The sequence below is a fragment of the Heloderma suspectum genome, chromosome 10 (assembly GCF_057233095.1).
Source record: "Heloderma suspectum isolate Gila_16-S chromosome 10, 16-S_ref, whole genome shotgun sequence".
NCBI lineage: Eukaryota > Metazoa > Chordata > Lepidosauria > Squamata > Helodermatidae > Heloderma > Heloderma suspectum.
Window position 1 is genome coordinate 5,550,765 of NC_139467.1, and position 70,787 is coordinate 5,621,551.

Consider the following 70,787-nt stretch of genomic DNA (forward strand, 5'->3'; position numbering starts at 1 on the left):
GAGCAGCTTAAACTGGAAGTGAACATCGACCGCATGAAGGTAAGCTTTCCAATCAGCTCTCCCATTACTCCGAGTGCACGCGCACATCTCCACTGCCACCCTCACCCCTCTGACATCCCACCACATCAAGAGGGGGGCTACAGCCTTGATTCTGTTTAGAGATGTGACCAAACGATCTCCAAGGACAGCCCAACCTGCAAGACAGTCAGCACTCCAGCTTCACGTTTACAAAGGCATGGATGCTTGTTCTGACTCCCCGGATGCAAAAAAAACCTTTATAGTAGGAAGCCCAACATGTTTCGGCCTTTTTCTTCTTATTAAGTCTTCTTCAGGGGGCTGTAATAGAGAAAAAAGTCTGCATTATTTTTTCAGCAAAAGATTGTCTCCTGTGTCAATCTACTGGTGACCCCTCCAAAAAATGTTTTGCATCCTGAGAACCTGTTTCTCTTCTTTGTGATCTACTTTGGATGCTTACCTCCCTCTGCTTTCTTGCTCTGCCTCTCTGCAACCTTCTCCATGCTCTCACTCACCCTCTCTTCTCTCCATGGCAGGTGTCCAAGGCAGCAGCTGACCTCCTGGCTTACTGTGAAGCCCATGCCAAGGAGGACCCTCTGGTGACCCCAGTGCCCTCTGCAGAGAACCCCTTTCGTGAGAAACGGCTCTTTTGTATAGTGCTGTGAGCCCGGTGGTGGGTGAGGACACGGCGAGCTCCTCCGATTCCCAAGCCGTGATGGTGGTGGTGGTGGATGGAGCCTTCTCCTGTCTCTTCATATGATAAGATTTCTTTCAGCATTGAGCAGCGGAGAAGCAACTTTGCTGATAAATAGGGGTGTGAAGGGGGAACAAGAGTGTGTGTGTGCGTGCATGCATGCATGCATGTTGTACGTAGCGGCCACCTGTCTGCTAGTTCTTCTCCCTATCCTTGATACCTATATATCCATTTTAACACTGATCCACCATAGTACATCCTTATCTCCTTTCTAACCTGCCTCTCTACCGCTCAATCCCATTTCCATCCAACATATAGCCAGACCTGTGTATATTCTCTAAGTATCTCAGCTTTTGCAAATTAAAAAACAGATTACTAGCCCTCATTGCTGTCAAGATGCCTACTGGTTGGAGGGATAGGCTGGTGCGGGTGGTGGGGGTGCAAATGGCCCCAACATCTTTCAGAATCCCCTCGCTCTGGTTAGAGAAGACATTCTGCTTGGCTGTCCTTTGCACTGGTTGTTCCAATAAATGTTTAGTGATTTCTTCTTTCCATGTCTCTTTCTTGCTTTTTTCTCAAACCTCCACAGATCTTCCCCTGTAACCCATCATGCAATCTACAAGAGGCAAAGTCTGTGTGTGTGTGTATGTTCTATAGTCTGCTTCGTTGTGGAACAGCAGAAGGATAGTACAATGGCCATAGCATCTTCACCACCAGCATCGAGAGGCGAGAGTTACTGGAACGAAACGGCGGAGTTTCAGAGCTTAAGCAATTGCACAAATGTTTCTGGAGGTGGGGAGATGCTGCAATCCAGCCGTAACCTTTGGAGGGGGTTCCCCTTCCCACTCCTGTTGAGGGAAAACCCTAGTACTGTGTTTTTAGGAAGGAGCAACAGAAGTGGGGCGAGAACCCAGTTTCACCAAGTACAGCACTAACGGAAGCCTCCATCCTCTGCACCTTTGGGTGCATTGGAAGGGAGCCTGGATGTTATTGGCATGGGAGGGGGGCATGCCAAAGCATACTTCCAAAGAACAAATTTCTGTCTCTGCTGCCACCCACCACCACCACCCATTGGTAACCATGCATGGTGAAAATACATCTCTTTTTTTTGGGTGCGGAGAGAATATGTGTTGAGGAGGGGTCTCTTTCCAACAGCTCCCCACCCTCAATTCAAATTATCCTCTTGGGATACCAGAGCTGATTTTTGCCACAGGCTTTTCTACTGGTAACACCTAAAACGCTTCCCTTGTATGGACACTGAAGGCTCGAAGGTGCTTGCTTGCCCACACGGGCATGAGTTGCCTTGATGGCTGGTAGCTACCAGGTTCACACTCCAGCCATTTGGGTGGGAAGCTGAAGAGAAACGACGAGGTAGCTTTGAAGGAAGGCGGCTGAGGCAAGGCAAGCCTGAGCTTTTGCAGCTCCGGAGGGGGGCAAGGGGGCTCTCGGGGCCATGCCGTTTGCTTTGGCAGGGGTGTGGGACTGATGCTACATTAAAGGCAATCGCTACCTGTCTGGGTTCCCCCCTACTCAACTTATATAGCCATGAATAAACCAATTGTACAAGGACTTCGTACGCCTCCAGTGCTCATGAGGAAACTGAAAGACTGCCAGGGTAGTGGGGTGTGCAAAACATACCAAGATAGCCTTGGAATAAAAGGTTCAAGATGGGATGGGAATGTCTCCTGAAAGGACAGATCCTGTTGTAAGTCAAATAACCAAGAAAACTGGAAGCTGACCCCAATCTGGTGCCCTCCAGGTGTTTTGCCCAATAATGTGATAGCCTCCATTTCTGAAGTCAGTTGTCTAGCCAGCAAATCAGAAAATTACTTAGTGGCTGGACCCACCTTCCTAATGACTGTGAATTTACATCTCAAAAAACCCAGCCCGTTTAAACCAGTTAGCCTATTCTAACAACAGAGTATACCTTTTGGGATGGGTGTTGGAGAATAAAAAGGTCAGATTAGCCTATTCAGCCATCCCAGCATTTTGCGTTGGACTGCAACTCCCACCATTCCTAGCGATCATGGCCAATGGTTTTGAAAATGGTACAAGTCTGGATAGCTGATGTGCAAGACCACCTCCCTCTCTGGGCCTGGTGCAGCAAAGATACTCTGCTGTAGTAGAACCAAGGCTGGCAGGGTCGACGTGCTGGGAATTTCTGATTAGCAGGGAGGCTGATGTGCACTGCCACCCCGCCTCAGCCTGCCCTGCTCCCTCTGAGCTTAGCTGCACTCCCCACAGTAGATGGGGGCAAAATGGATTTTCCCAGCAACCAGATACTGCTGCGTGGTATCCTTGTCGTAATGCAAAGGGCTCCTTCGCACTGGGCTTTTATCCTGCAATTGAGACTGCGCCTTCATGCCTCTTTACATGACGCAGTGATCATCCAAGGCATCTCCTGCACTAAATGCCCTTTGTTCCGTTTTTAAATAGATCACAGATAAAGAGCTATCAAATTACTCCGTTGTGTTCCGCTTCAGTTTCCTCCCTGAAAAGAGTAAAAGTGACAAGAAGAGGAGTGAGATCAATGAAAGATAATGGAAGACTCAGATACGGGGAGAAGGAGGGGGAAGGGGAGGGGGGAAAGAAGTGTGTGTAAAGGGAGTCAGTTGTGATCCTGCACTTAAAACAGAAGCAGAAAGCCCCATTTTAAATGCAGGATTTTAGGCTGGTGTAGAGATGCCCATAGTCTTGTGGGGCTGCATGGTCTTGAATGGGCAATGAAGACCCATTAGCTCTACCAAAGTCCTGTTCCAGAGGGAGATGCAAAGGGCTAGAACCGGTTTGTTGATGTGGATCAACAGAGCTGACTGCATTTTTGGAATCTCCTTGGGGGCGTGGCTGTGGGGGCTCTCATCATGAGCACCTGGACTTCAGAATGTACCACTGCACCACTGCAAATATGTCAGTTTGGTTGTTACCAGAGGCTAAGCTTCAGGTTCGCCCATGTGGACCAATGCCTACTCCTCCATTCCTGGGAGACCATGAGAGAGGGTGCAGTTTTTGTACCATTTTATCTGGCCCATCTCACCCCCATCTCAGAAAGGATTTAGTAGAGCTATAAAAGGTGCAGAAAAGGGCAGCCTAAATAATCAAGGGGCTGGACCGCGTTCCTTAGCAGGAAAGGGTAAAGTCAGGGACAGCGTCAAGGGTCGGCATGGCCGGGCACTTGCCAAGGGCCCACGCCCCAGCAGGGGCTCTCTGACCACCCTGGACGTGCTCCTGTTCTTCACCGCTGCAACCTGCTTGTTCAGCCGCCTCTCCCTTTGGCCCAGACGACGGAGGTGGTGAGGAGGAAGAGCAGCAGGTGCCGCGGCCTCCTCGCGCCCTGGCCCTCTGCCTGCCGATCAAGCCAGTGGGAGCCAGGACGGGAAAGCGGCGGAGGAGCAAGAGCAGCTGGCGACCCTGGCGGCGAGGAGGGCGACGGATGGGAGGAGGAGGCCCGTTTAGGGCACTTGCCCACAGGCCCCCGAAACCTGGAGCCGGCCCTCGTGCTGAGTTTAAATCTTGCTTCAGGCCAGGTTCAGGGCTGGCCATGTTTTCTCAGCCTGAGGTCCCCCATCTGCAACATGTCATCCCCATCCTCATCATCAAGATGTCCATGTTGCTTTACTGGCTCTCTGCCTGTAAATGATGAGAAACAGGGGAAGGAGCAAGAGCAGCTGGCGACCCTGGCGGCGAGAAGGCCGACGCTCTGAGGGAGTGGGGGCAACTCAGGGTCTCTTGCCCAAGGGCCTCTGAAACCTGGAGCTGGCATGGGGTAAAGCACTGGGGGTTTAGATTGAGGGAGGGGAGCTGCAAAAGGTGTTCATAAAATGATGGATGGGGTGGAGAAAGTGATATGAGGGAAGTTTGTCCTCCCTCATAATACTAGAACTTGGTGTCACCCAAGGAGGTAGATTCGGAGCAGACTCAGGACAAATAAAAAGGCCTTTATGTAACCCACAATTGGCTGATGGAACTCCCTGCCACAAGATGTGACAATGCGCACTAGCATAGAATCATCATCATAGGGTTGGAAGGGGCCTACAAGACCATCCAGTCCAACCCTGCTCGATGCAGGAACCTTATTCCAGGTGGTCTCCCATCCAAGTACTAGCCAGGGCTGACCCTGCTTAGCTTCTGAGATCAGATGAGATCGGGCGCATCCAGCCTTGCATAGATGGCTTTAAAAAAAAAGGATGGGGGCATCAATGGAGGATGAATCTATCAATGGCCATTTTTCTTGTGGGGACTGCATGGAACCCCCATATGCAAGAGGCAGGATGCCGCCGGATAGCAGTCACTGGGGAGCAGAAGAGGGCCATCGCCTTCACATCCTCCTGGTGCGCTTCCAGGAAGTGTCTGGTTGACCACTGTGGGAAACAGGATACTGGGCTAAGGACCCGACTTGAGATTGACCTAGCAGGGCTCTTTTTATGATTCCAACCCCCTCTGAATCATGCAGCTGAATTCTTAATGTATGTAATCTGTTCCTGGTTACTCATCAATGAGGGAATTACACTCTGTTCGTGCTCAGGGACCTCCTCTTTATTAATCATCATCGTTGAACTCATTGACTCATGAATCTAAGGGCTTAGCCCTGGCACTGGAATCAGGCCTTATAGCTGAGCTAGGGTAAGGGTTGCCTCAAGATTTAACCCCCAGAAAGACCTCTGCCTCAGAGCCTGAAGAATGGCAGCCAGTCAGAATCGTGGAGGCCTTCGCGATATATATTTGTTTCCAGAGCTGACATCCCCCACTAGAAAAGGAGCCACTCAAAGCGGCTTAAAAACACAAAAACAACAGTAATCAATTCTTTAAACACATTTACAGTGATCTAAAAGGAGCAGCCCACAAGACAAATACACAGAGTCAAGACTGACAATCTATCAATGAAAATAAGCAAGCACTTGAGTCAAACGTTTGTATTCAGTTGCCGTGGGTACACAGATAATGAGGAAGATTACCTGTTTATTTATTTATTTATTTATTTACAACATTTGTGTACTGCTCCATATCCAAAGCAGATTCCAGAGCAGTGAACATAAGAGGAAACTAGTATAAAGATAAAATGGTTAAAACATCATGTTAAAATTATTCTGTTAAAAAATAGAATGCTAATAAAAACCGTGGCTGGTCAGTTAAGGAATTCTTCCTGGAATAGAGCTGTTTTCAGGAAGTGCCAGAAGCAGCACAATGTTGGTGCCTGCCTGACCTCCAGGGGCAGGGAGTTCCAAAGAAAGGGGGCCAGCACACTGAAGGCTCTTCTCCAGGTGAACTCCAGTTAGGCCAGAGGTCCATGTGGAACCACCGGGAGTGAGCCCTCTGATGACCTCAGTGACCAGGCAGGTTGGTAAGGAAGGAGGCGCTCTCTCAAGTATCCTGGTCCTGAGTTGTTTAGGGCTTTTTACTCTAGTACTAGAATATTAAACCTGGCCCAGTAGCAAATAGGCAGCCAGTGCAGTTCCCTCAGCAAAGGAGTTCCATGCTGAAAAGGGGCAGCTCCCGACAACAGCCGAGCTGCCACGTTCTGCACTAGCTCCAGCTTCCAGAGCAGCCTCAAGGGCAGCCCCACATAGAGCGCATTGCAGTAATCTAGTCTTGAGATTACTAATGCCTGGACCACTGTGGCCAAGTTTTCCCTATCCAGGGGAGGCTGAATTTGGCGAACCAGCCGAAGCTGGTAAAAGGCACTCTGAGCTGTCATGGCCACTTGGGCTTCCAGCGACAGTGATTGATCTAGGAGTACCCCCAAGCTATGTACCTGATCTTTCAGAGGGAGCACAACCCCATCTGGGAAAGGCAATGAGCCTCTCTCCCGGACCCAGGAACCACTCGCCCACAGGGCTTCCTTCTCGCCAGGATTCCGCTTCAGTTTATTGGCCCCCATCCAGCCCATCACTGAGTCTAGGCACTGACCCAGGACTTGCACAGATGTCATAGGGAGACAGAGCTGCGTGTCATCAGCATACTGACGGCACTTGGCTCCAAATCCCCTAAGGACTGCCCCAACGGCTTCATGCAGATGTTAAACAACATCGGGGACAAGATGGTCCCCTGCAGCACCCCATAGCTCAATTGCAAGGGGCCAAGAATTGGTCACCCAATGTTACTCTCTGAAATTGACCCCACAGGTAAGACCAGAACCACCATAACAGAGTGCCTCCGATGCCCATCCCACGGAGTCGATCCAGGGTCGATGGTATCAAAAGCCGATGAGAGATCTAACAGAATTAGCAGGGTTGCACTCCCCTGTCCCTCTCTCGATAAAGGTCATCCATCAGGGCAACCAAGGCTGATTCAGTCCCGTAACCAGGATGAAACTCAGATCGGAATGGGTCTAGATAATCAGTATCTTCCAAGAGTCCCTGCACGTGTTCCGCCATGACCCTCTCCAGCACTTTCCCTAGGAAAGGGGTATTTGCAACTGGGTGGTAGTTGTCTAATACCGTTGGGTCCAGCATGGGTTTCTTCAGGAGTGGTCACGCTACAGCCTGCTTAAGGACCGCAGGGACTTAACCACTTGGGGCAGGGACTTCTGCATGCAGGATGCCACCACCAAGGAAGCCCTCACACATTGCCAGCTTGCCACCAACCGTGCCTTTGAAAGCAGTGATGAGCTGACAACGCAAAGGCCATCTACCAACCATGTATTATGACTTTCCTATTCCGAGGACAGAACCCAGGCCTCGTGCTTCCTCCCACCCCCACAATGGCCACCCCCCTTCCATGGTGGGGAAGAGAACTCCATGATGGCCCTCCCATGCTGTTCTATCCACTTCACGTCAACCCCTCCCTCCCCCCAACAAGCATAATTTCTTGGCAAAGATGAGCCCAGAAAATAGCTAAAAATCCCATGTGGTAAAAATTCTGGGGAAAGTGGCTTTCTTTCTTCTTCTTTTTTTGGCTTTTTCCAGAATTAAGCAGCATAGAGTTCTCAAATGGAATATGAGCAGTCCCAGGATGAGCTAGAAGATATCTTGGGAATTGATTTCTTTTTTTTTTAAAGTAGTAAGTATTTCATATCCCAGTGAGCTCCTGGCCTTTTGAACTTCAGACTATGCTTGAAGAAAATGCATTGCGGCCCTGTCAGCACATCAAGAGGACCAGTCAGTAGCACAGGGCAAGAAGAAAGCATTTGCCAAAAACATGTGACAAAGCTTGGAAAGAATTTGCCTGAATCATAATGACAGTTGAAAGCAACAGGGGGAAAAGTGTGCTTTTGTATCACATGGACTCACAAAGCAGAGAATCAGACTAACATCCCCCTAGGGGCAGTGTGCAGTTTCTCAGTAGATGGGGAAATGCACTCTGCAGATGCTCAAACTCATCCTTGACTGAAATGAGACATATGTGTAACTGGAATTCTCTTCCACCTGACAATGACCTCTCTTCTTCCATTTTTACATTTAAGCACCTCAATAAAACACATCTTTTATCCTGGCTTATCCCTATTGACTTCCCTTCCCTTCCCTTTTGCTCCTTAATAGGTCTCTCTCTTTTTGTTTCTCTTCCTCCTCCTTAGCTTTTAGATTGGAAGCCTGCAACAGGACCTGCGTGTATATTTTTGTGGTGCTCCTAGCAATTTTAGGCACGTTTTTTAAAATCTTTATTGATATTTGCATTTGCGCTGTGATAGCACAGGCTGTATCCTGCAACTTGAGAGGGAGGAGACAGGAGCAAGGCAGTTGACACAGCTTCTCCTCTGGTCCTCACCTCTGCTGCCAGTTGAAAATCTTTATTTTGCCTGGCTGCCTCCACTAAAGCAGTCTATTATCCTCTGTGACTTTGTTACTACTAGTACAGCAGAGGCTGATGGCTCTGATGTCGGTGGGGTGGTGAATCCACTCCGGGTTTCAGTCAGAACCTGTCAGAACTCTAAAGGAGCTATCCTGGCTAGCTCCTTTGGAGTTCTGACTGGTTCTGACCGAAACCCGGAGAGGCTTCACCGCCCCACTGACATCAGAGCCACCAGCATCCACTGGCCTAGTAACAACACTGTACAGTGTAGAGAGGGAAGGCAATTAGGCGTGGTGTGAAAATCAAAGCATTAGTCCAAGGTTAAGCCAAATAGGAACTTAGTTTTTATGAAAGTTTTTGGAGAGCAGCGATCAGTGATGCAGCTACATCATTTCAGACCCTAGACTTAATGATCTTATGGGGCTCTTTCTTTCTTTCTTTCTTTCTTTCTTTCTTTCTTAGTTACAGTTATATCCCACCATTTTCCCTCTTACAAGGAACCCCAGGCAGCTTACTTGGCCCTCCTCCTCTCCATTTTATCCTCACAACAGCCCTGTGAAGTAGGTTAGGCTGAGAGTCAGTGACTGGCCCAAAGTCACCCAGTGAGCTTCATGGCCAAGTGGGAACTAGAATATGGATCTCCTGAGTCCCAGTCCAACGCTCTAACCACTATGCTACACTGGCTTCAGTCAGCCATGTGTGTTACTCCGGTTGTGAAGCATGCAACTAACCTTTACCTGCCATTCCATTCTTTGCAACTGCTTCTATATTCCTGGCATGTTAAAGCAAAACAGAAAAAAAATGTGTGCCAACCTTGGTAAAAAAGAAGTACTCTGAGCATGTGCAGTTTCATATTTTAAACTCATTTAAATCATGGCACCACCATGACTACAGCAATCAAATGGAGTTTGCTTCTACCTTCGCTGATGCACCGGGCTCACTGTGGGTTGTTTAACTCCCAATGAGCTGTGCACGTGCCAGACACCATTTTGAATATGCAACCCCCCTGATCTGCAGCAAGCACTGCCCTTCCTGGTGGGCTCCAGCATGTCTGTGCAATCCCAGGTGCTAAAGCCAGGCCTCTTTGCCTCTTCCCCATCACCTGCTGCTCTCTGGGTGGTCATTTGGGGCCTTGACTTGAGCCCTGCGGTTCAGCCCTAACAGCACCGTTGGCAGCAATGAAGCAGTTATTCCCTGCCCAGTCTGCTCCTGTCCAGGTACTAACCGTTGATGCACAATTTCAAGGCCCCTGGGCTCTTCCTTTTGGGGGCTTTTCTACACGAGGCATTTAGTGCGCGCTCGTCATTCCCTGCTCACAGTTGTTTATGGGTCCTTTAGACAACATCATGACCCGCCAGTTTCGTCTCTGTTTGTCAACAGCGGTGAGTTTATTTAGAGCAAGGACAATGCAGCATTGAATTGTGAAAGTGAAAGAAAACCTTTAACTTGTGTAGTTGCACTATTCCATTATACCACAGTGCCACCTAGAGGTTATGTAGAAGAAAAGCAAGAAAGGAAATGCTCCTTGTGCGGGGATCAGATGTCAATTCTGCCACTAAACCGAAAGTGGATACAGCTGATAAACAGCCGATTAACAGCTTCTGTAGAAAACCTCTTATGGGGTGTTTTGTTGTTGTTAAAACTGCCCTTGAACTGGCCAGTCATTCAAACAGAGGCAACTTTTAAATGGAGGACTGTCCTCTGGAAAGCAGGACACATGGCCACCCTAAGCAAGCAAGAGACCATTATACCTTCCTGTCTTTCAGGCTGTTTTTTGGCATAGCTGTGAGCTGGTCCAGTTCAGCTTAATTTGGCACTTGGGGTGGGGTCACCTCTAAAATTCTAATGTCCTTATTCTGATGGCCCAAAGGGTGGTTAAAGTAACAGCCACGTCATCACATTTAGGAACAGATTCCCCATGTTAAACAGCTCCTTCAGAGTTCTGACTGGTTCTGATGGAAACCTGGAGCGGATTCACCTCCCCACTGACATTGGAGCCACCACCCTCCACTGACTGTCCCTCAGAACCGGTAATTATGGGCTGTTTCACTCTGGCCAACTGAGAGACGGGATTTAAATTAATCATTGAAATTGAAATTGAAAACTTCTTCGTGTTAATTAAGTTTAGGTTGTACACTCTGACTTACTGACTGCTATTCTAGTCTTTGTAATCTTTGACCTTTACCTTATCTTGGTTATTAAACTTATTATTTTGAATTATCATAATCAGCCCCTTTATTTGTTTAAGATTAATTAAAGTGGCAACATTTGCTACACTGCTGCAAAGTATCTTAAATTAACATTTACTTATTTTTAACTGAGTACTCTTCATCTGCAGCTGTTGTTACAACCCTTGTTTCAGAGAAACCCACTTTGGAATTAAAATAGAGAGGTAGTTCGCCTCGAACAAAGCAGAGAGTACCCGATCAAACTGAGGAAAAATCACTCCCCTTCCCCAGCAAGAATTAGGGCCCTTTTGCATGTAATGGTGGCAAATCGTGGGATAATTAATCGACAATTTGCCAGGTCATGTGCTTGGGTTGATTAGCATAATCAACCTCTGAACAGCCTGATCGGATATTGTTTTGTGATGTGTAAACCCAGATACAATGGGTTTTATTCGTGGGCAAAACCATTCTGATCTAGCTGTATAGACCCCCTAAAGAGATGGCTTATTGACCACCCTCCACTTGCTGAACTGTCCCACAGTTCTCCTGACCTTTGAGGAAGTACTTTTCCATTTGGAGCCAGGAGGGAAACCCATTTAATTCATTCCACCAACTCTGTGCAGATAACTGATCTCCCTTGAGTCATGATTTACCAGCAAGGTGCTACTGGGGTCCAAAAGAAACATGATGACATCTTCCTCTGGGCTTTGGGCCAACCATGATAGCAGATGTGAAATTGTACTCCCAGTGGTATATAGGAATGTGTGTTCAAAATAGCCCACTGACTGCCAAATGGAACACTGTTGTGCCCAATCAACTGGGCAAGTAGTCCATAAAATATCTTCCAGTTAAATTATGTGGAGCCTCCTGCCAAATGCCTATAAGTAGGAACAAATAGCCCTTCTTGCTCATCAATACTTCACTGGGCAGTTTGCACAATTCAACATCTCATCATGGCTTATTTAAGCCACGGTAGGCTGTGGTGCATGCAGATGGCCATTTTGAATGTTCAAGCCCCAGCTGCAGTTTGCCATGTTGTGCAAACGCTGCAAGGGTGGGTTATGCAAGAGTTAAACAGCCCTTGTATAACCCATGGTCTGTTGTTGGCTTATGCAAGTGTTGTTTAACCTCGTGTAAACCAGGTTAATGTGAGTACCTACTCCAAAATGCATTGCCCTGACCACAGTGAAGGTGCAAGCAGAACTTTTTCTTCTTCTTCTTCTTCTTCTTCTTCTTCTTCTTCTTCTTCTTCTTCTTCTTCTTCTTCTTCTTCTTCTTCTTCTTCTTCTTCTTCTTATGGTCTCCCATTCTGAATTGAATTGGGTCAGAAATCTCCTGCTTGATCAAGGAAATGACTGAGTGCCTCAATCAGCTTGCTGTGTCCCAGAACATCCATGTTCCCTTTTGTCCACTCTTGCATGGAGAAGATGAAGAAATGCACAAGGATCCGGGTTCTTGTTTTGTTTTGTTAAACCCATTGATAGATGTTACCAAGAGAAACGGAGACAATCTGCTCCTAGGGTTCTCAGTGGGGGCTTTTAGGGTTGCCTACAGGATACTACTCTTTGAAATTCTTACAGGCCACGTATGGAACATGGTCACTTATTGGTGGCTCCCAGAGTGGGGAAAACTCAGTCTAGGTGAAAAGCTCACAGGAGACAGCAGCTGAGCAGCTGACAAGTGGGCAATTGCATGAAAATGGTATACTACATCCCCAGAAAACATCTGAGCAAACCATGTCTGGGTCCGTACTGCATAATGAACAAACCAAGTCCTACTGCGTACAACAGCGAGCCTGAACCTCAAACAGGCAGGCCAAATCATTTTTGGGGGTGCTTGGGCAAGACACCCTCAGTGGCCCCTTCCTCCCTCAGTGAGTCCATAATGCATGGTTTGGAGAATGTGGACAGGGAGGCATTTTTCTCCCTCTCTCCTAATACTAGAAACCAGTGGGGTCATCCTATGAAGCTGACTGGGGGGAGATTCAGGACAGATAAACGGAAGCACTTCTTCACACAGCGCATGGTTGAACTATGGCATTTGCTACCACAAGACATAGTGATGACCACCAAGGTGGATGGCTTCAAAAGGGGGTTAGACAATTCCTGGAGGAGACGGCTATCGATGGCTATTAGCCTCGATGGCTACGTGCTACTTCCAGTGCCAGAGGCACTGAGCCTATGTACAGCAGTGGCTGGGGAACATGGGCAGGAGGGTGCTGTTGCACTCATCCTGCTTGTGGGTTCCTGGTAGACAGCTGGTTGGCCACGGTGTGAACAGAATGCTGGACTAGTGTTGTCTTTCTCCCCTCTTACCACACTAGGTGGACCTTGGTCTGATCCAGCAGGGCTCTTCTGATGTTCTTATGTCCTTATGAGTCTGCCTTCTCATCACCATTTCACCAGCTGCTCTTGCTCCTTGACCTCTGTCTCATCATTGCTACCTCTCGCTTGCTTGCCAGGCAGAGAGCCGGGGAGCAGGTAGGTCGTAGCATCTCCTGCTGCTCCCTCTCACCACCACCGTTGACTGGGCCAGAGCAAGAGGCGGGTGAGCAAGCTGCTTGCAATGGGGAAGAGGAGGAGCAGCTCCAGGGGTCTTTTGTCAGTGGGCCCCTGCCGGGGTGTGGGCTCTTGGCAGATGCCTGACCACACCGACCCATGACGCTGGCCCTGCCACCTGGGACTCCAACCTGGCCCTCAGGGTTCCTCATATGGCTTTGCCCCCTTCCCTGGGCCCCGCCCCTTTCCCTCCGCTGCTGATAGTTTACTGTTTTCCCGGCTTTTGTGCAGATTTCCCCCAACCCCCATTCTGAAAGGTGGGAATGCCTCTCCTAAGGCTTTATTACTGGCGGGAAGAGCTTTCAGCTGAAATAGGCTGGCGTTTTTGGCCCTGCCCCTTTTACCTTTGGCCACACCCCCTTTTCCTATCAGTCCCGCCTACCACTGGAATGTGGCTGCTGAAAGTTTCTCCGCTATTCAGTTAGGCCCTCAGGATGAAGGAGGTTTGATGCCCCTGGTATACAAGACATTGTTTGTTTGACTGATTGATTTATGACTTGAGTTTAAAATGCAAAACTGGACATGCTCAGGGTATTTTTATTTTTTTTTTAATCAAAGTTGGTAAACAGATTTGTTGTTGTTGTTCTAACGTATCGGGAATGTAGACGCAGTTATAAAGCAGGGAATGGCAGCTGTGAGAGTGAAGAGAAGTATTAGCTGTGCGCTTCACAAATGAAGTAATGCATGTAGCCATTTAAAGGGGGGTGCGAGGGCATATATTACCGTTACATCCATGGTCTAAAATTATCTGGCGGCACCACTGAGCTGTGGCACCGCCATCAACAATAGCAATCATGTTGGTCGCTTGGGCCAAGTTGGCTCCAGCCCACAAACTTCTAAAGCTGTTCTGTGCCTGTGCACTTTTCATCCTTGCTTGGCTTGATTTCCACACTGTTTTTTAAAGTGCCTTGTAAATGGTGTTTTTTAACTCTTCCTCTGAACAGCAGCCTTGCTTGCTTGCTTCTTGCTCTCTGCTCCGACCAGGTCCCATGACTAGGATTTTTTGGAGGCGTGGGCTCCTTCTTCCAGCTTCCAGTGACCCTTGGGTGCTTCCAGGTGGAGGGCTCCTAACACTATCAATCAAAAGGAATTGTTCTGTTTGTTTGTTTGTTTGTTTATTTAAAACATTTATATCCTGCCCTATGTCATTAGGATCCCAGGGCGGTGTACAAATAAAATCAATTTAGACAGTATAAAACAATAAATAATTTAAACAGCTACTAACATATTAAACCATTAAGCAAGCTAATACCAATTTAAAATCTAAAACAATAAAACAGTTAAAACAGTGTGCTACTTTAGGGAATGCTTTTAGCCCTCAACAGCTTTGATAAAACACCGTGTTTTAACTTGGCACCAAAATTTCCTGCATTGAGCAGGGGGTTGGACTCGATGACCTTGTAGGCCCCTTCCAACCCTACTATTCTGTGATTCTATGAAACCAATGTCAGCACCAATCGGGCCTCCAAGGGGAGGGCATTCCACAACCGGGGTGCCACAGCAGACAAGGCCCTCTCCCATGTCCCACCATAGTGTCTCATACTGGTGGGACGCAGAGGAGGGCTCCTCCAACAGATCTCAGTCCTCGGGCAGGCATATATAGGGGAGGCGCTCCCTCAAATATCAAGGTCCCAAGCCGCTTAGGGCTTTAAATGTCATCACCAGAGCCTTGAATTCTGACGAGAGGCATATCGGCAGCCAGTTCAATTCCTTTAAGACTGGTGTTATGTGATCTTTGCGAGATGTTCCAGTCAACAGTCTAGCTGCTGCATTTTGCACTACCTGCAACTTTTGACTCGTCTTCAAGGGCAGCCCCACATAAAGTACATTTCAGTAGTCTAATTGGGAAGTTACCAGCATGTGCACTACTGTGGCTAGGTTATCCCTGTCCAGGAAAGGCCATAGCTGGTGGTTCAGCCAAAGCTGGCCCCAAGTACTCCAGACCATGGAGTCCACCTGGGGCTCCACTGACAGAAATGGATCTAGGAGTGCTCCCAAGCTACACACCTGCTCCTTCAGGGGCAGTGCAACCCCATCCAGGACAGGTCGCTTACCCAGTTCCCAGACTCGGGAGCCACCAATCCACAGAGCTTGCGTCTTGTCAGGATTCCGCTTCAGTTTATTGGCCTTCATCCAGCCCATTACAGCCTCCAGGCACTGGTCCAGCACCTTCACCACCCCAGATGTCCCCGACGACAAGGAGAAATAGAGCTGAGCATCATCAGTGTACTGGTGACACCCCACCCCAAAACTCCTAACGACCTCACCCAACGGCTTCATAAAGATGTTGAAGAGCATGGGGGAGAGAATAGAACCCTGTGGCATCCCACAGCTTAATAGCCATGGGGCAGAAGAGGAATCCCCCAATACCACTCTCTGGAATCAGCCCTGCAGGTAGGAGCAGGGAATCCCCATCCCGCAGAGCCAATCCAGTAAGACACCATGATCAATGGTGTCAAAAGCTGCTGAGAGATCCAGGAAGATCAACAGGGTAGCACTCCTCTGTCTTTCACCCGGAGTAGATCGACAGTGAGAGCAACCAAGGCCGTTTCAGTGCCGCATCCTGGCCTGAAACCAGACTGGGTTGGGACAATCAGTTTCCTCCAAGAACACCTGAAGCTGCCCAGCCACCACACGCTCAAGCACCTTGCCCAAAAAGGGGATATTAGCAATGGGGCGATAGTTCTCACACACCTCTAGGTCCAGGGAGGTCTTCTTCAGGAGGGGGCATACTACAGCCTCTTTCAAGGTGGCAGGAACCACCCCCTGACAGAACGAGGCATTTACCACCCCCTGGACCCACCCAATCAATCCACCCCTGCTAGATCATATTAGCCAAGATTTTTTATTTATTATTGCATTTATATCCCGCCTTTTTTCCTCTTGCAAGGAACCCAAGGTGGCTTACATTATCCTTCTCCTCTCCATTTTATCCTCACAACAACAACCCTGTGAGGTAGGTTGGGCTGAGAGTGTGTGACTGGCCCAAAGTCACCCAGTGAGCTTCCATGGCCGAGTGGGGACTAGAACCCAGATCTCCCAGCTCCCAATCCAACACTCTTGCCACTACACCACACTGGCTCCTCACCACATGGGCAAGGGTCAGGCTTACGTGCAGTGGGATGGACTGATTCAAGTGTCTTGTCCACATCATCAGACTGCAACAACTGAAACTGATCCCAGAAAACAAACCAGACGGAGCACAGGACACCTCCCCAGACTCTGCGATAACTGTGGCATCAAATTCTGAGCGAATACGAGTCACTTTCTCCTCCAAGTGCCTAGCAAATTTAGTACAGCAAATGACCAAGGGTTCCAGTCCCAATTTCTCTGAGCCTGAGCCAGATCCCAATAAGCTCTTCACAACTTGGAACAATTCTGCTGGGCAATTATGCAGCTATTCCATCTTTCCCCCCTTAACAGAGTTTTTTTCTGCTAAGAAAAACAGTGGAAGCGGTGGGAAAACACAGGAGGGTTATACATTGAAGAGGATGTCATCTAGAACTCCCTCCGACCTAAAATTCTGTGAATGAGGCAGGACAGTTGCACAATACAAGCCTCATCTGGAAGTCCCTGTGATCCTTACTGTGAGATGAATCATCAGCTTCTCCACTGGCCATTTTATCCAGTATTTCCATTCTTTGCTCATTCAGTTTTTACCGAGCATCCACCTGACATTGTGGGCAGGCTGCTGCATTCAAGTATTATTTGAGCAATCATCCTCTTTTTCCCCAGAACTAATTTGTGGCAGAGTGTGTGTGTGAGAGAAAACACAATTGCAGCAACAGCCTGTCCAATGTGGACAGGAAAAGCACTTCTACAGCCTTCCAATGCTCCCATGTCTCTAAACGTAGCACTTTCCTTTTGCAAGTTTAGCATGTTTCCTGTTGATCAGGACTGGCGGGATTCGTGATGAAAGAGGCTCTCTTTCCCCTTGAACATTTACCCCTTGAACAGCATCTCTGAACTGACCGAATGTCAGTTTCTCTTCCCGCAGAGGTAGCTGGGGCGGGGGGAGGAATTGTAATCCAACTAGGGATGTCAGAGAAATCCATTTGGGGGGTGGAGTCTAACAAGTTTTCCTAGGCTTGGCCCCCCAGCCCAGTTCAAGGGTCAGCCCTGTGTACCAGCTCATAATAGTAACCCACCCTGTGGGAATTTTGTAAGGGCAAAGAAATTAAGTACCAGGGCAACCAATATACAGGAGAAATCATAGTTGCGGTGTTTGGCATTCAAGCCTGCTTAGAATTCAGGAAGATTTTCTCCATAGTTAACAAAGATGTGTAGCAGTTGCTTGTGGTTACTTGGTAGTGTGGAGAAAGCATTCTGTGCGTGCTCAGTTTTTCTCTGTTTGTTGCTTTATGTTTCACAGAGCTGGGCGGTGACTTTAGAGTGCAGTCTTAGAGAGGCATGCCCCGACTGAAATATCTGTACCTATGGAAAAAAAAACCCTGAAAATCTCACTGGACAGAAAATGAAGTATTAAGTCCCAGTTTTCTTCTGTTGCAATGTTTCAGATGAGGATGAGAATCAAACGGGGACGTGACCTAGAGAAAAATGTATGCATTTTCTCTGAAGCAGGAATAAATTTGGCAACATTTTCTTCTTTTTTTACTGACTCTACCCTGTGTTTTTAGCGGCAGCCTGGCCCAGGGAAATTCAGCAGCAGAAACTTTCCCATCGTTTGGTTCTCTCCATGCCAGGAAAAAAAAAGACCCATCTACTAAATTTCACAGTGTCTGGCAGCCTTCCACAACCTGGTGCCCTCAAATGTGTTGGAATCTCATCATCCGCAGCCAGCATCTGGGCTGCACCAAGTTGACAAAGGCTGATATATGTCTGGTTGCACTTAAATCACAGGAGGGAAACATGACTGGCTTAACAAAAAAATGGCAACCCCATCAATTCGTTTCTTTAATGCCCTGCCCTTTCTCTAAGGGGCTCAGCAGACATACATGGTCTCCACCCCCCTGCCGCCTCATTTTTACGCCCACAACAACCCTGTGAGGTAGGTTAGGTTGAAAGACAGAGAATAATCCAAGGTCACCCAGTGAGCTTCATAGGGATTTGAACTCAGGTCTTTCTGATCAGAGTCCAACATCAACCCACTATTACATTGCTCTGGTTTATCTAGGTCAGCGGTCCCCAACCTTTTTGGACCCTTGGGTACATTTGGGAATTTGAGAAACTGCTGTGGGCACCACCACATGGCTCCCATGGAGGATGTGGCTAGTCATGCAATGGCTGCCATAGGGGCCTGTCTAGTAAAAAAATGAGCTGAAGAGGGGTGGGGGAGAAAAAGAGCAAGGCTAGAGGCTGAAAGGGAGGGAGGGAGGGAGGGACGGAGGAGGAAAAACAACAAGATAAAGAGGAGGGGAGAGAAATAGCAAAGCTAGAGGCTGGGAGAGAGGGGAAAACAGCAAGGCAAAGGGGTAGAGAAAGAGCAAGGCTAGAGGCTAGAAAGGGAGAAACAGTGAGCTAAAATGGTGGGAGGAGAGAAATAGCCAAGCTAAGGCTTGGGGGGAAGTGGAAATAGCAAGGGAAAGGAATTGAGGGGAGAGAAAGAGCAAGGCTGGAGGCTAGAAAGGGAGAGAAAGAGGCTTGCCCTTACATTTTCTAAGTTTTTTCTTTAAACAATTTGTTTGAAGGGGGCAGGGAGGGGAGAGCTTAGTGGGTGCCATTGGAGGCCCCCGTGGGTGCCGTGTTGGGGGGCCCTGCTCTAGGTAGTACATACTCAATGCTTGGAGTGGGGTGCCTCAGAGAGGAGCTCACACCTCCTCTAACAAATGACACCCACACACTCCCTCAGATAATTTCCTTTCATATTTTTTTTAGAACTGTCAATTTTGGGCTAGTGCAATTTAAAGGAATCACCAGCAAGGGGTAAATTGAACCCCCAAGGATTCCCCAAGAAAAAGGTGGTACAGTTGTGTAATCCTTAATTCAGCCAGAAGAGGACACCGGAGGGTGGGCAGGGCCCAGACTGCACTTCCAAAGAAAGGAGGGCGCAGATATAAAGAATAATCCTCAGCAGCCAGGCAAGAGGACTCACCAGAGGGTGTCGGAGCTCCAGAGTTCTGGGAAGCAAAACAGGTTGCTGGGCTGTAATTCACCAAGGTGCTTGAGAACGAGGAGAGATGCTGCAGAGCCATGAAGGGAGATCATGATGTGTGTTTGGATCAGGAGCCATGGAGAACTGTCTAAGCATTGTCCCGGAGAAGGACTGCAGGCCCCTCCACCATTCCTCCAGCGACAGCTGGCCTTCCCATAAACCTACCCACAGGTTTCCTAATATGTTAAGGGAGAGCGCCGTGCCAGTTCCGATCAAAATGCAGATTAGACAAACTTCGCCACTTAGGTACCCAGTGGGCTTTGCCAAGCTTCCTTTTGGCAAGACGCGGGCAATCCGTCATGAAACAGCTGTGGCCAGTCACTCACTGTTGTCCTCCACGAGGAGGAGGTGGAGAAGATGGGTTGGAGCGTGGCCCAGGAGGGCCCAGGAAGCATAGGAGACAACCTTTCTTCCACAACCAACTAGGGACATTTTTTATTCTCCTGAGCCACAAACCCCGTCATCCAGAATACGCATATATCTATCTAAAAAAGCCAAACAAAATAATAAGAATTGCGCACCAAGAGATTGAGGCCAGAATCGTATCATACAGCCTTTCCCAACCTGGCATTCTCCAGATGTGTTGAACAACTCCCATGCTGGCTGGGAGTGCTGGGAGTTGTAGTCCAGCACATCTGGAGAATGCCAAATTGGGGAAGGCAGACACAATATGCACAAGTAAATGTGCATATATTTGCTTCTTTGGGGATAAATCATTCTGCTTTCACAAGACCAAAGAAGCCCATAGAGCCACGTAGCAGCACTGAAATCCCTCCTAGGTTTACCACCTTAAAAAAAATGCTTTTAACGGCAGCCTGGCACACAGAAATGTAGTACGTGACGTTTTCTCCCTTATTTCCCTATTCAAGCTGTGTGTGGACGCTTCATGCATTAAATTCCCGCATCTCAGGCTGTCATTAAAGGCACAAGAGTAGAGGCAGTAAAAGGGGAGCAATCTTACTGTCAGATCTGCATATGCTCAGAGGCACTCTTGGTCCCCATTTACTTCTCTGCATCTTCCAGGACTGAGCCCTGGGCAGATGTCAGGAGGCTGAAGTGCAAGAGTGAACCTGGTTGAAGTTCACCCTTTTGTAAGTAACCCCCCACGCAGGATCATTGGGAGGCTGATAATAAAGTGTTGGCTCTCGAGAAAAGGCATTACAACATCCTACAGTAACAAATGGACGCTGTCTGGGAAAGACCTGGAAGAGAGACTGAGCTGCTGCTGCTGCTGAATAATGGATGTTCTCTTCCCAGCTGCGCTAAGACAAAATTATCAGCTGGAAGTTAAATGCCTTGAAAGGACAAGCCAATTAAACGCTGGTTGATCTCTGGGACAAAGAGGGTGCCAAGAAGATATACGCTTGGTGGGGAAAAGCTTGAGCAAAGGTGCAGAGTAAGAACACAGGAAGAGCCCAGCTGGACCAGACCAAAGGGGGTCCACGTCATCCCACAGTGGACAACCAGAAGCCCTCTCCTGAGAAACCAGCCCTCACCTGGTGCTTGTCTCCAGCATCTGGTAATCACAGGTACACTGCTTCTGAAGATGGAAGTTCCACAGAGGTGGCCCGGCTAATGGTTGCAGTGGTAGCCCATTAATTTGCCTTTTATATCAGTCTTTGCCTCGCATCGAAAAGATAACAACATAGGTGGTAGATGAGCTTCCTTGGGGAGGGTGTTCCATAAATGGGGTGCCACAATGGAGAAGGCCATCTCTCTCTTGCAGCCACCCACGTAACTTCCTTCAGTGGGGGCACCTGTAGGATACAGCACTAAAGAGCCTCAAAAGTTATCAATATATTTAGGTGTGCTTACTCCATTTCTTTCCACTCTGTCCCAAATTTCCAGTATCATTTTTCTAGACTCTGGGGTACAGGGGGGATAACCCCCCCAAGAAGTGTACATGTTTTCCAACACCCCCACCCCCATACAATTAGGGTCGCCACCTTTAAAACTGGGGCCGTTCCTGTGCCTTTAACAGCAGCCTGATCAGCCAAGTTTAAAGTTTAAAGTCGCTTCCCACATGTTCTCCATGCCAGGAAAAATCTGCCTACATCTCTGCGCATCCAGCTGCTGCTAAGGGCAGAGGAGCTGGGCCAGTCCGAGAAAGGTGGCAACTTCACATCACGCTGGGCTGAGTTTCCCAGTCCTGAGACGTGCCACAGGGCATCCTAATAGTTTCTTTGGCCAAGAACTTCTCCTCCCTCTAGTTCCGGATGCTCAGGGATGGGTTATGGTTAAATCAGAGCGGTGAGTTCAGCTCACATCCGGAGGAACTGTGCAGCACAGTCCTGGTGTTGGCTGCAAGTCGGGTTGCACTGGGGCAACAGGTGGAAATGGTGGGGGTGGCTCCATCTAGGCATAAGGAATGAGGCTCAGGGGCCAGGGGGGAGGTGTCTTGACTTTACCCAGCTGGCAGGCTGGCTGGCAAAGAGCTGAAAGGAGGAGGGGGGGAGGGAGAGGGAGTGTGGGTGGAAGAAAGGAAACTGTGTTGACACCCATTGGCCTGGTCCTGGGTGTGCTGGCCAAGCCCCACCCGGGGCCGCTCCAGTCCCCGCCTGCCTGCCTGCCTGCTTGCTTGCTGGAGTTGAAAGCTGTTCCCTCACAACCCATGACAGCTCAGATGCTCACCCACGCAAAGCAGGAGCTGCAGATGCTCACACGCACACTTTGTACACTGGGCGACTCACTCGAAGGCAGACAGACCTCTTGACGAGCAGCCAGATGGAGCAGGACAGGACGGGCCCCTGGCATCACTCAGCCCAGCATTGCCGCATCTAGGAAATTCCGACTGCTGGCCCGGAGAAGGAAGAGAACCCCGGATGAACGGCCGCAAGCCCACTTTGCTGCTTCCCTAGACGTGGGAAGAGAACCCAAGAGCCCAGAGAGTCTTTGCTTCCAGCCTGCCCAGCTTTAACCAGTGGGCCTGACTCCCTCCCAGCCTTAACCAGGGAACCTGACTTCCAGCACTCACACTAAGCTGCTAGACCTCAATGTTTTCTTCGGCGACCCCTGGGAACCGGACTCAGGGCTCCGGACTTGCAGCCCAGCCTCTTCTTTAGCTGTTTGAGGCCTCTCCCCAATGTCAACTGGGAACAGACAGCAGGAGAATCGGGGTCCTTCTCTTCCTTGTTAAAATCTGCAGAGCCCCTCTCCTCTGGGCTGGGAGGCCAGACTCCTGGCCCCCCGCCACGCCTGCCCTCTTGACCCTCCCCTCCCCAAGACCCCCGGGCCAATGCACCCCCCGCCAGCCACCCTGAGCCCCAGCGTGCCGCCAGCCCTCCCAGCCCCCCCGCACAGCAACTGCAGCAACATCACGCAGCTGCATCAGGACGGCCGCCCGGCGCTGAGCGCCTTCATGTTTGCCGCAGGGGTGGTGGGCAACCTGCTGGCCCTGGCCATCCTGGGCGTCCACCGCAGGGAGCTGCGCGCCAAGTCCTCGTCCTTCTGCATCCTGGTGACGGGCCTGGCCCTCACCGACCTCCTGGGCACCTGCACGGCCAGCCCCGTGGTCTTCGCGGCCTACGCGCTCGACGCCACCTTGCTGGGCATGGCGGGCGGCCGGCCCTGGCTGTGCGACCTCTTCGCCTTCGCCGTGATGTACTTCGGCCAGGCGGCCATGCTCATCCTCTGCGCCATGGCCGTGGAGCGCTGCCTGGCCATCAGCTGCCCCTACTTCTACTCCCAGCACAACGTCCGCCGCTGGGCCAAGCTGGCCCTGCCCGCCATCTTCGCCTTCAGCGCCGTCTTCTGCGCCCTGCCGCTGCTGGGCGTCGGGCGGTTCAAGCAGTACTGCCCGGGCACGTGGTGCTTCGTCCGGATGGACGTGGAGCCGGGCGACCCGCGCCACGGCGCCGCCTTCTCGCTGTCCTACGCCGCGCTCACGGCGCTGCTCATCCTGGCCGTCTTCGTCTGCAACGGGCTGGTCGTCGTCAGCTTGTGCCAGATGCGCCGGAAGCAGCGGGCCCGCGGGCGCGGCTCCCTCCGCGTGGCGCGGCGGCGGCGGCGCAGGAGCTGGCTCGGCCGCGGCGAGGAGGAGGTGGACCACCTGGTCCTGCTGGCCCTCATGACCGCCATCTTCGTCATCTGCTCGCTGCCCCTCACGGTGAGTGCCGCGCCGGGCGGGGAGGCCGCAGCTCCGCGGGAGGGGCTCGCGCCCGGGGCCCCGGGACGGCTTTGCCGCGGGCCGCCCGAGCCGCTGCTCCCGGCGCACGCGGCGGGGCGGCCGCGGCGCGAAACGGCGCCCTGGCCGGCTGCGCCCCGCCGCTGGCGCGCCGCGGGCTGAGCGCGCCCGGCTGCCGCTCCCCCCGCGCCCGCAGGCGCCCGCCGCCAGCGCAGTGCCGGCCGCGGCGCAGTCCCGCCGGCGCGGGCGGAGGCCGGGGAGGCGGGCCGACCCCAGCCCGGGGCTCTTTGCGGGCAGCGACCTCGCCGCGGCCCCGGAGTGACGTCGCGCGAAAGCCGCCCGGGGCCGCCCGGGGCAGGCGCGGCGTGGTCGTGCGGGCGCGCTCGCAGCCCCGCCGCCTCGCCCCTCTCCCACGCGGGCGCGCGGTCCTGGGACGCGCGCAGGCACACGCTCCCCTCGCGGAACGCGAACGCGCGCGCGCGCGGAGGAGCCCGCGGGTGCGCGGAGGGAGCCGGCTCTCGCGGGCCGTCTAGGCCCGGCGGCCCCCCAGCGGCGGGGCCCGAACGCCAGGGCGCGGCGACGAGCTGCGGGAGAGCCCCGTCGCACTCGCGCCCGGCGTGGCGGCGCTTCCGGGCACGTCCACCCGGCTTCTGCTGGAAAGGGGTTCCGGGCTAGTTCGTCTGGGCCCGCGAGTCCCAAGGGACGTTTCGCGCAGCAGCTCCCAGTGGAGGCCGGTGGCTCCGACGTCAGTGGGCGGTGAACCCGCCCCGGGTTTCAGGCAGGACTCTGCAGGAGCTCTCCAGGGTGCTTCGCACGTGCCGCCTCACACCGTGCAGAGCTCCTTCGGAGTCCTGGCTGGCCGTGACTGAAATCCGGAGCACATTCACCGCCCCACTGACGTCGGAGCCACCCGCCCCCACTGGCAGGTTCCTTGTTGAGTTTGGAATGTATGGTCCTTGGGGCACCACCCTGGAGGGTGCCCCGATATTCTTTAGATCCAGCCCCTACACACAGACCTTGCTGGTGGGATTGTTCTATTTATTTCATTTCATTTCTATAGTGGCCCAATAGCCAAAACTCTCTGGGCAGTTCACAACAATCACTTGTGCTTGTCTGGCTAGACCTCTGGTTCATTCAGCCAGCTGCCAGGAGAAAGTTCAACACAGCCTTCCCCAGCCTCCAGATTTGTTGAATTGCAACTCCCATCATGCCCAGCCAGCATGGCTAATGGTGCCAGGTTGGGGGAGGCTGGTTTAATAGGTGGCAGGAGGACCTGTATGGCCACCTTGGTGGAGACGTCCCTTCGGCAGTGGATAGGAGGGGGCAGGAGGCATATTTGGAGGGCTCCTGCCACCTTGGGGGTGTGGGGAAACCAGACCAATATGAGGAGAGGGGGTGATGCAAATTCCACAAGGTCAGTGTTGTATGGAAGAATTGTTTTGTGTTTTTGACCCAAGGGATAAGACTATTGTTTGAGCACCACTTTCCTCCATTACATCCTTATCTTCTTCATTTTTTCTTTGCTTCCTCTTCTTTTTCTCTCTCCATTTCCTTTTGTTTACATAATTCATAAACAAAAAATGAAGAGATTCCATTATGAAACCCGGGCAGGGTTGCCAAATTATCTGAACAAAACCTGCCTGGCCCACTCTTGTGCCATTAAGGGCAGCCTGATATTTGAAATCTGATAGTTTCCACAGCACGGAGAGGCTAGCATTTGCCAGTCAAGTTGCTGTTCAAACAGAGGAGTGGGTACCAGTAAAAATTTTGGCAACCTTATACATAGACAAGTGTTCTCACGTGTACACCTATATTAATACAGAAAACAACACCTTAAAGTACATTGTCATTTTACAGAACTGAGAACAAACCCGTTCCTATAGGAATCTGGATCCCATATCTCTTTTCTTCCCATCCCCTCTTTTTCCCCTCTCTATCCAGATCCACAGCCCTTCTCCTGGTGTCCAGAATTGCTTCACATATTCCAGCACTGGCATTGAGGGGTTTGTCCCAGTTTCCATCCGGCTGCTTCACTCTCTGTTGCACATGATGCTGGCATAGGGGAATCCAGCCTCCTCAAGACATGTGAAGCAGCTTGTGGAAGGGCCCTGCCTTTGCTCCCGAGGGAGCTGGTGCATGTGTGGGCTAGAAAAGCAAGGGGATGATGTGACTTCACATTTTCTGGCCAGGCAGACAATGATGAGGCTGGTTTCTAAGCTGACGGAAAGAGGAAGGTTTCATCATCTCCATCCTTGGCAGATTGGGCAACTGTAGGGTTGCCAGCTGAACAGAAGAAGGCCTGCTCTCGTGCCTCTTAACAGCAGCTTGTTCTTCAGAAATGTGAAAGGGAAGCTTTTCACAACACAGAGGTAATCTTTAACCACAGCAAGGCTGGTAAAACAAAACAAAAATGTTGGCAACTGAACCATAGGAAGACTTGTTTATGTATTTGTTACAGGGCTATCCCAAGTTTCTGACTTATTCCTCCCATTTATTTCCCAACCCTCCCCAAGAAGCTCAGGAAGACGTGCATGGATGGATGGGATTACCCCATTCCTGCTGTGTCTTCACAACAACTTTGTAAGGTAGGTCAGGCTGAGAGAGTGACCAGCCTACGCTCAGCCCATTAGCTTTATGGCCCAATTGGGCAGAGATTCTAACCCAGCTCTCCCTAGTCTGAGTGTCTCACCATACTGGTTCCCGTGGGACACAAGGCACCCTGAAATATCTAAGGCTGTCCCTTTTTTAACCGCCTTTCTCCCATGGTTCTAACAGCAACCTGGCCTGCAAAGATGTAGCACAGCCTTCCCTAACCTGGTGCCCTCCAGCTGTGCTGAACTACGACTCCTATCACCCCCAGCCTGCTTGACTGTTGGCCTGGCTGGCAGTAATGATGGGAGTTGTAGTTGAACACACCTGGAGGGCACCAGGTTGGGGAAGGTTGATGTTCCAGGTAAAAGGTTGTTGTTGCATGTGTTTTTCATGGCATGGAGATATTTGGTGGGGAAAAGCTACATTTCTGCATGTTGGGTTGCTGTAAAAGGCACAGGAGCTGTTTAAAAAGGGAGGAAAACAAAGAGACAGCAACCTTAAGCATACCAGCCACGTGAATTTCCCAGCAGGGCTTGAGCCAAGGTTCACAGTTCCCTACACACACACAAACCACAGGGTATAAAGGGCCTGATACACTGAGAGGCCAAATGCTGCCCAACCCCAGCAGGCAAACACCCTCCACGGAACCACCGTTTGGTACTGCGCTGCAGTCACTGGGGCCTGGGAGCAAACCGCCAACTCCCAACATACTTCTCTGTGCTATACATTTAAAGCTGTTTTCAGTGCTGAGGTTCACCATCTTCTTCATATATGTCTATATCTCTGTCTAGTCTCTGTCTGTCTGTCTGTCTGTCTGACTGACTGACTGACTGACTCTCTGTCTATGAAAGCCACCTTGAATGCCATTTTTCTTCAAAGAAAGGTGGGGTACAAATCAAACAAGCAAAGAGGGAAGGCACTGAAAACACCATGCAGACAGAAGGAGGGAACCCTCCAGGTGCCGAAACAAAAAGCACAGCAAGTTGGATGATGGTCAAGACACAGGTAGCCTGTGTGATGCACTTTGTAATTAGGTTTTTAAAATCTTATTTATTTATTATATTACATTTCTATACCACCCAATAGCCAAAGCTCTCTGGGCGGTTTACAAAGATTAAAAACATTAAAAATACAGTAAACAGATTTTAAAAGCCAATTACATAAAAGAAAAACCCCATGAACAGCCAATATACCCCAAAAAACATATATCTAAAACAACTTAAAACAAGGAGTCTCAAAGCAAAGAACCATAACCATAGTCTTGGGAAAGAGCACAATAAGTTTTTCAAGGGTGCCCTTGAAAAAGGATTTCTAAACCCGAAACACGTTGGGCTTCAATTAAACGTCTTCACCATCATGCAGCTTGCAGTGCTTGCAGAGCTATGCGGGTCAGTCCAAAGGCCCATCTAGTCCAGCATTCTCTCCCTATGGTGGCCAACCTGGTACCCAAGAGGAAGGCCACAAGTAGGACAGGAGCTCAATAGCACCTCCCGATCTTGTCCCCCAGCAGCTGGTATTCAGAGGCATATACAGCCCTCATGACAAGTCGTCATCGATAGCCTTGCCCTCCATGAATTTGTCTAAGCTCATCACCACATCCTGAGGAAGTGAAGTCCATCATTTTACCGATATGCTGTGTGAAGAAATACTTCCATTTATCTGTCCTGCATTTCCCACCATTTAGCTTCATGGGGTGATCCCTTTGGGTTCTAGTATTGTAAGAGGCATTATCCACTTTCTTCTCACCAGGCGTAATTTTATCATGTCCCCCCTTACTTACCTTTCCCCAAAACTAAATAGCCCCATATGTTGTAGCCTGCTAAATGTCTGAGTGACTGGCCATGAGGAGTTTAAGATCAATTATGCTTAAATCCCCTGTTTACCTTACCTGTTCTGGGCGGCATCCCATGGAATTCTGGGAAATGCGTTTTCTGAGGGCATCTCACAAAACTACATTTTCCAGGATTGTTGAGAGGGGTGGGGGAAGTAGGGGGCCCTCTGCTCCATTCTTGGCTTGTGTAGACCCACAATTACAATACTCTACTGCTATGCCCCCAGACTCCGATTCCCCAGGTGGTGAGATCTCTAGGGGTGTGTACTGGAGTGTTATGGAATTGTTGTGATGATGTGGCTTATTTGCACCAGCTTTCCCCCACCTGGTACACTACAGATGTTTTCTACTACAACTCCTAACATTCCTGACCATTGGCCATGCTGGCTGAGGCTGATGGGCATTGAAGTCCAAAACATCTGGAGGACACCACCAGGTTGGGGAACGTCTGATTTACACATATATTCATGTTGAGTTTAAGATGGAGGTTCACAGTTCTGACACTTCCAACAAATACTGCGCCCCCATTAGGGTCTCTAGGTCGTTTCTTGCACCACAAAGACGCCTTCAGAGCTCCAACTAACCAACCTTCCCCAACTTGGCATGCTCCAGATGTGTTGGCCTACAACTGCCATTTTCCCTCACCATTGATTATGTTGGTGAGGGCTGATAGGAGTTGTAAAACCCAAAACATCTGGAGGACCACACATTGCCCGCCTCTGCATTAAGGGATCCACGAACCAAAAATCACTTTGGAATGGCACCTGGCCAGGTTGGAAGCAATGCTCACTATCTCCATCTTGGTTGGACCACCTGCCTTGTGAAAGTTCACTCAAAACCCCCTTGAATGGGGCTCTGAGGGCTTCTCCCTGTTTGCACGTCCCTTTTCCCTCCATCCTTCACCTGCTGTGTCTCCACTTCCTCCCTGCCCAACAGCTGAAGGGGCTTCCAAGGACAAATGTTGCCTGAGGATCCCAAAACCTGGCAGGATGAGTGGGTAGGTCCCTTGGGCTTCTCTGCAACACACAGGCCCAAGCCTGCCTCTCCAGAACAGACAGCAGTGAAACTTCATGCCATGAATCCCACTCTGCAGAAGTGATGACATTTTAATTGCTGGAGCTGGCGCAGACTGTGGCGAAACTCCCAGAGGTGTTGTGGATTTCCTGAATTTTGGCAGCCTTGGTGAGAGCAGTCTATTCGTTCTACCACAACTGCCTGGTTCTGCCAAACTTTTTCTCACCCAGGAATCGGGAGACCTCACAATATGCCAGTATTGTACAATCCCATCATGTTCATTTCTCTGACTGTGTGGGAGGGGCCATAATTCAGCAGAAGATCTCTTCTGTTATATCTGAGAAACTGGAGAGTCTTGGCCAGTCGGAATAGATGGACCAAGAGACTCGACTATTGAATTTTCTGCAGCTGAATTTCCTTCACATAGTTATTAATAGCACAGGAGCCCTGTGATGGTGGTAGTGGGGGGGGGGTGTTACTGACAGGTTAAGACCACCTTCTTGCTAGGTTGGAACTTTTTTGTGGTCTGATTCTTGTACCTCAGCCTTCCACAACCTGGTGCCCTCCAGATGTATTGAACTACACCTCCCATCACCCACAGAAAGCTTCGGGTAACCTGGAGTGGATTTCTGGATGGAAGGACTGAATGCCATTTAGTTCTGGTACTCAAAGCCAATAATTCCAGGGTTCAGAATTTTTTAACGAAGTGTAGCAAAACACGAGGCAGGCCCCACAGGGCTGAGGCCTGCCCACCCCTGGCATGGGTAATTTTCTGTGGCAAGAGATGTGCAAATCTTTGAGCAAACGCTGCCAGCTTTTCCCCGGACCACGTCCTCAGCCACTGATCGGCCTCACGGCTGCTTTCCAGACGTGCCTTTTGTGTGCAACCTGCACTTTCTTGCTTGTAAGAGAGTAGACCAGGGTGAGTGAGAAGAAGGGACTCCTGGCAGATGTATTCCCTGTGGCGTCTCAGCCAATTGGCCAGGATCCATGTGCTGGCAAAAGGCAGCAGCACAAACCCCGCGCTCTTTCTGAGGCGGATCCGCTTATCTTTTCCCTCCGGGTGCGTCTGCAGGTCTCTCGGCTGGGGTTATGTAAACAAGGAAACCTATAAGCAAGTACCTTGGGCAGCTGCTCTGGAGGAGGAAATCTCTCTTTCCAGCCTTGAATGTTCACCAGGCACAACTCCTGGCTGCTGTGAAACCCCATTCCATTTTCTCTGTGCTAGGATATCAGTGGCTTCAGATGCCAATGGCAACTTTTGTTTCGTTTGAAACGGCAGGTGACTCTGGGGTCCCAATTCTGACTGGGAACGCAGCGGGGGCAAAGGGCTACAAAACAAAACCTCCCCCAGGCCGTGGCTCCCCTCTGCCCCCCCCCTTTGCTGCCTATTTGTTAACAAAACACAACCACACAAGGCCAAATAAGTGAATGATGTTAGGGTGGCCGTGTGTCCTCTTTGATAGAGGATTGAGAACAGTCCTCTATTTGAAGGGCTGTCAGAGGACTCTCACACTCCGGGAGAGAGCGGAGGACAGGAAGGCCTGGTGTGCTATGGTCCATGGGGTCACGAAGAGTCGGACACGACTGAACGACTGAACAACAGAGGACTGTCCTCCATTTGAAAGTGGCCCAGTCTGATTCCAGTTTAAAGATAACCATCAGAACTGTTGTCCATCCACAGTTAGCACCTGAACAAGCAGGTATACAGGTCACCTGGGCACAGCCTTCCACACCACGATGACATGTGCTATATTTCTGTTTCGATTCTAGTCATTATTTCTACATTTGCATCTATTGCATATAAATTAGCATATGAAAATGTCATGCAAATTACTCTCCTCTTTTGCCCTCTTTTTGAGAGATTCATAAGTGGCCAGTTTATGTTGGATCTCTTTTGGCCCTTGGGGAGACACCCAGGAAGGATCCTATTTTCAGTGTCAGTATCAGGGGGCTGGACTCAATGGCCTTATAGGCCCCTTCCAACCCCACTATTCTGTGATTCTGTGATCACCTTGTTGAATCAGAGTACTGGTCTTTCTAGTCTCCAGCTGGAACCATTCAGTGTCTCCACTGACATTGGAGCCACCAGCCTCCGCTGATAGATCGATCGATCGATCGATAGATACAGTTTTAGCTATAGATATAGATACTCATATAAAAATACATTGTGATATGGCAATCTTTATTTAATTATTTGCCAAAAGTCCTTTTATCCCACAGTTCCATTAAGCTAAACGCTGCAGCCAGCTTACAATCTAATCAGCATGTTAAGGTAACAATAAACGGCAAATACAGAAAACCCAAAAGCCAACAAAAGAGAAGGCAGTAGGAAAAAACCACTTCAACTAACCTGAAACAGGGAGATTAAGCTTAAACGACTAAGGTGCCCAGCCTGGGAAAGGCATTGGAGAAGGGGCCAGATGCACCTCCTCTGGCAAGGAATTCCAGCCTAAATGCAGCCACAGGGAAGGCCCTTTCCTGGGTCCCAACCAAACACAATACAGATGTTGGAGGATCGTGGAGGAAGACTTCACGGAAGATCTCAGTGGCTAGTCGGACTCCTTATGGGAGAAAATGGACTTTTTGGTAGGATCATTAACTTCAGTAGCATTATCTGGGAATTTTTCCTAGCTGCTGAGAAGCATGTCTCTGAGAGCGAATCGCCTTCTGAACGCATGCTGACTGACATGCAATGGAATATTGGGCATAAATATGCAAGTGTTTTTGGACACAAATTTGGGGAAGCCATAAACTGAGTTAAACCGGAGGAAGCAGAAAGTGAAGACAGCGTAGGATTGTTGATTTTTAGGAATGGTCTGTTATGAATTGGACTGAGGGTGGTTGTTACCTTTTGGTTTCTAGGGCGCCTCCATTTCACCTTTGTAAATAAGAATCTTAGAAATCAACCAGCCACACCCAGGCCTTGAGAGAGGAACAAAGTAAGGGTCGCAAAGCCATTGCCATTTGTGGCAGGGTGAGATGGGTTTACGTAAGGGCTGCGTGCTTACCAAACTTCCCCGTTTTGAGTATGAAATTGAGCACTGTGAAAATCTATGCACAGAGAGATTGCATCTCAGAAAGGATATTGTAGTCCTGGAAAAGGGAAAACCAAAATGATCAGGTGGCTGCTGGAGCAACTCCTTGCAAAGAACGGTTACATTTGGGGCATTTTAGTTTAGAAAGAAGGTGAGTAAAGGGACATGATAAAAGTGTATAAAATTATGCATGGTGTGGAGGAAGTGGATAGGGAGATGTTTTTCTCCCTCTCTTATAATACTAGAATCCAGTAGGGTCATCTTATGAAGTTGAGTAATGGGAGATTTAGGAAAGATAAAAAGAAGGACTTCTTCACATGGTGCATTGTTAAACTATGGAATTCACTTCCACAAGGTCTAGTGATGGCCACCACTTTGAATGGCTTTAAAATGGGATTGGATAAATTCATGGGGGAGAAGGCTATCAATGGCTACTAGATCTGATGGCTATGTGCTACCTCCAGCCCCAGAAGCGCTCTAACTATAACTAAGTCTGGATCCAACCCTTAGTGTTTAGTGTGGAATTGCCACTCTTGGTTCACTCGATGTTTACAGGGCATCCATACGTCCCTGTATATATAAAAACCTTCCAGGGGTTTCCTTGTGGTTCTTCTGCTTTTTCTCTGAGTGCTTCCAGGCAAGGCCTTCATCTTGCAATTGCCCTGCCTCAAACACAAAATTTTAGGGGGGTGGGAGGCCAGATGTTGTTGTCTTCCTCCACTTGTAACCCTGTTTTCTCACACTGCTTCTTCAGTCTTTTTTCCTTTCCATTAAAACCTGAGCATTTCTACATGAGCGATACTGTTCATCGCTGTACCTACTTTCACTTTTATCACAGAATTGAGATCCAAGCTCTGCACAAAGAGCTTTTCCTTTCCTGATTTCCACTACATAAATTCTAGCTGGCATGCTATAGCGGAATATTGCAATTACACAAGTAGGAAAATATCTTTTCTTTCACTTTCAGAAACTATGCCCTATTTTCCCCACTCTAAAAAAAACTGCAAAAGTGTTCTTAGGGCTTTCCTTTCTTGCTTTTCCATATAAAACCTCTAGGTAGCACTGTGGTATAGTGGAATAACACAAATACACAAGAGGAAGTCGCACTTTCTTTTGCCATCAGAAATAATACCCCATTTTCCCTGCTCTAAATTTTTTTTCCCCAAAGTGGTTTTTACAAACAGACGCAAAACTGGAAGGTCACAACATTGGCTAAAGAGCCTGCAAGCAACCATGAGTATTAGTGATAATGTAATGACGTAGTAATGTAATGACGCTTAGTGAGTATTAGTGATAATGTAATGACGCTTAGTAATGACAAGCACACAATAAACGCCTTGTGTAGAAAAGTTCAAAGGCAGAATATGGACCCAAAACACCTTTTGACTGGTAGTCCTGGGAGGCCTCCTTCTGAAGTATCCTCAGACTAGAGAAAGTATGACTTTTTAAAAAGAAGGATGTAAGAGTAGCACAGTCTCCACAGGTGTAGATGCCCTGTTAGGACTAGCCTACTAGTCCTGATGGCTCAGTGCTACCTCCACTACCAGAGGCAGTGTGTCTAGGTACACCGGTTGCTGGGGAATATGGGCGGGAGGGTGCTGTTGCACTCATGCCCTGCTTGTGGGTTCCTGATCCCTTTAAAAGGGGATTGACAAATTCCTGGAGAAGGCTCTCAATGGCTACTAGTCCTTATGGCTATATTCTGCCTTCAGTATCAGAGGCAGTATGCCTATGTGCACCAGTTGCTGGGGAACATGGACAGGAGGGTGCTGTTTCACTTGTGTCCTGCTTGTGGGTTTCCCGTGCGGAGCTGGTTGGCCACTGCATAAACAGAATGCTGAATTAGACAGACCCTTGGTCTGATCCAGCAGGGCTCTCCTTATCTTCTTATCTTCTGACCATGAGGCAGAGTGGGGCGATTGTCTCAGACAGTTGATTTCTGGGTGTCCTGAAAGGGCAGCAAATTGTCAGTGATCTAATTTATACTTGTTGTATTTTTACTGCCAGTGAGTGGGCAGTGGAGGCTGGTGGCTCTGATGTCCGTGGGGCAGTGAACCTGCTCTGCACCTTGGAGAGCTCCTTTAGAGTTCTGACTGGTTCTGGAGCAGAATCACCCTCCCACTGGCATTGGAGCCATGGCTTGTGGGTCGCTGTTTTTTAACTTCACCAGCCTGGGGCACTGTGCACTTTGTCTTGGAAAGGGAGGCGGGCATGTACTGGTCCAACTCAGGTGGCAGAACATCTTGGGCCAGCCCTGGCTCTCCACAACAGCTTCATTATTTGCTTGCTGGATGCCGGGCAACAGCCAGGAGGAACTTTATTCCTGCCTTCCGCACCCTGGAGTGCTTCCAGACGAGGCCTTTATCCCACCATCACTCCGCCATACCCACAGAACGTTACAGGGGTTCAGACATCATCGTCTTCCACTCAGGTCCATCCCTTGTTTTCCCATCACCTCTTCTCTCTTTTCTCTTACTGCTGAAAATCCATTAAAGGGGGAGAAAAAAGCTGGAATAGCTACACAGTGCCTTCTAACTGGTAGCAGCTAGGAGCCCTCCATCTGGAAGCGCCCCAACTGTGCTGGACTACAACTTCCATCATCCCCGGCTAGGATGGCCAGGGCACCAGGTTAGGGAAAGCTGTTTATTCTCTGTGTTGTGCCTCCTTTGAGCTGCTCCAAGCAGATGAGAAGAGAGCAGTGGAAAGCTGGTGGGGTGCGGACAAGATCCACTTTCTGAAAGAGTGCAGCCCCATCCCTGAGTGAGGAAACCCCCTGGCTCTTCTTGGTTCCTCCCCGCCCCCACTGTGGCTTTTTAAAAATGGCAATATTTGCACAAAAGCACCTCAGCCCATGATTCTGACCTCCTCCTCATGATCTGCACGAGCACCTCTGCTTCTAAGGAAGCGGGGAAGGGTGGTGTCCTTTTTGCATCAAAAATAGGCTTGTATTGAGCTCCTCCCCCACTTCCCCAATCTAGAGCAGGGCTGGGAGAGAGTGTCAGCCTCAGCACATGTCCTCTGCTAGTCCAAACGGGAATTAACAAAATAATCAAGTCCTTTGAGGAGCCTTTGAAAGAGCTGGGTCTGTTTAGCCTGGAGAAGAGAAGATTGAGGGGAGAGCTGAGAGTGGACTTCAGATGTCTGAATGGCTGTCATGCAGAGGATGGAGCAGATGGATTTGCAGTTGTTCTTGAGGGCAGGACTAGAACTGATAGGTGGAAATGGAAGGGAAGCAGATTTTGGCTAAACATTAGGAAAAACTTCCTAAGAGTGAGAGCTGTTCAGCAGTGGAACAGACTGTCTTGGGAGGTGCTGGGCTCTCCTTGCTGGAGGTATTTAAGCAGAGGCTGGGCAGCCATCTGTCAGGGGCGCTGTAGCTGCACCCTGCGGTGTAGAGCCTGCAGCAGGGGGCTGGACTAGATGATGTCTGAGGTCCCGTCCAACTATGATTCCATGAAATGCGTACGTGCGTGCGCACACACGGACACACGAGCCTGTGACTGTTGCAAAGTGCTTAATATCGCTTAACTCAGGGGTCAGGGGTAGGCAACTTGTGGCCCTCCGGATGTTGTTGGACTACAACTCCCATCAGCCCTAGCCTGTGTACCCCTTGAGGGATGATGGGTGTTGTATTCCAAGATTTGGAGGGTCACAAGTTGCTTACCCCTGACTTAAATAAATAAGGGCACAATCCTATGCATGTAGGACTTCTTTCTGTCTAAACATGCATAGGATTGCACCGTAAGTCATATAGTACAAGTTAAGTAATTCTTTTTTTAAAAGAAAAGGAAAAGATTGAGAAGGGAATTATTTAAAAATTGCCGCTTGGGTGAACTGGATGTTCCTCTTCCCCATCCACAGGTCAATGTCAGAGCCACTGGTGTGGATTGAACATTGCAGGATGGACACAGAGATAAAATGCCATTTCCCCAGTAGTGTGGAAAGTCAATGGTGATTCTGCCTGCAGCCCTCCCTCTGCAAGCAACCTTAGAAGCCAGAGGCGCCGTTGGGCTGGAGACACCCTCTGGCTTCTGTGACCAGGCTGAATCACTGCATATAACTCCTAGCTGGCTCCTCCCCCTTCTGCACGATTATTCCAGTTGCAAACCGAATTTATTTCGCATTGTTTTCTTTACTGTTTGGAATGCTGAATGTGGTGGCAATTCTGGCTGTTGCAATACTGTATGCTGGTGCCTGGGAATTTAAATAGAATCTCACCTCTGAATAGGGCTGTCTCTTAGGAATGGGATCTTCTTGGCTCATAGGAAATTGAACTATTTCTCTCCTGGAGGGCTCTACAGGTTACTTTGAATACAGGATAAACCCCAGAACCTTTCTGCAGTGTCAGGGCCCAGTTTTGGAATATGTGAAGCAATGAGAAAGAAGAGACCATCTTTGAACTTGTACATCTTTGAACCTGCCCACACATACATCCGCGCACAGGTACGCACACAGCTGAGCAAGCAGAGCCACTGACCACAGACTTGGAATTACAAAGAAAGGCACCCAGGACAGAAAGTATGACTGCCAGGCAGGGTGAGCCCGCCATCTCTTTAGTAATCAAGCGCAGGGGCTTTCACCCACCCGTAGGATGCCAGGCAGCTCCAAACGCCCAGTGCGATTGAGTATCCAGCCCAAAGCAGGGGTGTCGAAAGATTGTTTTGCACTGCTGTAGCAACGGGAAGGGTTCGGGAGTGATAAGTGAGCTATGGGAAGGGCGTTATTGGAACAGGTGATGCCAACAGCAGCTGGGTGTAGTGAAGGGTTGTGAAAGGGGTGGATGATAAGGAGCACAGGTTCAAAAGGCTGGAGGAGAAAGAGAAGCCACAGGGAAAGGCCCTGCTTCAGATGGCAGTGGTGACTGCCACATTTGCTAGAGGCCACATGGCTGAAAGGCAGCCATAAACCTGGTGTGGCAGCTGGCCCTTGGCTAATCCTGAAGCTCCTCTTCCTGAAGGAAACTTGCGTGTGGGGGAACCTCCCGCCAGCGCTCAGCATGCCAATTGATGGCAACAAGAAGAGGGTCTCTGAGCATGCCAAGACTGCGTTTCACTTTTCCACCGACTCACCCCAGCCAGTCTCACCACCACCAAATCTGAGATGATTAAGTGGTAAGGTTTCCAGGGCAGAATTTAACCCTCTGCATTGTCATATCTGCTAAGTGGATTTGCACCAACTAATTTTCACTTCGCCTACATAGGTGCTATTTGGAGTTTCAGTAGAAAGGTGGGATGGAAAAAGCAGTTCAAAGGACTTGTGCAGATTCAATGTTAACTTGCAAAAAGGCCATTTTAGGAGTGTTTTTGACTATTTTTTAAAAAACACCTGATATTAGATCAGCGTTTTTCTTTGCGTTATCTGAAAACCAGAGGCTATGGGAGTGAGATCACCAGAGGAGTCACCTGCCTTCTCCTTGCTGGTGTTTAGAAAAACGGGTCAGGAGTTCAGCCTAGCACTACCTTTGGTGCTTTGAATTGTTTTAATATTTTGGCTGTTTTCATTTGGTTGTTGCTTTTTCTTTTTCTTTTCTTTTTTTAAGGCAATATAAAATATATTCCAACTGTCCCTATTTACCAGGGACAGTCCCTGTTTTTGGTACCTGCTGCTGATAAAATACTGTTCCAGATTGGTCCTGTTCTGCTTGAGGAGGAGTGGGGGAAGACATGTATACAGGTATATTTTCAGAAATGTTGTTCATATGCTCCCTTGAGCACTAGAGCTGAAAACTGACACATTTCAGTCCCATCTTCTGGCTCTCTCTGTAAGTTAAATTTCCTGACCTTCGTGAGCATGCCTGTTGATGTGAGCTCAGGATCATAAGGTTCCATGAAGTGCACATGCCACAGGTGGTGACAATCATTTGGAACTGCTATGTACAATTATTTATTATTTGTTAGCAATATTTATTTATTTATTTATTTATTTCAACGATTTGTGCACTACTTGATATCCTAAGACCTCTAAGCAGTTTATATGAAATACATATAATACAATATAAAAAAAGCAATATAAAATAAATACAAGAAAACCGTGTCATGGCCCGTTACAAGTCAGGGAAAGCCTGAGTAAACAGATCCATCTTCAAGAGATGTCTAAAGTCGCCACAGTTTCTGCCTCTTGAACAAAGCATGGAAGGAAAGGAAGGTCCAAGGAGAGCGTGTGCCACTGCCAATAAGGCCCACTTATGTTCTGTTACCTGGCCACACACAGTTGGCTGTGAACCACCAGTAAGGCCTCCTCAGATACTCTTGGGCTGATTTGGTGTATTTAGGGCATATAGTTATATATCGCTTCTCATTTGAAACAAATCCCAAAGCAGTTTACAAAAGAATGCAGACAAAAACCACCCAGCCACATAACATCCAGAATAGGATCGTGAGGTTGTTACAAAGATATCTCATGGGGGCGGGGGCAGCCGAAACAAACAGATACACTTTCATGCTAGCATTGAGGCCTGATGTACCTCAGAGGGGAGATAGTTCCACAGGGCAGGTAACGCTGCAAAGAAGGCCCGTCTCCATGCCTTTGCCAAATGAAAATCGGCAGGTCACGTGCACCATTTATGCAGAAGCACACTATTCTCTGAGGAAGCATGTTGCTGAGAGAGTGCATGCAGGGAGCTGTGTGTGACTGATCCTTGGTGTGAAAAGATGCGTGTTTTCCAAGTACACAAGACAAAGGCTTCTGTTTCTAACTTGGAAATAGTTGAGGGGATTCTACCTTTGTTTTTATGGTGATGATGATTATATAAGACAGCTCAAACACTTGGAATGGGAGATACGTGCACACGCATGCACACATGAAAGATAGACTAACAACAGCGTATTTAAGAAAATACATTTAAGGGAAATGTTTCGGCTTCCACCTTCATCAGTACCTGTGATGCAAATGTATATGCATAATCTTAGAATAGAACTTCTCCCTTAAAAAGCAACAGTGCACTGGGCAAAGGAAAAATAAGGATGATGTGAAATAAAAGCAATTAACAAGCAGACCAGGAAAAAGCCCAGACGGCAGTCATGAGAGCATCTGCTCCTTGAGGCTTCAGGGTGGGCGTGAGGAGCATGCCTTGCCTTTGTCCATCTGTCACTCACAGCAGAGGGCTCTCCGTGACAGGGGCACGCTGGTAAACTGGAGGAGGGGGGCAGGCAGATTCTTCCAGCTGCCTTCCTCTCATTCTTGAGCCTGTGTTGTTTCTGGAAGAATATCAGGTGCTCCAGGGAGAGATGTGGCCCTTGGCCTACCAGCTACTGAAACTCGCTTTAGGTTGCGTTTACACAACAGCAGTGGTGTAGGAGAGCCAGGGCTCACAAGGACGCAGCACGGGCACGTTTTGATCAGCAGGATGCTGACTTCATCTGCCATCACCACCTCGACTTACCTGTTCCCTTTGAGCTCACCTGCAGTCCTTACAGTAGCTGGGAGGAAATACATTTTCCCAGCAACAATATATTCTTCCTTGCTGTAATGCAAAGTCTTTTGGGGTGGCTTGCTCTGGACTGGGCAGTTAAGACCTATGAGCTTTACCAAAGCCGTGCTCCTGGTGGAGATGAAAACTCCTAGAACTGGTTTGTTGAAATGGATCAACACAGGGTCCTGCGGTTTTGGACTCTCCTTGGGGGGGTGGCGCTGGGGATCGTTGGGATGAGCACCCACGCTTCAGAATCATAGAATCATAGGGTTGGAAGGGGCCTACAAGACCATCGAGTCCAACCCCCTGCTCAGTGCAGGAAGCCTGATTCCCAGGCGGTCTCCCATCCAAGTACTAGCCAGGGCTGACCCTGCTTAGCTTCTGAGATCAGATGAGGCTGGGCGCATCCAGCCCTTTGCTCAGTCAGATTTTGCCATTACAGCACTGCACAAGAGCAAAGCCACAGGCTGGGTGAGCCCCGTTCCCAGTAGCTTTGACCGTTGGCAGTTCAATGTGCACAGAGGCACACGGATGACCATTGAAGCTGTGTGGTCTGCACTGAGAGGATCTGAGAAGCCCCCTCCGAGCCTGCTGCTGCTGTTACTACTGCTGCCCATTTTCTGTCACATTGGGCTAGTGGCTCTGGACCTGATATTTGTGAGAAAGGACAACATGCTGGGCTGTAGCCATGGATCCCAGGACCCCTTTTAAGAAAGGAAATTGAGCATTCAGCCAGTGCCATCCTCTGTTCCCTGGGGTTTAAATGCCGACGTGAGATTTTTGGCATCCCTTTTGCAACGTCTTTCCTCTTTCTCCATCAGTTGCATGGCAGACCCAGCCAGCTCTTCGTCTTCTGTGATTCATTGCCTTCCTTAAAATAACCCCGAAATGGGGTAAAGATCAGGAGTTTTAAAGTCAACAACAGAAGCTGTCTCACTCATCTAGGGCTGAATTTCTACAACCTTCCCTCTCCCTCCTCTGAGCACACACGCAAAACAACCATGCTTTCTTTTCAGGGTTGGCCACATCAGTCAGCAGATCTGTCCTGAAAGGTCAGCAAATTGTTAGTTGTTTGAAGGCGCAATCCTATGCATTTTTAGACAGAAAAAAAGTCTGGCTGGGGAATGCTGGGAATTGTACGACTTTTTCTACCTAAACATGCATAGGGCTGCAACCTAATTTGTTGTTACTGCATTTTTACAGCCATGGATGGGGAGAGGTGCTTATGACATTTTCTGCCTTGTGAATCAAAATGCGTTGGCTGGCTTTGGGTCTTACATACCTTGAATTAGGGAGTTGAATGGGGGTGACATCTGCTGCTGTGCATCAGGCAGCAAAATGTCTTGGGCCAACCCTGTTTCTTTTGAATGGGGAAACACTTCTCCCTAAGTTTCACATGTGTATCTAGGCTGGTTGTGGGAAAGGCACTCTTTAAATTCACGAAAGGCCCTTTGCTGGGCTTATGAGCCCTCCACATTGAGTTGATTCGATGACATAGTTTTGGCGGAGGGGCCGTACTCAGCCCCTGTTCTCCAGGCAGACGGTCCCAGGTTCATTCTCTGGCACCTTCAATTAAAAGGATCAGGACGCAAGATGCTTCTCTCCCAGAGACACACCAATTACTGGGGCTAGATGAATAAATTGTCCAACCTAGCATAAGGCAGCTTATGTGCCTATTTTTTAATACAAATGTTTTCAAAACCATCAGAGGTAGGTGCCGTCTTAGAATAAGCTTCCCTTCTTTTCTCCCATGCACAGGACGAGATGCCTCTTCTGAGAGACTGCCTGCTTTGACACATAACATCTAAAATGCATCCTCTAAAAATAAACAAGCACACTTTTTTCTCCAGTAGCATTGTTTTCTTCCTATGCAAACGTGTGAAGATTTAGGGTGCAAGCCTATACGCACTTACCTGGGAATACTGCCCATTGAGAGTGGGGATTATAGCTGCTTGGACATGTATCAGCCATCTGATTGACTAATGGCACAATCCTGTGCATGTTTAGACAGAAAAATGTCATACAACTCCCAGCGTGCCCCAGCCAGTCATGCTGGATGGGGAATGCTGGGAGTTGTAGGATTTTTTCTGTCTAAACATGCACAGGATTGCACTCTAAATTACATATGGTTAAACAACTGAGATTTCCTTAATAGTGTCCAGCCAGACCTAACTTAGCATGCGCCCCCATATGTATGAAGCTATACAGATTGGGGTGAAAGGGGTATCAGGTGGGGGAGAAATGTGGTTTCTGATAATAAGAGCTAGGCTTCGATCCAGATTTAGTCATACATAGAGCAGACCCATTGAAATCAATGGACTTATGTCACTCTTGACTATGATAAACTCAATTGATTTCACTAGGTCTAATCTCAGTACAGGGGTCCTCAATGCAGCACCCGTGGAGTCCTCTAATGGTGCCCACAAAGCTCCACTCCCTTAAACATTTTTTAAATAAAATCCTTGAGAGATGTTAGGGTAGTCTTCTTTCTCTCCCTTTCTAGCCTCACTCTGCCTCTCCCTTCTATCCCTTTGCCTTGCTATTTCTCCCTCCTTCCCAGCATCTAGACTCACTGTTTCTCTCCTCCCGCCCTACTACCTCTGTTGACTAACCAGGCCCGCATATTACTTATTATGTGACTAGCCACATTCTCTGTGGGAGCCATTTTGTGCTAGTGCCCACAGCAGTTTCTCAAATTCCAAAATGTGCACATGGGTCCAAAAAGGTCGGGGGCCCCTGTCTCAGTCGATTAACTGCTATTCTTTAAAGGCAGCCTTCTTCAAACTGGCGCCCTCCAGATGCTTGGACTACAACTCCCATCATTCCCAGACATTGAACATGTTGGCTGGGGATGGAGGGAGTTGTAGTCCAGCACATGTTGAGGATGAATGTGGTTGAAATCTGCCTCTTCTAGAAAGATCTGTGGGAGAAGAGAGGCTCACTTGAAAACAGTTCCCCCTAAAAGCCCATGTTCTCTGGGGCCCAACTGCTTCCACGGTGCCGCCCCACCTGCATTTTGGTTAAGGTGCTGAAACAAAGGGATTGGGTTTTTTTGGTTGGCTCCCTTTTCGAAAGGCTGCTGGTGCTGGCTAAAAGATTCTGTCAGGGATGGATGAAGCTGTCAATTTCGCTTTCTCTCCATTTCTGTTTTTTCCAATCTTAAATCCAGCTCAAAGTTTTTTCTTTAAAAATTTGCATGAAAACTCATAAGCATTTTGGTGCACGTTTCTCCCAATATATGCATTTTTTGTATGCATTTGTGCTCATATACACATTTTTTGCAAACAATTTTCCTAATACAGTGTATTTTAAACATTTTTTTCCTAATGTAGGCAATCTTGTACACATGCTTTGATTGGAAAACTCCATTGCAACATTCAGAAAATTCAAATTTTGAAGGATAACTGATTCTGATTCACATAATGATTCAAAAGTGCAAAATCGGGTGAATTCACATTTCCGCTCATCCCTATATCTAGCTTCACAGAAGTAACAGAGCAAAAGAGAGAAGGGAGTGCTGGGTTAAATTTAACTAAACATCCGAGTGGGTTATATAAACCAAAGCATAGGATGTTCCAAGTATGTGGTTGCATTCAGTTTACAATGTTGGTAGCTTGTGGGTTCCATGTTCCATTGTCAAACATTGGATATAAGCAGGACTATTTGACTTTTGGTGATTTCCTTCTCACATACAAGCACAGAGTCCCACATGGAATCTGACATCAAGTAGAGATTTTTTAAAAATAATATTTTTATTTGCAATACAACAGTAACAACAACAAACAAATCAAAAAGGTGGTGGGTGGGAAGGGAAAAAAATCATATCATGAAGCATATCAGTGTACAGTAACGATTGCCTATAGGAAAAAGAAAAGAAAAACAGAAAACACAGGCAGGGGGAGAAAAGGATTAACATTTCCGTTTCATATATATACTTTAATATAAGCAGTCCATACATCTAAAGAGGCATCCTTACAACTTTGACAGTTTTAGGAGATATGCTGAAATGTAGTAAGAACAATAAGATCTTCAGACCATCGAGTGATAGGTGGTGGGTGTTTTTCCTTCCAAGCTTGGAGTGGAGAATTGGAATGCAAGAAAATACCAGCTTCTTAAAAAGCAAGTGGCTAGATTGTGACTACCGGAAAATGCATGGGCAGCACCTATAAAATGATCCTATGTGCTTTTTCTCATCCCAGGAAATCTCAAAATGATTCTAAATAAAATATAAAATAAACTGAATTCTCTGAAAAGATTGTATCATGTTCAGAGAAAGCCATGTTCTTCGATAGGCAGCCCCCAGTCCAAATGAACCGCTGAATTTTCAAACACAGATTATTAATAATCATCAACAAAATCCTTAATTTGTTGACAACCCTTTTAGAAACATATTCTTAGAATTGGTCTGAAAGCTTTTTGTATGCAGTTTGAATTCATGATTTCTTACCTTACCCATAGTAGGTGAGTTTTTGGAGGCATTGTGTGCATTTTTTCTTTGAGAGCCTTAGCTCCTTTACAGGATGCCAAGTTCCTTCCTCAGTTGAGAAGTATAGCATCTAAATAGGTCTGAAACTGATTTAAATGTGTAGTGTAGACATATCCAAGGGAACAATTAGCCCCTGTCCTCCTTAGGCTAACGCTTCAATTTGATAACACAATGGCAGGGTGGGGGGTGAAAATAATTTATCTCCTGACTGATCTGAGTTAAGAATACAAAACACCGATTATTTTTTTTAAAAAAAAAAACTCTGACAAACTGTGTTCAAATAGAAATCATTTTTGTAACTGTTTTTTGCTGTTATAAAGCTTTGGTCAATTTTCTCTTTGCTGACAAATCTGGCAAAACAAGAAGGGGGTGCTTTGCTGCCTATCTCCTTTCTGTTCTTAACCGTAGCCATATTCTCCCAAAGGATACTTGCCCAACTAAGACAATGTTGAATGAGTATGAGTCTTGTTTGATCTGCCCATGTCTTGGAGAGGCCAGTTCCTGGAACTCTAAAGCGACACTGAAGCTCTGTTTTGCCAGGGCTGGAAGCAATGGAGCTGAATTCGTGCCGCCAAATTATTATAATGCTTGCAAATGAGCTGCCAATCTCATTAACCCCCTAGTAATATAACCACAACGGGATTATTTCTGGTATGATTACGAATATGCCAACGGAAGGGCCTGGAGTTTCCTGTGTGATAACATCCAGGGTGCAAGACACATTCAACTACCTCTGGGATCTGGATGTAGTTTATTCTATTATATGCAGGAAGGTTGGAAGTGAATTGAAATACAAAGTGATCTGCTTTGCTCTCCTGTCCAATTCCACCTGCAATGAAAACGAGCGAAGGGGTGAAAAGAATGATGTTTCTCTGTCTCTGTGCTTAGTCTCTGTTCAACCACTTTCATATCCTCCTTTGGGTCTATAGTTGCCAAAGGGCTGGATGTACTGGATCTTGTCTGATCTCAGAAATTAAGCAGTGTCAGCCCTAGTTAGAATTTGGATGGGACACCGCCTAGGAATCAGGCTTCCTGCATTGAGCAGGGGGTTGGACTCAGTGGTCTTGTAGGCCCCTTCCAACCCTATGATTCTATGAAATGACCAGAACATAACTCAATCCGACCAGCTCTTGTTCCTAGGAGCAGTTTGGCAGGCTGAAATCATAAGGATGGAGATAAATCTGATAACTTTTTAATGTCTGCACATTAAATGTCTGCACTGCTGTTAAAGGCAAAGTTACAGTGGCAGGCTGAAAAGTTGGGCAACCCTATCAAGAATTCCCATCTTGAGCAAAAGCCATGTATTTCCATTAGGCCGTTAACTGATTTTTCAGTGGATCAATCACTTAAATTTAACGCAGGGATGTCAAAAATCAGGCCCATGGGCACAATCCAGCCCACTTGGGGGCACAATCCAGACCAGTAGGGTTCCCCAAATAGCCACACCCCCTTCCCGTGGCCCCACCTCCTTTCCCCCAACCTTTCGTAGTTTCCTGGCTTTTGCGGGGGGGGGGTCCCCACATTCTAAAAGGTTGAAATGCTTCTCCTAAGGCTTAGTTATTGGGAGTAAGAACGCTAAGCTGCAATATGTTCGCATTTTTGGTATTTTGGTCCTGCCCCTTTTTCCTTTGGCTCTACCCACAACTGGGATGCACGCACCCCCCCCCCGAGCTTCTCTGAAATTGTAGCCCGCTGAAAGATGGCCTTGTAGGCCCCTTCCAACCCTACTATTCTATGATTCTATGATCCCTGATTTAACCACTGAACTGATGAATTACATTTAAATAAAATTGCATATAATCAAAGTCTTAATCACGGTGCATTTTTGAGATGCTGAAGGAAATGGAAGCCATCATGGTGTACTGGGTAGTGTTGGGTTAGGACTAGGAAAACCCAGGTTCAAACCCCCACTCAGCCATGAAGCTCACTTTCACAACCTCTGGTACTGCAATGCGCTCTCTGTCTCCATCTCTGTCTCTGTCTCTCTGTCTCTCTCTCACAGACACACACACACAACTCTAGAATAACATCTGAAAAGGGTCAGGTACCACCCCAGGAGCAAAATAAGTTAAAAAAATAAAATTGCACCTTTAACCCATAGGACCCACCGACTGGAACATGCCCTCGCCAGTTAATCAACTAGTGCTTGAGCTGATGAAGCTATTGATGCAACAAGTTTAAGCTCACAGCACTAGCTAGATTCCTGGCTTGCAAACTCATCTGGTCTCTCCAGTGAACCTGCTTATTGAGAAAGGGCACAGGCCTCCTTCCCTCGGCCTGTGATCGATGGGGTGGGTACCCACTTTGCCCAGCATGCATGTGCTGTGGCCGCCCACAGCAAAAGAACCATGGCTGGAATTCCCAGGTGCTTGGCACATGAGGAAGGCCCCCTTCTGTGCAACTTGCTACACTGAGAAGGGAGGAACCTTATCTGTTTCAGTTACACTTCCCTGCCGGAAGAACCATTGCACAATCTTGAGCCACGGTTTGGTCACAGTGAGAACTGGCATTGTTTTAATTTTAAAATAAAATAAAATGCTGAGCCCTTTGGGCAGAGAGAGGAGCCAGAGCAGGAGAAATCAAGAGAACCTAGTCACTCTCACAGCCTAACATACCTCACAGGGTCATTGTGAGGATAAATTGCAGGGGAACAGGGAGGAATCTTGTACACCAGCCTGAGCTCCACGGAGGAAGGGTGAGATAAAAATAAAATAAATGACTAGAGGATGGCAACTCTTGTCACTGTTAGGAAGAACAGTTCCAGTTGGAGAACCCCAAAATCCAGGTAATTCACAAAATGGTTTCATGGCTGTGTAAGGCATAGCCATACGCCACCCCATTCAGTCCCTCTTATCCATCCTTGTGTTGTCTGTCCTGAGATCCTTCCAAGCTGAGCAGCCTTCCCCAGCCTGGTGCCCTCCAGATGTGTTGGACTGCAACGCCCATTGTTCCCAGCCAGCATGGCCATTGGCCAACACATCTGGAGCGCACCAGGTTGGGGAAGGCTGAACTGCAGAATGCTAGGGGATGGTGCCAGGAGCCTTCTGCGTGCAAAGCCGATACGCTACTGCCAGTGGGGCGGCTGGTAATTTTGCAGCCTGGACTTCGTGATCTTATGCCCGTGTGTCTTACTTGACTTGCGAAGCACACAATGAACATTTGTCTTCCCCTCCCGCCCTTCCATCCCTTCGCAGCGGCTTCTGCCTTCCCGATCAGTCAGAAGAACAACACTGTTTGCCAACAACAGCTGCGCTTGTTTAGCTTGGAAAAAAGGAGGGTCGGGGAGACATGAGAGAGGTGCACAAAATGATCATGGCGTGGAGAATGTGAACAGGGAGACATTTTTCTCCCTCTCTCCTAGTACTAGAACCCAATGGGGTCACCCCATGAAGCTGATTGGGGGAGATTCACAACAGATCAAAGGAAGGACTTCTCCACACAGCACATAGTTAAAGTATGGAATTTGCTACAGGATGTAGTGATGGCCACAAATTTGGATGGCTTTAGAAGGGGGCTGGACAAATTCCTGGAGGAGAAGGCTCTCAATGGCTACTAGTCCTGATGGCTATGTGCTACCTCCAGTACCAGGGGCAGTGTACCGATGTACACCAGTTGCTGGGGAACCCGGGCAGGAGGGTGCTGTTGCGCTCATGTCCTGCTTGTGGGTCCCTGGTCAGCAGCTGGATGGCCACTGTGTGAACAGAATGCTGGACTAGGTGGACCTTTGGTCTGATCCAGCAGGGCTCTTCCGGTGTTCTTATTAAGATGAAGATGATGATCTGAGCCTGTACAGTTTTTCATTTTAAACTCACTTGGATCATAGCACCATCATGACTACAGGAATGAACTGGAGTTTGCTTCTGCTGCTTTGATGCCCTCATCACCCCTCGCTCTCTTGGAGGGGGGTCGCTTGGGGGTATTTTGGCCCCTAGCTGCACCACTGAACTATGGCTGCAGAATGAAAGCTCAGCTGGTGTGTTTGCAGCTGCAGTCCAGCAAAGCTCTTTGCAAGGAAGGCAAGACAAGAGTTTGCCCACAACCAGGACTTTCTTTGGAAGTTCCCTTTTGAGGCACCCGTGTCGGTTTGCAGCTGAAATTTGCTAATTCTCCACCCCTACCTTTCCTTCTCTTCCCACACAGATCCGGGCCTACATTGGTGGCATCAGGCCAGACCGCAAAGAGGACGAGGACATGGTCGCCTTCCGCCTCAGTGCGTTCAACCCTATCATAGACCCTTGGCTGTTCATCATTTTCCGCCATGCCGTCTTCCGCAGCCTCCGGAACTTCTTCTGCTTCCGCCCGTGGTGGCCCCATTGGCCCAGGACACAGAAGGTATCCACCACGTTTAGGACGCAGGACAGCATCACTGGCCAAGGCCACTCTGTCTGCTGAGAGCAGAAGCCGCCCGACACACCAGGCTGTGGCAGCCCCTCTCTGGCAGGGGGCAAGTTGGGCTGGGGGCTCCCTGCTGTGGCGTGGGGAGTCTTTGAAGAAGAGCAGCAGCAGCAGCAATGACCCCCCTCACACACACACACAGCCTTTCGGGAAGGATCCAGGAATCGATGGGAAGAGAAGGGTCGGCTTCTCATTGTAGGAGATGGAAGGCCAGCGAATGTTTCTTCACCACAAGCAGCCCTGTGCTCTGGAGGAGAGATCCTCTAACCTGCACTGGCATCTCTGGTGGGATATTTTTCCCATGGGAAGGCTCGGCTTGGGGTCTCGTCATCAGCTGTAAAGGGAAAATACTTCTGATAAAGAGATGGGAGACCAAGTTGAAATGGGATCCCTAATTCAACTGCCAGTGGGGGAGACAGAGGAAGAGGATGTGAAAAGGACAGGGAGAGAGAGGGAGACAGACGGATGACTGACGTGACTATGAAGCAATGGGTTCGCCTGCATGTTAAGCAACCTGCACTCCCTGCGCTGACTCATACGCTAAAGTACCAGAATGGGTAATGGTGGTGCTTGGCCAGTTCACGCTTCCGGTGTCAATTATGTTAAGCACACAGTTCAATTGATCATGAAGAGTTACTGTGAATCTTTGAAGTGGTAGAAATAAAGGTTGAGTTTATATCAAACATACCTGTGTGGCTGTACCTTACCCACACACACCCTCACACACCATGTATTCTGTGCCTCTTCTGTCATTCCACGCACATGGCCTGGAGGCAGATACTAGTTTGTAAGGAAGGTTAAAATGGTCTGAGGGAGACGTTTACATGATGACTATACTCACCTAATTATTTTGTCCCATTGTCTCTTCTGAACAAACAGATGTAGCAGGTTTTTGAAACATAAAACGTGAAAACCTACGAAACCTGTATACCAATAACAGAGAGTGCTTCTGGGCGAGGCTTTATTCCCCTGCCTCAGACACAGAACTTTACAGGGGGCCCAGATCTTCCATTTTAACCCCTGCCCCTGTATTTTCCCACCGCTTCTTCCATCTTTTTCTCACCACAAAAAATCTGTTAAAGAGGGGAAGATGAACTAGCTGCACTCTGCCTTTTGATTATTACCACTAGGAGCCCACTGTCTGGAAATACCCAGGAAGTGGGACAAGTGACAATCCCTCTATGAAGCCACTCCAAGATAATAATTGTCTGGCCAAAGCCTTTGTATTCTGTTTAAAATGAAATCAAGTTTCTAGCCCTGCTTATATGTGTAAAGAAAAGGTTGAAAATATATTTGTAAAAGCTAGCTGGGGAGCTGAACATGACTTGCTATGGTTATGGCAGGACGGGGGTTTCAACGCAAGCATAGTCCCGAGGTTGCTACTCTGTAAACTTCCCCTTTTGCGTCCCATTAATGAGGAGCAGATGTCCTTTGCTCCCTGTCTGAGCACCTGTTCGCTCATGGCCTCCCCCTCAGCCTCCCAACCCATCAAAGTTACAATCCTGTAACCAGAAGCTTGGGAAGGTTCAAGGCACAGGATAAATATTTCATTTGCAGACTAATCCTCTGTATGTTGCTCCAGATCTCTCCATTTTTACCGCTCACGCAGCCAAATCATAATCCTCTCCTGTCTAAATATTTGGAACCAAAGTCCCAGGACAGACTGGAGTACCACCATATCTCCCTCCCCACACACAGTGAATCAAGCAGCCACTGGCTAGAAGGAGGCTTGTGGCCTCCCTCTTTGGGACATCCATATCAGCGGGAAAAGAAAATGCACAACCAGCAAGTCACATGCAGGGCGGCGTCAAAGGTAGGCATAGCCAGGCACCTGCCAAGGGCCCACACCCCAGCAGGGGCCCACTGCCAAGAGCCCCCTGGAGCTGCTCCTCCTCTTCACTATTGCAACCTGCTTGTTCCCCTGCCTCTTGCTCTGGCCCAGACAGTGGTGGTGGTGAGAAGGAAGGAGGAGCAGCAGATGCCGCGGCCTCCTTGCCCCCGGGCCCTCTGCCTGTTGAGCAAGCAAGCGGTAGCAGTGACAAGGAAGAGGAAGGGCAGCCAGCACAGCTGGTGGGAAGGGCATTGAGAAGGTCGACTCGCTGAGGGAATGGGGGCAATTGAGGGTGTCTTGTCCAAGGGCCCCCAAACCCTGGAGCTGGCACCGCTCCTGTGCCCCATTTTCCAAATTCCAGGAGGGGTGGGAGCGGGGGCTGGAAAAGCCTCAGACTGATACGTACAGTGCCACTTGCTGAGTACATCATTATGGCTGTGTTGCTCGAGACACCTACACAGGAACAGAGGAAGCTGCTTTATACTGAGTCAGACCACTCGTCCATTTGGCCCAGCATTGTTGACACTGACTGGCAGCAGCTCTCCAGGGTTTCGGGCAGGTAGCACTACCTGGAGATGCCGGGGATAGAACCTGGGACTTTCTGCATGCAAAGCAGGTGCTCTGCCATTGGGCTATGGCCCCTCCATGACCCGCCTTCCAATGAGCCACAACAAATGCAATGACGCACTGCTTTGTAACCACCAAAGTTTCTCATCGCCATCACCAGAATCACCCGCTCTGATAGCAAACTCAGCTGGTGAGCGTGGATGGGATTGCAGCCAAATTAGGGCCACTGAGAAACAAGAGGGAGGTATCAGCATAGTCAGGAGAACCTCAAGTTTTGCAGGTAAAGCAAAGGAAGCCTAAGATGGCAGCCCGCCTCCCATTAAAAAAAGACACCCTAATGAGTTCTGAGCATGCTCAGTGGCTACAGAATGCTAAAGTGACTGCTGGGAGGGAAAGAACAGAAAACTGGAAAGGCCAGGGTGTAGTGGAGTATCCTTGAAGAAGACGTGGCTGGCTGGCACCCTGGAGAAGGAACACTCTGCACTGTAACATTGGTTGCGTGTCTTCCTTGTTCCCTTTCATTGCAAACTTGGATGGCTGACTGCTTGCTTGCTTGCTTGCTTATTTATTTATTTTTTTATAATATATTTATCCTGCTCCTCGGCCAAAAAAAAGGCTTCCTGAGCGGCTTACAATCAATGAACAAAGAAGACAGTCCCTGCCTTCAGGCTTAAAACCTAAAAAAGACACGACACATAAGGAAAAGGTGATGGGGAGGAAAGAGGAAAAAAAGTTGTGTGGACTGTCAGCAGGGCTGGTGGGATGGCTCTGCTCCCCCCTCTCATCTCCCCAAAGAGGGGCAGTCCAACTGGAGCAGGCCTCGATGTTCCCTTTGCCTGCTCCTGTCACCCTCGCTGCTGCTTCTTACCCACAGGGCCATGGATGTCCTATGAGTTCAGAAGCTAAATGGGTTCTACATACTCAGAGTTCTACATACTCAGGGGGCTCCTTAGATATGCATAGTACATACTTTTTTTGTACACTAAAATAAACCATTTTGTCGCTTTTTAAAAAATGTGAAAGTGGCCTGGCAGAAGGTTATAGACTTGCATGCGCGTGCAGGCACATGCACACACATGGAGAGAGAGTGAGAGAAAGGAAAGGAAAAAGTCTAAAGGAACCAGAAGTCAGAATCTATCAATTAAGTCTATGGTTGAGAGAAGGTGAGACATGAAATATTAAGATGTCTGCCGATAACAATAACAAAAGGAAAGTGGAGGCACTGCAACATTCTGTTGCAGATCCCACTCGTAACTCTAGTTCCATAACTTCTGAAGCATGTGGAGGGAGAGAATTGCTCCACTAACATTTCCCACTGTGCATCTTGCCTCCTTCCTATCAGCCTCAACTGGCTACCCCTTCTCTGCATCAGGTGTGATCCTTACATCTTTCAGGTGGAAGAGTACAACTTGTTGACTATTTCAGTTCGGGGTGAGGGGGACTCAGCCCCAGAAATGTGAGAAACCCAGTGTCCTGCATTGGCTGCAGCAGACTCAGTGAAGGGCTAACGACAAAGCAAGGTAATGAAACAGGCAACGGTGGAAGCACAAGCAATCAGTCAGACCGGTGGGGTCAGGCTAAGGCAGGAGTGGTCAAGATAGCAGGCAGAGGCCAAAACGCAGTTAGGCAGTCAGACAGACAGTCCAGAGGCAGAGTCAAGCAGGAGTCCAAGGTCAGTAGCATGGCAGTCCAATCATGCAGCAAGGTCAGAAGACAGGATACAAGGCGGCAAGAGCTGGTAAGACATGTTTCCAGCACTGGCTAGGCAGGAATTGACAGCTTTTATCACCAGAGCTTGCTGAGCCTCTCCCAGGCTCAGCTGCAGTACATTAGGGCTCTCTGGCCAGAGCCCTACTCATGAGTAGGGATGCTGGCGAAATCCGCCACAGACTCAAATGAGGCCAGATTCCAAAGAATCTGGCCTCCGGAGTCCGCAGCGGACTGGCCACACTCACTTCTGTGACTGCAAGAGTTCCTGCAGGGCAGCTCTCTAGCTTTCAAAAAGACGTGGTAGGCCAGTGGTGGCTGCCATTAGCCTATCATGGAAAACTACAGCCGTAAATCTCTTACTTACGAAAAGTAAGTGCAAATGGTGTAAACTACGGCATTTACGGCTGTAATTTTCATGCATCTTTTCAAAAGCTGGAGAGCTGCTCCGTGAACTCCCGTGGACGTGGCAGGGCTCCGGAGAAATCCGTGGGGCCCCACCCAGACTGGATGGGGCGGGGTTCACCCATCCCTAGTCATGAGGAGTTGCTTTCTCCTGAGGAGCCCTGCTCTGCAAGTGGGCACTCCTTTGCCTGACCACAGATTGAGCCTGTACCTTCAGGCCCCAGCATTCCTGGGGGCTGAGTGGTGGCCCTGCATCCCTCTCCAACTGGGGTGCAGAACTTTCCACCTTCCATGGGGGACAGCCTGAAGTCCTCTCTCCTGAGGGCCCAGGACCTTCGTGATCAGCCCCAGAATCCCCTGAAGCATCTTGTTCCCCAGGGACTTTTGGCTCAAAAGGCTCCAGACCGTCACCTGAGGAGGATTCCTCCAGAGAGGGCCTGGTACCACATCCCAGATCAATTGCATACGATGCTGGGACTCCTGACTGCCAGGAAGATTCAGGAAGCAGCTGCTGTTGCTGCCTTGACAATCCAGGTGAAACGTCTTAGCTGGAAAAGCACCCAGCAGCTGAGGCATCCCTTCCACATCGATTTCAGCGTGGGGCAGGTGCAAGGTAGGGATGGTTAGTATCCTGCATCAGGTCAGTCAAACAAAATCAGCCAAATGCTTTGTGGATGAAGCCTGCGTTCTCCTCCACAGCAAATCCAAATTTTAAATGATGCCTGTTTTCAGAAAAAAAGAATAAAGCAGACTTCTTTGCTTGGCATAGAATGTTTCGCTTTTTCATTTGCATCCTGAGAATTGGTAGGTTGAATGGCAGGCTCAACATGGTCTTTGTGGCCCAAACTTAGCAAAAGGTTGTGACTCCCTTGACGTTGCTAGATAGCACAATGCTCTTTCTGGCTCTGGTTGCTAGGTAACACCGAGGCTGTGCTGCTCAGGCACCTCTAGAAATGATAAGAGGAGACATGATAGGGGTCTACAGAATTATGCATGGTGTGGAGAATGTGGACAGGGAGACATTTTTCTCCCTCTCTCAAAATACTAGAACCCGATGGGGTCATCCTATGAAGCTGATTAGTGGGAGATGCAGGACAGATAAAAGGAAAGACTTCTTCACACAGCACACAGTTAAACTATGGAACTCACTACCACATGTAGTGATGGCCACCCATTTCGATGGCTTTAAAAGGGGGTTGGACAAATTCATGGAGGAGAAGGCTATCGATGGCTACTAGTCCTGATGGCTATGTGCCACCTCCAGTACCAGAGGCAGTGAGCCTGTGTACACCAGTGGCTGGGGAACATGGACAGGAGGTTGTGTTGCGCTCATGCCCTGCTTGTAGGTTCCCGGTCGACAGCTGGTTGGCCACTGTGTGAACAGAATGCTGGACTAGATGGATCCTGGGTCTGGTCCAGCAGGGCTCTTATGTTCTTAATGATGGCAGGCCACAAAAATATGTCCATAGTGGTTGTTCCACAGAAGCACTTGGTCCCTTGTGCCTTCCAGCAACCACTGCTAGGCTGTCCAAACTCCGTGGTGCTTCTCAGGCGACACAGTCTCCTAGGCCGTGCAGGTGTTGTAGGGCAATCTCCCCCTCCAGTGCTGGCTGCCAGGCAACATAGAGGCCCATGTGCTGCTAGGTCCCTTGAATTATAATGCCAGGCCATAAGAAATCAGAGACACTGAGGGTTCCTAACTAGCCATAATTTCATTCATCTGTCCAGATGCCAAAATAGGAGGATGTAAAGCTGGGGTGTGGAGGGAAATGTACATTTAAAAAGACAAGATGGTAACCTTCACAGAGGGATATTCTGCACATACTCAACAGTGCACTTTTGTGTGAGAAGAACAGGGGAATCCACAAATACTATGAGGGACTTTCCCCATAGGTCCTTTAAAAAGGCTCTATTTTGCTGAGGGAACAGAGATACTGATCCTTGAAGAGAGAGAGTTCCTCAGCCACCATATAGATGGTCCTTGTCTGATCTTCTCCCTTATCTGAGCTTGGAGGTTACTCAAAACCACAATAATAGAAGCTCAGCTAACACGTATACTACAGATTAGGAAAGGTAGCCCCAAGCCCCAAAGGTCACCAGCATGGTTGACGAGCAGCATCAAGGAAGCCATTCGAGAGAAGAGGGCTTCCTTCAGAAAATGGAAGACTTGCCCAAGTGAGGAAAGCAAAAGGGAGCACAAGCTTGCACAAATGAGATGCAAGCAGACAAGAAGAGACGCCAAAAAGCATTTTGAGGAGCATATCGCTAACAATATCGAGGCCAACAATAAAGAATTATTTAAATATATCAGAAACTAGGGAGGCAGTTGGACCATTGGATGACAGTGAAGTTAAAGGAGTACTAAAGGAGAGTAAGGAGATTGCAGAGAAGCTGAATGAATTATTTTAATCTATCTGAGAGTGTCAATAAAAATGTGGACAAGGGTGATCTGGTAGACATTGCTTACTTGGACTTCCAAAAGGCTTTTCACAAAGTCCTTCACCAAAGAATCCTGAGCAAACTTAGCAGTCATGGAATCAGAGAAGTTTGCTTATGGATCAGTAGCTGGTTAAAGAACAGAAAGCAGAGAGTAGGAATACATGGTAAATTCTCCTAGTGGAGGGGTGTAAACAGTTGGGTCCCACAGGGATCTGTATTAGGACCAATGCTTTTCAACTTGTTCATAAATGATCTGGAATTAGAAGTAAGCTATTTCTGCTTCATTGACTACGCTAAAGCCTTTGATTGTGTGGATCACAACAAACTGTGGCAAATTCTGAAAGAGATGGGGGTACCAGACCACCTTACCTGTCTCCTGAGAAACCTGTACGAGGGTCAAGAAGCAACAGTAAGGACCAGACATGGAACAACCGATTGGATCAAAATTGGGAAAGGAGTATGACAAGGCTGTATATTGTTGCCCTGCTTATTTAATTATATGCAGAGTACATCATGAGAATGATAGAATGATCTCAGTACGAATCCAAGGCAAACCATTCAACATCACAGTAATTCAAGTCTATGCCCCAACCACTGAGGCCGAAGAAGCTGAGGTTGATCGGTTCTATGAAGACCTACAACACCTTCTAGAACTAACACCAAAAAAAGATGTCCTCTTCATCACAGGGGATTGGAATGCTAAAGTAGGAAGTCAAGAAATCACCGGGATAACAGGCAAGCATGGCCTTGGTGTACAAAATGAAACAGAACAAAGGCTAATAGAGTTCTTCCAAGAGAACATGCTGATCATAGCAAACACTCTTTTCCAACAGCACAAGAGGCGACTCTACACATAGACATCACCAGATGGTCAATATCGAAATCAGATTGATTATGTCCTTTGCAGCCAAAGATGGAGAAGCTCCATACAGTCAGTAAAAACAAGACCTGGAGCTGACTGTGGCTCAGATCATGAGCTGCTTCTTGCAAAATTTCAGCTTAAATTGAAGAACGTCGGGAAAACCACTAAACCGTTCAGGTATGACCTAAATCATATCCCTTATGAATATACAGTTGAGGTGAGGAATAGATTTCAGGGATTAGACCTGATAGACAGAGTGCCTGAGGAACTATGGACGGAGGTCCGTAACATTGTTCAGGAGGCAGCAACTCAATCCATCCCAAAGAAAAAGAAATGCAAGAAAGCAAAGTGGCTGTCTGATGAGGCTTTACAAGTAGCTCACGAAAGAAGGGAAGCGAAAAGCAAGGGAGAAAGGGGAAGATATATCCAACTGAATGCAGAGTTCCAGAGAATAGCAAGGAGAGACAAGAAGGCCTTCTTAAATGAACAATGCAAAGAAATCGAGGAAAACAACAGAATGGGAAAGACTAGAGATCTCTTCAAGAAAATTGGAGATCTCAAGGGAACGTTTTGTGCAAAGACAGGCATGATAAAGGACAAAGAAGGCAGGGACCTAACAGAAGCAGATGAGATTAAGAAGAGGTGGCAAGAATACACAGAAGAACTATACAGGAAAGATCTTAATGTCCCTGATAGCCATGATAGTGCGGTCACTGAACTTGAGCCGGACATCCTAGAGAGTGAAGTCAAGTGGGCCTCAGGAAGCATTAGTAACAACAAAGCTAGCAGAGATGACAGTATTCCAGCCGAGTTATTTAAAATCCTAAAAGATGATGCTGTTAAAGTGCTGCATTCAATATGCCAACAAATCTGGAACACTCAACAGTGGCCACAAGACTGGAAAAGGTCAGTTTACATTCCAATTCCAAAGAAGGGCAACGCCAAAGAGTGTTCAAACTACCGCACAATTGCGTTCATTTCACATGCCAGCAAGGTGATGCTCAAAATCCTACAAGCTAGGCTTCAGCAGTATGCGAACCGAGAACTACCGGAAGTACAAGCTGGGTTTTGAAGAGGCAGAGGAACTAGAGATCAAATCGCCAACTTTCGCTGCATCATGGAGAAAGCAAGAGAATTCCAGAAAAACGTCTATTTCTGCTTCATTGACTATGCTAAAGCCTTTGATTGTGTGGATCACAACAAACTGTGGCAAATTCTTAAAGTGATGGGAGTACCAGACCACCTTACCTGTCTCCTGAGAAACCTGTACGAGGGTCAAGAAGCAACAGTAAGAACCAGACATGGAACAACCGATTGGTTCAAAATTGGGAAAGGAGTACGACAAGGCTGCATATTGTCACCCTGCTTATTTAACTTATACGCAGAGTACATCATGAGAAATGCCGGGTTGGATGAATCAGAGGTCGGAATTAAGATTGCCAGGAGAATGATCAACAACCTCAGATACGCAGACGATACCACCCTAATGGCAGAAAGCGAAGAGGAACTAAAGAGCCTCTTGTTGAGGGTGAAAGAGGAGAGTGCAAAAGCTGGTTTGAAACTCAACATTAAAAAAACAAAGATCATGACGTCTGACCCCATCACTTCCTGGCATATGGAAGGGGAAGAAATGGAAGCAGTGACAGATTTCATTTTCTTGGGCTCCAAGATCACCGCAGATGGTGACTGTAGCCATGAAATTAAAAGACGCTTGCTCCTTGGGAGGAAAGCTATGGCCAACCTAGACAGCATAGTAAGAAGCAGAGACATCACCTTGCCGACAAAGGTCCGTCTAATCAAAGCTATGGTTTTCCCAATAGTAACGTATGGCTGTGAGAGCTGGACTATAAGGAAGGCTGAGTGCTGAAGAATTGATGCTTTCGAACTGTGGTGCTGGAGAAGACTCTTACGAGTCCCCTGGACTGCAAGGAGGTCAAATCAGGCCATCCTAAAGGAAATCAACCCTGAGTGCTCATTGGAAGGACAGATCCTGAAGCTGAAGCTCCAATATTTTGGCCACCTAATGCGAAGAGAAAACTCCCTGGAAAAGACCCTGATGCTGGGAAAGACTGAAGGCAAAAGGAGAAGGGGACGGCAGAGGATGAGATGGCTAGATAGCATCACCAATGCAATGAATATGAACTTGAGCACGCTCCGGGAGAGAGCGCAGGACAGGAAGGCCTGGCGTGCTATGGTCCATGGGGTCACGAAGAGTCGGACACGACTGAACGACTGAACAACAACAACATCATGAGAAACGCCGGGTTGGATGAATCACAGGTCAGAATTAAGATTGCCGGGAGAATTATCAACAACCTCCGATATGCAGACGATACCACCCTAATGGCAGAAAGCGAAGAGGATCTACAGAGCCTCTTGTTGAGGGTGAAAGTGGAGAGTGCAAAAGCTGGTTTGAAACTCAACATTAAAAAAACGAAGATCATGGCATCTGGCCCCATCACTTCCTGGCATATGGAAGGGGAAGAAATGGAAGCAGTGACAGATTTTATTTTCTTGGGCACCAAGATCACTGCAGATGGTGACTGTAGCCATAAAATCAAAAGACGCTTGCTCCTTGGGAGGAAAGCTATGGCAAACCTAGACAGCATCGTAAGAAGCAGAGACATCACCTTGCCGACAAAGGTCCGTCTAATCAAAGCTATGGTTTTCCCAATAGTAACGTATGGCTGTGAGAGCTGGACTATAAGGATGGTTGAGCGCCAAAGAATTGATGCTTTCGAACTGTGGTGCTGGAGAAGACTCTTACGAGTCCCCTGGACTGCAAGGAGGTTCAGTCAGTCAATCCTAAAGGAAATCTACCCTGAGTGCTCATTGGAAGGACAGATACTGAAGCTGAAGCTCGAATATTTTGGCCACCTAATGCGAAGAGAAAACTCTCTGGAAAAGACCCTGATGCTGGGAAAGTCTGAAGGCAAAAGGAGAAGGGGACGGCAGAGGATGAGATGGCTAGATAGCATCACCGATGCAATGAATATGGACTTGAGCACGCTCCGGGAGAGAGCGCAGGACAGGAAGGCCTGGCGTGCTATGGTCCATGGGGTCATGACGAGTCGGACATGACTGAACGACTGAACAACAACAAGTGAAGTGGCCAGGTTTGCAGATGACACCAAATTATTTAGGGTGGTTAAAACAAAAAGGGATTGTGAGGAGCTCCAAAAGGATCTCTCCAAACAGGGAGAACGGGCATCTAAATGGCAAATATGGTTCAACGTAAGCAAGTGTAAAGTGAGGCACGTTGGGGCAAAAAATCCCACTTTCAAGTATAGCCTGATGGGAGCTGAGCTAGCGGTGCCTCACCAGGAAAGAGATCTTGGGGTTGTGGTGGACAGCTCAATGAAGATGTCAACCCAGTGTGCGGCCGCAGTAAAAAGGGCAAGCTCCATGTTAGGCATAATTAGAAAAGGAATTGAGAATAGAACTGCCAATATCATACTGCCCCTATACAAATCTATGGTGCGACCACACTTGGAATGGTGTGTACAGTTCTGGTCACCACGCCTGAAAAAGAATATTGTACAGCTGGAAAACATGCAGAAAAGGCAAGTAAAATGATCTTGGAGCATCATGAGAAAAAGTTACAACAGCTAGGATTGTTTAGCTTGGAGAAACGGGGAATAAGGGCAGACATGACAGAGATGTACAAAATTATGCCTGGTGTGGAGAAAGTGGATAGGGAGACATTTTTCTCCCTCTCTCAAAATACTAGAGCCCGGGGTCATCCCACAAAGCTGACTGGTGGGAGATTCAGGATCGATAAAAGGAAATACTTCTTCATAACAGTGCAGTCAAACTATGGAATTCACTACCACGAGACATAGCGATGGCAACCAATTCAGATGGCCTTAAAATGGGACTGGACAAATTCCTGGAGGAGAAGGCTATCAATGACTACTAGTCCTTATGGCTATTTGCTACCTCCAGTATCAGAGGCAGTCTGCCTATGTGCACCAGGTGCTGGGGAACATGGGTGGGAGGGTCCTGTTTCACTCATGTCCTGCTTGTGGGTTTCCTGTTGACAGCTGGTTGGCCACTGTGCGAACAGAACGCTGGACTAGATGGACCCTGGGTCTGATCCAGCAGGACTCCTCTTCTATCCCAAGGGACCAAGTCAGAGACAGTGCAAAGGACAGTTCCTTCCTGTCACTGCACAGCCAAGCTTAATTCTTGCTTCTGTTCTTGATTGGCAGTGGCACGGCACCATTAAATCCCACTTCTAAAAGCTCTTTGCTGGAAGTGCTAACATTTTAACAGCTCTGTTGGGACGCAGAGACGCCGGATTGTCCTTCCCCACAAAGGCAGGATTCCACACGTCTGGCCATCACCTCTGGCTAATGTAAGTGGAGGGGACTGCCTGGATGAAACAGCAAGGAGAGCCAGGTTCTTAAGCAGCAATAAAAGCACTTTTACCCAAATGTGTGGTATAGCAACAGGAAGCCCTCAAGAACCAGGAGTGAAAGTAAAAATGAGTAGAAATTCAGTTTTCACTGTCTCCAGTGCCAAATAGCTGATCACGGAGCTCACATGAGCCGCTGTACAGACAAGATGGGCCTTGCACAAAGCTTATTGGTCTACATACCTAAATTAGTAATTTGTGGCCCATCTGTGGCTCAAAAGAAATGGAAACCAATTTACAAAAACGTCTTGTTGGTTGCCTGGGGACAAGTCTGACTCCCCAATGGCAACTTTGTTGTTGTTGTTCAATCGTTCAGTCATGTCTGACTCTTTGTGACCCCATGGACCATAGCACACCAGGCCTTCCTGTCCTGCGCTCTCTCCCGGAGCGTGCTCAAGTCCATATTCATTGCATCGATGATGCTATCTAGCCATCTCATCCTCTGCCGTCCCCTTCTCCTTTTGCCTTCAGTCTTTCCCAGCATCAGGGTCTTTTCCAGGGAATTTTCTCTTCGCATTAGGTGGCCAAAATATTTGAGCTTCAGCTTCAGTATCTGTCCTTCCAGTGAGCACTCAGGGTTGATTTCGTTTAGGACTGACTGATCTGACCTCCTTGCAGTCCAGGGGACTCATAAGAGTCTTCTCCAGCACCACAGTTCGAAAGCATCAATTCTTCAGCACTCAGCCTTCCTTATAGTCCAGCTCTCACAGCCATACGTTACTATTGGGAAAACCATAGCTTTGATTAGACGGACCTTTGTCGGCAAGGTGATGTCTCTGCTTCTTACTATGCTGTCTAGGTTGGCCATAGCTTTCCTCCCAAGGAGCAAGCGTCTTTTAATTTCATGGCTACAGTCACCATCTGCGGTGATCTTGGAGCCCAAGAAAATTAAATCTGTCACTGCTTCCATTTCTTCCCCTTCCATATGCCAGGAAGTGATGGGGCCAGACGCCATGATCTTCGTTTTTTTAATGTTGAGTTTCAAACCAGCTTTTGCACTCTCCTCTTTCACCCTCAACAAGAGGCTCTTTAGTTCCTCTTCGCATTCTGCCATTAGGGTGGTATCGTCTGCGTATCTGAGGTTGTTGATCATTCTCCCGGCAGTCTTAATTCCGACCTGTGATTCATCCAACCCGGCGTTTCTCATGATGTACTCTGCATATAAGTTAAATAAGCAGGGCGACTATATGCAGCCTTGTCGTACTCCTTTCCCAATTTTGAACCAATCGGTTGTTCCATGTCTGGTTCTTACTGTTGCTTCTTGACCCTCGTACAGGTTTCTCAGGAGACAGGTAAGGTGGTCTGGTACTCCCATCTCTTTCAGAATTTGCCAGAGTTTGTTGTGATCCACACAATCAAAGGCTTTAGCGTAGTCAATGAAGCAGAAATAGACGTTTTTCTTGAATTTTCTTGCTTTCTCCATGATCCAGCGAAAGCTGGTGATTTGATCTCTAGTTCCTCTGCCTCTTTGAAACCCTGCTTGTACTTCCGGTAGTTCTCGGTTCGCATACTGCTGAAGCCTAGCTTGTAGGATTTTGAGCATCACCTTGCTGGCATGTGAAATGAGCGCAATTGTATGGTAGTTTGAACACTCTTTGGTGTTGCCCTTATTTGGAATTGGAATGTAAACTGACCTTTTCCAGTCTTGTGGCCACTGTTGAGTGTTCCAAATTTGTTGGCATATTGAGTGCAGCACTTTAACAGCATCATCTTTTAGGATTTTAAATAGCTCAGCTGGAATACTGTCATCTCTGCTAGCTTTGTTGTTAGTAATGCTTCCTAAGGCCCACTTGACTTCACTCTCGAGGATGTCCGGCTCAAGTTCAGTGGCCGCACTCTCATGGCTATCAGGGACATTAAGATCTTTCCTGTATAGTTCTTCTATGTATTCTTTCCACCTCTTCTTAATCTCACCTGCTTCTGTTAGGTCCCTGCCTTCTTTGTCCTTTATCATGCCCGTCTTTGCACAAAACGTTCCCTTGAGATCTCTGATTTTCTTGAAGAGATCTCTACTCTTTCCCATTCTATTGTTTTCCTTGATTTCTTTGCATTGTTCATTTAAGAAGGCCTTCTTGTCTCTCCTTGCTATTCTCTGGAACTCTGCATTCAGTTGGATATATCTTCCCCTTTCTCCCTTGCTTTTCGCTTCCCTTCTTTCCTCAGCTACTTGTAAAGCCTCATCAGACAGCCACTTTGCTTTCTTGCATTTCTTTTTCTTTGGGATGGATTGAGTTGCTGCCTCTTGAACAATGTTACGGACCTCCGTCCATAGTTCCTCAGGCACTCTGTCTATCAGGTCTAATCCCTGAAATCTATTCCTCACCTCCACTGTATATTCATCAGGGATATGATTTTGGTCATACCTGAATGGTGTAGTGGTTTTCCCTACGTTCTTCAATTTAAGCCGAAATTTTGCAACAAGAAGCTCGTGATCTGAGCCACAGTCAGCTCCAGGTCTTGTTTTGACTGACTGTATGGAGCTTCTCCATCTTTGGCTGCAAAGGACATAATCAATCTGATTTCGATATTGACCATCTGGTGATGTCCATGTGTAGAGTCGCCTCTTGTGCTGTTGGAAAAGAGTGTTTGCAATTAACAGCGTGTTCCCTTGGCAAAACTCTATTAGCCTTTGTTCTGTTTCATTTTGTACACCAAGGCCATGCTTGCCTGATATCCCGGTGATTTTGTGACTTCCTACTTTAGCATTCCAATCCCCTATGATGAAGAGGACATCTTTTTTTGGTGTTAGTTCTAGAAGGTGTTGTAGGTCTTCATAGAACCGATCAACCTCAGCTTCTTTGGCCTCAGTGGTTGGGGCATAGACTTGAATTACTGTGATGTTGAATGGTTTGCCTTGGATTCGTACTGAGACCATTCTATTGTTTTTGAGATTGTACCCCAGTACTGCTTTTCCCACCCTTTTGTTGACTATGAGTGCTACTCCATTTCTTCTAAGGGATTCTTGCCCACAGTAGTAGATATGATGGTCACCTGAATTAAATTCGCCCATGCCTGTCCATTTTAGTTCGCTGATTCCCAAGATGTCGATGTTCAATCTTGCCATCTCATGTTTGACCACCTCCAGCTTACCTTGATTCATTGATCTGACATTCCAGGTTCCTCAACAATATTGTTCTTTACAGAATCAGACTTTCTTTTCGCCACCAGACACATCCACAGCTGAGTGTCCTAATGGCAACTAGGCAAGTGATTATTTACATATCTTAACAAAGCTTTCCCCCTATATCAATATACGCGGCTGGAATTGGGGTGAGGGGGAACTGTGCCTCGTGACTGGTGGAGGAATCCTGAGGCCCAAGAGTCACCCGCAATAGCTCTGTTATTCCGGAACTGCATTCCACCAGCACATTTGATGCATTTGATGCATTTGCGGAACATTCCTCCCCATTTGCCTCAAGTGGAAGGTGTCACTATCACACCACGATGGCTTCCTGTTTAGTAATAAGGACACTAGCTTCACAGGAGAGACTAGCAGGGGTGGGAAAGGCACATACAGGATGGCTTGTCATCTAGAGTAACACTCAGTCCTCACATATATGAACATATGTGTCTGTCTAGCCCAGGGTTGTCTCCTAGGATTGGCAGCAGCAATCAGGGGGAGGTCTCTTTCATCATCTGCTACCCATTGGCTCCGGTGTCAGTGGGTGGTGCATCTGCTCCGGGTTTCAGTCAGAACTCTAAAGGAGTTGTCCAGGTATGGACATAGGAGCCACGAGCCTCCACTCAGTCCCATGACAGATGCATTCACAGGATGTACGGGAAACGTCCTCCTTCCATTGTCCTGAGGAGCGTCTGGGCAGAATGCAGACAGCGCGAGCAGCGATGCTTGTTTGCAACCATCCCTGAGTTACGACCCAGGTTAGAGGAAGCGGCCTTGGTGGGTGGGGCATGGCAGAAGTTACCCAAGGGTGTATGTCAGCATGAGGACGTTCTCCCGCAGTTTGTCCCAGAAAACACAGGCCGTGGCTTGCACAGCCCACCTCTTGTTCTAGTCCTCCTTGCTGGAGAAAACGTACTTAGCTGTGACAGCTAGAGACAGTCGACCTCTGAATGTCAAGATGCTCTGGACCAACAAAAGGGAAAGGCTGTGTTGCCTTCAAGGGCTGCCACTTCTGGGCTTCCTAGATGCATTCAGCTGACCACTGCTGGAAACAGGATTCTAGGCTAAATGGACCTGTAGGGTGCTTCCAGACAAGGTTAGTATTGCACTATTGCCCTGCCTCATTCACAGAATTTTATGGGCGTTCAGACATCATCTTTCCGCTCATCACCTCCTCATGTTATCCCACTGCTTTTTCCATCATCTTTTCTTTCTACAAAAAATCCAGTAAGGAGGGAAAGACTGATTGGGAGAATTGTAGTATACAGTTCGTAGAATTGTAGTATACCTTCTATGTGACTCTGCATGAGTTCACACACTTAATTCCAGTAAAGCGGGGATGGGGTGTTAAATGCAGAACCCCTAAAGGACAGTCCCCTGGCCTCCCTTTAATCATTACATCATGGCTATCAGAGACATACAGACGGTCTTTCACAGCCATTACTCCTTTTGTTGTGGTTTATGCAAGACGTTATCTCTTCATTCTTTCAATAATGGAGAAACCGGCAGGGAAGCTATTCGTGGAAGGGGAAATGATGTTGCTGTTTTAAACCATGTGCGTCTATTAATGCGTATTCAAATGTACTATTTTAATGGCAACTCAAGTCACTTAGTTATTATAGCCTGCCTTGCTTTTTCAACAGCAAAGCTGCAGCCACCCAAAGTTTTAAGGCAATGACCAAAACAAATGTAACATGGAAATGGGTTCAAGCAAGTGAACAGAAAGGTTTTGCTCACTGGAGGCGAGTGGCTCCGACGTCAGTGGAGCAGTGAATCTGCTCCAGATTTCAGTCATGACCAGTCAGGACTCCAAAGGAGCTCTCCAAGGTGTGTAGGTGGCATGTGTGAAGCACCCTGGAGAGCTCCTTTAGAGTCCTGACTGAAACCCGGAACGGATTCACTGCCCCCCTTGACATTGGAGCCACCAGCCTCCACTGGTTCCATCCCTCCCTCCCTCCATCCGGAGCAATGAGCCTGAGAAGGCAGGGCAGCCTCCCTCAACTTGGCACCCCCCAGATGGCCACGGGAGCTGCATTCAGAAGCACCTGGAGGGCCTCATGTTGGGTCAGGCAGAATGTGCCTCATTTCCCCTCCTTTTCTTTCATCCAGACTTTCCATCTTGTCCATCCCCCCTTCCAAGGTGCACCCTGCGCCACCCTTTTTGCTTAAGGACCAAGGAGAGACACAGCCCTGCTGGCCTAGAGAAGAATTCGGTGTACTGTCATGACCAAGGGCAGGGGGTGGAGTGACTTCAGACTTGCAGGACCTTCTTCTTCTTTTTTATGAAAACCCCAAGATTCCCGCAGACGGAGCCTGGTGCAAAAGACAAGACACTGAGAAATAAAACATTCCATGACCAGGAATTCACTTTGAATACCAGAAACGTACAGAGCTTACAGTCTTTCTACAAAAACGCTCTTCGTCACCCAAAACATTCTTGGTTTGAGCAGTAGAATTTAGAGAGGGGGGAGTCATTTTCTTGCTGCTATTGTTAAACAATTCGGGGTCCTTCCCCGGATCTACTGCAAATTACCAGCAGATCCAGATTTTCCCGGCTGAGGACATACCCCGTGAGCCACGCTGCCTCTCCCTCACCATGCTGTGTACCTCAGAGGGTCACCCAGTGATGCCAAGCAGCAGCAGCAGCAGGTTCAGGAGAGACATACGGAGGTCCTTTGTCACCCAGCATAAGGGATTTACTACCAAAGGATGTGGTGACGGCCACTAGGTGAGATGGCTTTAAAAGAGGATTTGGACAAATACACTGAGGAGAGATTACAATATTCAGAGGGGATATAGTTATGATTTCCAGCATCTAATGACTAGATGCAGAGAAGAACCAACATTCATACCCTCTTTGTGAGCTTCCAGAGAGGTCTGGCTGACCACTGTTGGAAACTGGATGTCGGGTTAGACGGACTTTCAGTCTGATCCAGCAGGGCTGTTCTTGTGTTTGTATGTTCTCACTTTGCCTACAAGTTCATGGCATATCTTTAGGCAAAGCATTATTCCCATAGCCTCAGTCCCCCGTTACCTGCCTACCTTAAGTTAATATTATGCAAAGTGCTTTGAGCTCTCTCAAATACTCACTACTGAATGATATATTCTGCTGGCTTATTACCAAATCATAGCACAATGGGAAACCGGACATGATTTTAGCTTTTGCCCATTGGTAAGGAACTCCATGTTTCCCTGCAAATAGCTGGAGCTTTGAACGATGCCAAGGAACGGCTGCTGCACGGCTCCGGGAGCAAGGAGGGGCCGAGCTGCGGTACGTCTCCCGCTGGATGGCATCTCTTTAAGTCGAGGGAGGTTGCTTGAGCCAAGGCACCTGGTACAATGGAAAAAAGGCCAAACAAGGCATTGACCTGGCTGCCTTTGGGTAAACAGCTGGGCCTGCTTCTCATCAATTCTAAGGTGGAATGTCAATGCATCAAGGGCACTCCCCCAACTTCCTTCATCTTGAATCCCCCCTGCATTCAGAAAGATATGGCTGAGTGCCTGTGTAGCCATGCACCACCCTCAGTCGTGCAGAGTTCATAATGCTGAAGGGAAAAATATATATTCTCCAAGGATTTGATTACTTAAAGTCTGAGCTGCTGGATACGGGCTGTTTATATTGGGTAGAAATTGCTCTTTCAGTTTGATCTGAAGCAGAGAAAGGTGACATGGCAGAGAACCAACTTCACCAGCCGTCCAGTCAGAAGCTCCTTCCTGTGCGGAGAGCAGCAGCATTTCTTCGGCCTTCAGTAGCACCGGCCACACACTCCTGCCCCTCGCCCCCCCGGGGAGGGCTGTTCTCAGAGCAGGCTTCCCCAGCTGGGTGCCCTCTAGATGCGCTGGACTACAACTCCCAACAACCCCAGCCAGCAGGGCCAGTGGCTGGAGGGCACCAGGCTGGGGAAGTCTGTTTCAGAGTATGAGGAACAAGAACCGTGTCCCCGACCTGAGCTTCCCTCCGGGACTGGGGTGCATCTCCCGGGCAGAGGAGCAGGGACTCACTCAGGAAGCTCCAAGGCAGGGGTGGGAACCTCTGATCCTCCAGGTGTTGCCAGACTACAGCCCCCCCATCCCAGCCCATTGGCTAGTGAGGCTGATGGGAGCTGGAGACAACATCTGCCAGGCCACAGTTCCCCAGGCCTGCTCCAAAGCCTTCCCCTGTGCTCTAAGACTGCTGCCTCTGCACGCTTAGAGATATATATCACCGCCCATCTTGGGTGATATACCAGCCAAGGAGCTCGAGGGAGTGTACATGGCTCTCTTCCCCCACTCTTCTGTTTATCCTCACGACAGCCCTATGAGGCAGGTTAGGCTGAGAGGTACGGACTGGCCCAAGATCAGCCATTGAGCATCATGTCTGAGAAGGAATTTGAACCCAGGGGTGGATCTCCACAGCAACAGGCATAGTTTGCTCTCTACTTTGCTGCGATTTTTTTGCCCGAGTTGAATCTGCTCTGCCGGGGACACAAAGGGCTTGGAAGCCTGGATTATCCCAAAGCTAGCCTGGGGCGGAGGCTCTTCCACGTCATCGCCTAGAGAGCCGGTTCCCTCCCACCCACTCCCTCCCAGTCCAGCCTTTCTGCTTTCCCTGGCCAGGGTGTGTTGGCACCTGCCTCCCCACCCTTGCAAGGGCCCCACGGCGGCTTACGCAGTCCTCCTCCTCCTCTCCATTTTAGCCTCACAACAACAACCCTGTGAGGCAGGCTGAACTGAGAGCCAGTGTCTGGCCCAAAGTAACCCAGTGAGCTTCATGGCTGAGTGGGGACTGGAACCCAGATCTCCCACGTCCCAGTCCAACACTCTAACCACTAAATGGCGCGTGGATGAAAAATATTGTGAGGATTGCAGCTAAGACCAGAGGAAACAGGGAAGTCTGAGGGGGGTGGCAGGCGGGAGCCCTGCAAAGCAAGAAGCACTGCGTTCCTCTGAGCCCCTCTGCACCACTGCGCCCCCATATGGGGGTGAAGCAAAGACAATCGGTAGGTTTAATCTCCACTGAAACAAGCCACATCGAAGGGTAAATGCTCGAGTTACGCTGGAACCAAACAACTTCCGTTTGAAAACGGAGGCCTTCCTTTCACAAGGGCGTTGAACACAGCTGCTCCGAAGGGAGAAGGTGGCCGTGAATTTGCTGCTGTCTGGACTCGTTCCTAAGTATAGAAAAACAGCCACTTAAGGCACACAACCCCAAGCAGGCGGCAAGAGGAGGGGACGGGGCAGCGCTGCGTTCTGCCTCTTCGGGCAGAGGTGTGCCTTCCTCGATCCATCACTGCTTCTTACAGCTGTTGCTTTGGGGCCATTTCTCCCTCCTTTAAAAGCGCCTGGCCTGAGGAGGAAATGAAAGACAGGCCACAGCACACAGGCGGGGCTGCGCGCATCTTGCAATGTTCCAAGGAACGAAACCGAGGGGAATTTCACATGCTCTGGCCAAGAGCGCTTCGGCGCTGTGCGCAGCCCTCCCCTTCCCACCAGTGAGCAGCCAGGCAGAAGCAATTCATGTAAATATGTGCAGGCAGATATTCAGCCCGCATACAATGTGCTCTTTTCGGCACCAGGTGAAGACCTTTTTATTCTCCTGGGCATTGTGGTCCTTCCGTTTTTGCTGTTATTAAATGTGTTCTTGTATTTTTAAGTCTTTACACAGCTGCTAGCTTTTACTTTAGTTTTATATTGTAGTTTGAAATGGTAAGAAGTTATATTGTCTTATCATGTTGTCACATTTTATGATTTAAACTTTTGCGAACTATCCAGAGCGCTTTGGCTATTAGGTGGTATAGAAATGTAATGTAAGTAAGTAAGTACATACATACATAAATACATACAACAGCCTTCCCCAGCCTGGTGCCTACACTGGCTGGGAATTATGGGAATTGCAGTCCAACACATCTAGGAGGCACCCAGCAGTGGAGGCTGGTGACTCCGATATCAGTGGGGCAGTGAATCTGCTCTGGGCTTCAGTCAGAACCAGACAGAACTCTAAAGGAGCTTTTCAAATGCTTCACACCTTGGAGAGCTCCTTTAGAGTTCTGACTGGTTCTGACTAAGACCCAGAGAGGATTCACTGCCCCACTGACGTCAGATCCACCAGCCTCCACTGGCAACCGGTTGAGGAAGGCTGGCATGCTGCTCTGAGGCTCCCCCTTCCATGCAGAGTTTGAGTTACCTTAACAGAGATAATGGAGGGGTTTGGGGAACAAAGCAGACCCAGGCCACATGTGATGAAAGAGATCTTGGCAGGCAGGATGCCTCGGCTCTTGTCCCAGCCTTATGAAGGCAGTAAGGGTAGGGGAGAGAGGCGCTGCAGCCAGGTACTCGGCAGAGCCCAGGAGGTATGCAGTCCCCGCCTACAGTTGACATTAGACAGAGGCGACCGAGCTGGAAAGATGGCAGGACTTGCCTTCTTAGTTACTGGCTAGGAGAGAATTCGACCCTTGAAGCTCAAAAATACCTCCTTTTCCATGGTGGCTGGCTCCCTCTGCTGTCCACAGGTGGTCATTGCAGATCCCACCAAGGCTTCGGTGCTTCTCGCTCAACTTGTCATGCACTCCTTTCCTCCAAGATTTCAAAGATTTTCAAAGCTATTTTACAAAATCTAAGCCAGGGGTAGGCAACCCTTTTGGGCCGTGGGCAAATTTGAGACACTGTCCTGGGCACCATCACAAAATGGTTGCCATGGCACGAGCAACCTGCCCGAAAGACTGAGTACAAGGCAGAGGGTGGGGCTGATCCCTGACACACTAAACATTTTTCAGCACCAACAGAAACCTATTTTACAGCCATCCCAGCTGCTGGTAAGAAAATGTGTCAGTTGCGGGGGGTGGAAGGAGTGGAAGAACTAGGGTACATTGATAGGCACCAGCAAAGGAGTGGGGGGGGGGGCATTGGTCTAAGCTATATTGAACCTTGGGGGTACAATTTCAACTGTCAAATGTTTGGTCCTTCAGAAGAAAAATCAAGAAGAACTGTCTCCACTTTCATGAGGGAGGGAGCGGAATCACAAAATCAAATTATATCCAGTTTAGGACTTTTCACAAGAGCTGCTCAGTGCCTGGGGGTGTTCTAAGTTTTCCCACACATTTTTGAAGACATTACCCCTGACTTAAGCATTGCCGAAGTTGCCAGCTAGACATTTGTGCTTAATTTTTTAATAACCGTAATTCCTGAAAGTGAATTGCTCCCATGAGGTCACCAACAATAGAGGTTCTCTGGGACACCTCTGTGTGAGTCACTGTGCTTCTTCTGGCTGTGCTTCTTTCCGATCATCTTCTGCTGGGGC

General features: G+C 48.5%; 2 protein-coding genes and 1 long non-coding RNA gene across 8 annotated transcripts in view; 2 read left to right on the forward strand and 1 right to left on the reverse strand.

Annotated features, from left to right (window-relative positions):
- Positions 1 to 1,257, forward strand: part of GNG8 (G protein subunit gamma 8) — a 5,370-nt gene extending 4,113 nt beyond the window's left edge. Inside the window, exons 2-3 of the mRNA XM_084814776.1 lie at positions 1 to 39; positions 552 to 1,257. The exon at positions 1 to 39 is cut by the window's left edge and continues 70 nt beyond it. Coding sequence (XP_084670902.1) covers positions 1 to 39; positions 552 to 680 — 168 coding nt within the window. The 3' untranslated portion in view covers positions 681 to 1,257. The remainder of the gene's footprint in view (positions 40 to 551) is intronic.
- A 12,424-nt stretch (positions 1,258 to 13,681) lies between these two features.
- On the reverse strand, positions 13,682 to 22,264 carry LOC146337523 (uncharacterized). Of its 2 annotated transcripts, XR_014784994.1 has the most exons (5): positions 21,904 to 22,264; positions 20,769 to 21,029; positions 19,213 to 19,757; positions 15,215 to 15,329; positions 13,682 to 14,233 (listed from the first exon to the last, which is right to left on the reverse strand). It is a non-coding gene; the product is annotated as an uncharacterized LOC146337523 (long non-coding RNA). The 2 variants fall into 2 exon arrangements; XR_014784995.1 differs by lacking the exon at positions 15,215 to 15,329 and having other exon boundaries at positions 13,710 to 14,233; positions 21,904 to 22,126.
- PTGIR (prostaglandin I2 receptor) lies at positions 21,889 to 48,843 on the forward strand. Of its 5 annotated transcripts, XR_014784991.1 has the most exons (6): positions 22,439 to 23,377; positions 25,337 to 25,764; positions 34,366 to 34,498; positions 36,162 to 36,313; positions 37,410 to 37,543; positions 47,908 to 48,841. XR_014784991.1 is itself a non-coding variant. In XM_084814778.1 (2 exons), the coding sequence occupies exons 1-2, from the start codon at positions 22,508 to 22,510 to the stop codon at positions 48,157 to 48,159; spliced, it is 1,122 nt and encodes a 373-aa protein (XP_084670904.1). In that variant the 5' UTR covers positions 21,889 to 22,507; the 3' UTR covers positions 48,160 to 48,843. The 5 variants fall into 5 exon arrangements, 2 of the variants coding, with proteins under 2 accessions (XP_084670904.1, XP_084670905.1); XR_014784993.1 differs by lacking the exons at positions 36,162 to 36,313; positions 37,410 to 37,543; positions 47,908 to 48,841 and adding an exon at positions 35,732 to 36,093; XR_014784992.1 differs by lacking the exons at positions 34,366 to 34,498; positions 36,162 to 36,313; positions 37,410 to 37,543 and having other exon boundaries at positions 47,908 to 48,842.
- The last annotated feature ends 21,944 nt before the right edge of the window (positions 48,844 to 70,787 follow it).

Bases quoted from the DNA above. Each gene is read 5' to 3' on its own strand.
- PTGIR (XM_084814778.1), top strand. From the start codon at position 22,508: ATGCACCCCCCGCCAGCCACCCTGAGCCCCAGCGTGCCGCCAGCCCTC. The intron at 23,378-47,907 runs GTGAGTGCCGCG...CTTCCCACACAG, and splicing joins TCTGCTCGCTGCCCCTCACG to ATCCGGGCCTACATTGGTGG.